The sequence below is a fragment of the Bufo gargarizans genome, chromosome 2 (assembly GCF_014858855.1).
Source record: "Bufo gargarizans isolate SCDJY-AF-19 chromosome 2, ASM1485885v1, whole genome shotgun sequence".
Taxonomy (NCBI): Eukaryota; Metazoa; Chordata; class Amphibia; order Anura; family Bufonidae; genus Bufo; species Bufo gargarizans.
Window position 1 is genome coordinate 695,060,089 of NC_058081.1, and position 72,089 is coordinate 695,132,177.

General features: G+C 45.6%; 1 protein-coding gene across 1 annotated transcript; it reads right to left on the reverse strand.

The window, feature by feature from the left end:
- Positions 1-1,517: 1,517 nt before the first annotated feature.
- Positions 1,518-42,776, reverse strand: LOC122927015 (visinin-like). Its single transcript, XM_044278553.1, has 3 exons — positions 42,340-42,776; positions 7,923-8,034; positions 1,518-2,038 (listed from the first exon to the last, which is right to left on the reverse strand). The coding sequence occupies exons 1-3, from the start codon at positions 42,718-42,720 to the stop codon at positions 1,947-1,949; spliced, it is 585 nt and encodes a 194-aa protein (XP_044134488.1). The 5' UTR covers positions 42,721-42,776; the 3' UTR covers positions 1,518-1,946.
- Positions 42,777-72,089: the final 29,313 nt, after the last annotated feature.

The window sequence follows — 72,089 nt, forward strand, 5'->3', positions numbered from 1 at the left end:
CAAGTACCTAGGCCCCTCGGCGTGCCCAGAAAACCACACCTCTTTCACCCCTCTGGCCCGCCCTTGTTTCCTATTATTACCTCCTCCTCTCCCTCCTAGATCTCGCATCTGCGTCGCTCCACACTTGTCCCGCACCGGTGCCTGTGCCCATCATGGGCAGAGGAACAGATAATTGAACTGCACATGCGGCGGCGGCGCAGGCTCGAGATCTGGGAGTGAGAGGAGGAGGTAATAATAGGAAACAAGGGCGGGCCAGAGGGGTGAAAGAGGGGTGGTTTTCTGAACACTGGACATCCCAGGAGGAGCGACTGAAAGGTATAAACCTTTGTGCACAAAGACAAAGAACTCGTGGGTAGTGTGGTGACGGGAGCTCCCCCATTGTGTAGGTCAGGTGATTATTATTTATTCTGTTTGTGGTTTGTCTGTTTTGCCTTATATTTAATCACACAGGCTGATTTCACACTTCAGTTATTTGGTCAGTTATGTCCATCAGTGATTGTGAGCCAAAACCAGGAATGATGATTACTCAGAGGTCAGGTGTATTGGAAAGATCTGCACCTGTTTTGTTTTTAGACCCACACCTGGTGTTGGCTCCCAATCACTGATGGAAATAACTGACCAAATAACTGAACTCAGGCTTAGTAAATATTTTTTATCACTTAGCCTGTATAAGACTATTTATTCTCGAATCTTTGAATTTATGTTAAAACAAAGTGTATACATGTGTCACAATGTGTGTATCTGCGTGTACGTTTGTGTGTGTTTTCTGAGTACATATGCATTTACTATGTCTGTCTGATCCCATACTTTACACCTACACCTTTGGATTTTTGCAGACCCCAAGAAGATGACTGGGACAGTCGCAGAACTTGTAACAATTTTGCCATGTGAACAAAATCTTACAAAGCATGGTCTGTGTTTTAAGGCATAACTCAGCTGTATAACATACTGTGGCTTTGAAGAGTTAGTGGGTCACTAAGAACTCATGCCCACAACCACAGTATGGATCCATGCTGTACAGACCCATAATATGGCTTCCATAGAAATCTATGGGCCCACCCTGTTGCTTGATTTCATATGGAAGTTTCTAGATATTTTTTTTTCTTATGGACTCCATATGCATCATGACCTTCTGTAGCACATATCATGGAGGTATCCTTCCCTAAAAGCATTGCTTCTGCAGAGTTCCTATGGCTCCTATAGAGGCTCTACGTGATGCTGAACAGGGCTTTGTAGCCATTTTTTTGCTATGGAAGCAAGAGACAGACAAATCACATTTCACTTTGTGATTAATGCAGATAAAGGCCACATCCGCAGAGAAAACCTGAACACTGTAATCATTTTCATATCTGCATTACTACACATCTGGGAAATATTGTTTTGTGACAGAAAGACATCTTTATTATTACGGAATTAGTACAACAGAAATATAAGTAAAACTTTATTCATGATATATTTAAAGGGGTTCTCTGGGCTACAGATATTGATGACCTGTCCTCAGCATAGGTCATCAATATCAGATCGGTGGGGGTCCGACCCCCAGCATCCCCACTGATTACCAGTTTTGGGCTGCCGTGGCCTTTAGAAACTATGTAAGGAGCGAAAGCAGAAGGCTCCTTTGCCATTGTACTGAAAATCAGCTCCCACTAACTTGAATGGGAGCTTAGCTGCAGTACTCAGCACAGCCACTACATGGTGTATAGAGCTGTCTGTCTTCACTACCATATACTGCATAGTTTCCAGTGCCTCGGAAGCTGATCAGTGGGGGTGTCAAGTGACCCCCCCCATCGATCTGATATTGATGATCTTTCCTGAGGATAGGTTATCAATATCTGAAGCCCAGAGAAGCCCTTTAATAACTGTAAAATTAACCTGATGACAAACACCTCTACACCTCATGTAATCACTTTTGACATTCGTCTATGGTTATTTTTTTTAATTTTTTTTCAAGACTTGGGTTTTGGGTCATACTGGATAAGCCGCATGATGTTGTCATTCGCCATAACACCTTGAATGAATTCTCCTTCTGCAATTTTATCTAGAAAATAAGAGAAAAAAAGAGCATAAGAGTTGAAGAAAAACTTCACTCCACTCACAGACAAAGCTAAACTTAATGTTTCCAAATATTCTACAGTTTTCAAACCAGCACCTGGATCTGAATACTTTTGTAATTGCATGTAATTAAAAATGTATTATAGCTACTGAGTTATTCAATAAAATATAATTGTATAAAATGTATCTGTATAGCGCCACCTGCTGTTTATTTTTTCTTAGTTCATTGCCCGATTCACTGAGATGGCCGCACATGCTCAGTATCTTCCTTCAACTGCCTCCTGAGCTGTGATAGGAAAAGAGCTGCAGCAGAAAGGACATTACCCCTGAGCTGTAATAGGGAGAGAGCTGCAGCAGAGAAGACACTCCCCTTGAGCTGCCAACTTGATATAAATCTAGCAGAGCGATAAATGGGGAGATCTCTGGATCCATGTGAGGTACAGGGCTGGTTCTAGCTTTGTTAGAGAGAGATTGTCATGTTCTATATGATGTCGGATTCTCATTTTTTTCATTAATCATGAGAGAACCCCTTTAACTTTGGATACAAATGGAACTAAACATCACCAGTACAAAAGTATGTAAATCAAAGCAGGGGCGTAGGTCAGGGGTGCAGTCGGGGCAGTGCTAGGGTAACAAATTAAACCTCAGCCCCTGGGTAAAAGTAAGCCTGGCCACAGCTCTCATCAAGGCCTAGGTGGCCATATACTGTATTACATGAATTTTGGCAGAACCTGCTCATATAACCGACTTCAGTGTCATCAGAAAACGACCTATTGTTTAACTCAAGTTTAAATCAAGTTTTTGTACTGGCCACTAAGCCTAATAATAGGCGCCATTTCTTGGTACAGATCACTTTTTAGCAGTCATCTCATTATCATCACAGGCAGGATTAAAATGACAGTAGTGTTGATCGAGCATACTCGGCCGAACACCAGTTCGGCTCGAGCTTCTCAATGCTCGGCACATGGCGGTATTCGGCCGAATACCGCATGTGCTCGAGCGCAATTCTCGAGTCTCCTCACCGCACGTTTGTTGGCTGCTACGCAGCCAATAAGCGTGCAGGTAAGTGCTGCCCTTCACTGTAATGCTGTAGCCATGTTGGTTACTGTCATTACAGTAATTGGCTGGCCGGAACGCGTCATCGGGAGCTATATAGTACCCGATGACACGTGTTCAGCTCAGTGTTAGTCAGGGAGAGCTGTGCTGAAGAAGAAAAAGATAGTGTAGGGAGTGAAATATTTTTTTTAAATCGAAAAACTTAGGCTGCTGCAGACAGCGACATTCCTATGTAACGTGTGCGCATCCCAAAAATATCTGTGACATCCAGTGTACTTTTTCCGTAGACGGTGTCTGCTGAGGACAGTGACATTACCTGGGGTATTTTTCCTGTGTAACGTTTCTACATCCCAAATACCTGTGACATTCCCTGTAATTTTTTATTAGCCGCTGGTGACAGCATTGACATTATCTGCGGTACATCTCCTGTGTGATGTTTCCACATCCCAAATACCTGTGACAATCCCTGTAATTTTTTATTAGCTGCTGGTGACAGCATTGACATTATCTGCGGTATATCTCCTGTGTGACGTTTTCACATCCCAAATACCTTTTTTTATTCTTTTGTGCATACACTACACGCAGAGGCGTGGTTAAACTGTGCCTGCTGCCAGAGCACAAGAAAAACAATTATCCACGATATCTAGCTTCATATCCAAGTTTGCAGGGCGGCGCAGGACAACGCTCTCGAAGTCAGACCAGTGCGACCAGGTGGTCGGTTGGATTGCAGCAGATAATGCTTCCAGTCAGTTAAGCACCACCCTGTCTTCCACCAAGTCCAGTCTCAGTAGCCAAGAGTCTGGTCAACACAATCCTCAACCTGATCCTACTTCCTCCCACCATGGAGAGTCTTGCCAAAAAATGTGATCCCACATTTGGATATTCTTAGGTGCTGTTTTTATCGCCATTCCTTCATTTGGTCCTCTCGACAAGTCCGCTTGAAGAGGGACATGAGATCTTGTGCCCTGATTCCCAAACTCTTTAGCATCCACTGTCACAAGAAGATGATGGTGGGGAACGGCAATTAGTGTTTCACGAGGGGGATGATGATAATGAGACACAGTTGCCAATAAGTCAACGGCAATTAGTGTCTCAAGAGGTTGATGATGAGGATGAGACACAGTTGTCAATAAGTGAGGTTGTTGTTAGGTCAAAAGGTCAGGAGGATGAGCAGAGTGAGGAAGTGGAAGAGGAGGTGGTGGACGATAAAGTCAACGTGGGAAGGTGGCAAGCTGAGCGAGGACAGCAGTACAGAGGGGGAGGGATCCGCAGCACCGCAACAGGCTGGAAGAGGCAGTGGGGTGGCAAAAGGGAGAAGGCAGACCACACCAAAGAGGCCCGCAACTGTTCCCTGGAGCACCCCCTTGCAGAAATATCCCTTGCCAAGAGGTAGGTGTTCCGCAGTCTGGCGCTTTGAGGAAAGTGCGGACTATTAAAGAATTGTAATTTGCAACCTGTGCCATATAAAAGATGGTGAGTGGCAATAACGCTATTATCAGCTTCACCATCCCACTTCTGTGTCTACTCAAACACTCGCTGCTCACAATTAAGGCCGACGCTTTGCATGTGGAAGAGATGAAAATGGGGGAAGAAATTACATAGGGTGATAGCCAGACCACCCTCAGTTCGTCTTAGCGCAAATTGGATGATGATGATGAGGAGGAGGAGCAGGTGACGGTTGCCTCCGCTACAGAGGGTAGCACCCATGGAAGTTTAATTCCATCTGTTCAGCGTGGATGGGAAGAAGAGGTGGAAGAGGATGAGGAGGTTGAGAGTCATCCTCCTGATGAGGACAGCGAGGTCTTGTCTGTTGGGACTCTGGCACACATAACTAACTTTATGTTAGGCTGCCTTTCCCGTGACCCACTCATTTTACGCATTTTGGACAACACCGATTACTGGTTGTTCACCCTTCTCGACCCCAGCTACAAAAATAACTTCTCATCTCTCATTCCTGTGGTGGCGAGGACGAGCAAAATGATGTAATACCAAAAGGTCCTTGTGGAAAAATTGCTCCAAAAATTTCCAGCTGACAACGCTGGCGGCAGAGTACATAGTTCCTTGGGCAGCTGAGGAGGGGAGACGAGGGGAACACACAGCAGTTCCAACAGAAGCAGGGCAACAGTCTCCAAATACCGGGACAGTTTCATGACACCCCGCCAGCACCCTCATCCTGATGTGGGCCTAGTATCACAAGGAGGGAAAAATTTGGGAAGATGGTGAAGGAGTACGTAGCAGACCGTGTCAGCTTCCTCAATGATCCCTCTGCGCCTTACAACTACTGGGTGTCCACGTGACACAAACTGGCGCTCTACGCCTTGGAGGTGCTGGCCTGCTCTGCTGCCAGCACTTTGTCAGAGCGGGTATTTAGTGCTGCTGTGGGCATTATAACTGATAAGCGCATCCGCCTGTCAACTGAAAATGCTGACCGGTTAACTCTTATAAAAATGAACAAGGCCTGGATTGCCCCTGACTTCTCTACTCCACCAGAGGAAAGCAGCTGAACAAAAAGGCACTCTAAATGTGGCTTTTATGGTGTACTGAATACACTGTATTCCCATGCACCCCTTCCACCACAAAAAAGGGTATATGGTTCAATCCTTCTTTTCTCGTCTTCCTCCTCCTCCTCTTCCATCATATCAACATGCTTATTAGTCTGTCCTCGCTCCTAATGTTGTAGAGGGTCAGCTCACCTGCAGGCCCTCACCTATAATATTTTAGAGGGCCAGCTCACTTGCAGGCCCTCAGATGTAATGTTTTAGAGGGTCAGCTCAGCAGCAGGCATTCAACACTAATGTTTTACAGGGTCAGCTCACCAGCACGCCCTTACCTACAATATTTTAGAGGGTCAGCTCACCAGCAGGCCCTCGCATATAATGTTTTTGAGGGTCAGTTCACTAGCAGGCCCTCAATCATAATGTTTTAACAGGGTCAGCTCACTAGCAGGCCCTCAACCATAATGTTTTAACAGGGTCAGCTCACCAGCAGGCCCTCGCCCATAATTATTTCAATGGTTAGCTAAGCAGCAGGCACTCGCCCATAATTATTTCGATGCTCAGCTCAGCAGCAGGCCCTCGCCCATAATGTTTTACAGGGTCACCAGCAGGCCCTTGCTCCTAACGTTTTTGAGGGTCACCAGCAGGCCATCAATCATAATTTTTCAATGGTGTATGATGCCTTCCTTTATGTGTAATAAAGGGCGTATTGGAGTGCCGGTTCCTTGTAATTTTTGGCAGCCCTTTCACTTAGTGCATAGGCTTTATGAGTGTAGGAGTCCCACTACCTGAACAATTGTACCACAATGTGAATGAGGCCCCCCTTTATGTGATATACAGGTTGTATCGGAGGCCTCTTCCTTGTAATTTTTGGCAGCATTTGCACTTTATATAGAAGTAAATATACAGGAAGGAATGTTTCCTAACAATTTTTCCTCTGAAATCGGTTTTATCTATTCGGTTTTGTGCATATTATTGTCAGTCTGTAAAAGTGGCGTACTACTCGGACAAAATCATTCCCAGCAGCGACCTGGGAGTCCAAGATGCCTCCAGACCTCCTCCCCATGCTGTTCCCGAGCTATTTCAGTGGCGTTTCCATCAATTTCTGACCTGTTCCTATGAACTAGACACCCTCCGCTTTTCATAGCAGGGGGTGCCTGGTTTAATGCTCGGGTTCTCCCATTGACTTCCATTGTGCTCGGTAGAGCACCCGAGCATCCTGAGGTGTTCGACCTGAACACCCGAGCACTTTGGTGCTCGATCAACACTAAATGATAGATATCACCCATACATAGATCCGCCATTCACAATAGGTGACATCACAGCTTATCTTCTCCCTCCTGACCTCTGCACAGGTCACAGAGCATGCCTAGAACACTCCCGTAGAAGTCAATGATATCCCCTCCAGATTATATTGTCTGTGGCCTATGGTGGCTGCTGTAGAGCAACTCTCTAAATGCTGTTAAGAACAGCTCAGGAAAGATGGCCGCCCCCATAATCATGTTAAGGAAATAAAATAAAAAAATAATCTGTAATCAGAAACTGTTGTAAAAAGTTGAACTATGACTCAACTATTGCCTATAGGAATATCATGACAACAAACCTTAGTCATGAAGACAAAATAAACCATACAAACCAGTAATCATTTAGTAAATATCATGCCAGATTCTATTACAATATGTAGATTTTGAAGGTTTCTCCAATAGGTTTTCTACAAGTGATCCTCTTTATAGACCCTAGGGCTACATTGACACAATCATGGAAAAAAATGGCTGTTAAAAACGGCCAAATGGTAAATTTTTAATGCCCATTTTTTCACTTAATGCCTTTCTTAAAAACTGCCCCCTCCAACTGTATGGGGGCCATCAGGCCATGAAAATGTTCGAAATAGGACGTGCCCTATTTTTTTATGGCTGTTATTCACGGGCTGTTAAAAAAAAAACTGCGTGAATAGAACCATAGACTGCAATGGTTCTAAAAAATTGCCATCACACAGCCGCTTTTTTCATGGTGTGAATGTAGCCTAAGATAGGGACGTTATCAATGTTTCGTGCAAAACTTTTCCTAGAAGTAGAATGTATTGTCCCTCAATGCCAAGGACGTAAGCAACGTTCTCACGTCAAAAGAAACTACCTTTATCTAGAAGTCTATGGGATGAGAAACGGACACAGAACATAGTTGGGTGTCCCATTAAAGGGTACCTGTTGAAAATCTTATGACATGTCATAGTAACATGTGAGAAATTTTGACTGGAGGGGGTCCAGGTGCTGGAACAAAGGGACAGAAGCCGTTAGTAAAACAATACCAGTGATTACTTACCATGTTCCTTCTTTTTAAAGTATGCCCATAATTTATCCGCTCTTTTTTGTGGTGAATTTTCATCTTCGGGTAGATTCTTCTGTTCTTCTGGGGGAATCATCTTGAATATTGCCTGTCAGCAATGAAAAAACAGAAGTTTAGTGTAAAATGGTTTAAATACTTCAATTACAGGATGAGTTACGGTATATGAAGGCATAAAGATCCAGCTGTTCAGACACCGTTTTCTACAAAGCATATCTTTTTTTGGCTTCACAATGCAGGACGTGATGGTGAATATTGATAAATGCAGATTTCAAGAATGTGACATCAAAAAATTACGTACTGTTTAGGCCTCATGCACACGACCGTTGTGTGTTTTGCGGTCCGCAAATTGCGGATCCGCAAAACACGGATGGTGTCCATGTGCATTCTGCAATTTGCGGAACGGCACAGACAGCCATTAATATAACTGCCTATTCTTGTCCGCAAAATGCGGACAAGAATAGGACAGGTTATATTTTTTTTGCAGACCACGGTACGGAGCAACGGATGCGGACAGCACACGGAGCGCTGTCCGCATCTTTTGCGGTCCAATTGAAGTAAATGGGTCCGCATCAAAGCCGCAAAAACTGCGGCTCGGATGCGGACCAAAACAACTGTTGTGTGCATGAGGCCTTAAATTGACAATTTTTGCTAAAAATTGTTTTTGAGAATTGTTGCTCACCTCCCTCTACCTATGTCACTATCTGTATAAGGCCTCATGCACAAGACCTTATGTATTTTGCGGTCCGCAAAAAATGGATCCGCAGAAAAATACGGATGACGTCCGTGTACATTCAGTATTTTGCGGAATAGAACAGCTGGCCCCTAATAGAACAGTACTATGCTTATCCGTAAAGAGGACAATAATAGGACGTTATATTTTTTTCTGGATCGGAAATATGGACATACGGAAACAGAATGCACACGGAGTAACTTTCGGTTTTTTTGCGGACCCATTGAAATGAATGGTTCCGTATACGGTCTGCCCAAAAAACTCAGCAGACACGGAAAGAAAATACATTCGTGTGCATGTAAGAGGCAGCCCTGATCATCCAGCAACATTTCCAACACATATATATATAGCAGACTGTCATGTTTCCCTCCAGCCACCAGAGGCCACTGTGGCTGAGTAGGACAGTGAGAGGAGTTGTTTCCAGAGGACAAGGAGTTAAGTTTTTTTCCCGGGCTGAGCAGAGAGCCTGGGCTGAAGGTGTCTGAGTACACAGGAAGAAGGACGCTGTGCACTGAGAGGGAGATCCACAGGGAAGATTAGAGCGATTTCTCCCTGCCTGCTGTGACACAGTATCTGTGTGCTGTCTGCTGTAGTGTGAGGCACTTACCAGAGGAACTGTGAGTGAATTCCAGGCCCTGCCTGATTACACGTCCAGAGCTGCTGATTATCTCTAACCAGAGTTACAGAGGCCCAGATTCAAGAAGCACTTGCGCGGGAACAAGTGTGATTTGCGCCGCGCAAGTACTGATTTGCTCCTATGCAAATTTGCGGCTGATTCTGTAAACCAGTTAAGCCTGAAAAGCGGCCATTTTCCCGCGCACGCAGCCTAGCTGTTCCTGCGCAATTTTCGTGCAATTTTGCACGGGGTGTAAGTTGCGCCTTCATGGAATTCCCTCAGCGAATATGCAAATTAGGTACTGCCGATGATTCAGAAACATGCGCGTGTGATGCGCATCTTGCGCTGGAAGCGTGCAAGCTTTTTTCCCTGGGCAAACTTGCTCCTGTTAAAAGCAGGGGCAAGTTAGCAAAAGATGGCCAAATGTCTCATATCATTTAATTTCTTCTGGATGTCATCCCAGGTACGCACTTCATTACCCAGGGCATTGATGTCCAGGGCAATGGCTTCATATATAGCCCTCCTTTGGGCAATGGTGGTGTTTGCCCGCTGGGCACCATATAGGACTTCCTTATGCTGCTGGAGTGCAGCAATCAGGATGTCCATCTCTGCAGCCACAAAGTTGGCCTTCCTTATTTTGGTCCCTTTGGGAGGTGCCATGTCTTGCAAAAGGGCTGAATTTCCTTGCTCAGGGGGGGGGGGGGTAGGAAAAAGCAGGATGAAATTCAGCAAAGAACCTGCGCAAGTCTGCTCCTATTTATTTGCTCAGTGCAAGCAGCTGAGCAGGATTTGCCCTGAAATTATGCTAGCAAACCTCTGCTGAGCCGAAAATTCCTCATTTACATAGGGGCACACCCACTTTGACTTGCACGGCCTTGCGCCCTCAGCTTTGCCTTAAACAGGAGCAAATTAAATGAACAAACGATTCCTGAATCAGGTGGCAATTTGGCAAAATTGCTCCAGCGCAGAGAAATTCAGCTGAGCGGCTCAGGTGTAAGTAATGGGCAAATCTACCTGAATCTGGGCCAGAGACTACAAAGAGAGGCCAGAGCTGAGCCACGCTGAAGCAAGCAAGCAAGCAAGCAAGCAACCAGATCGGGACCCAGACTGTATCTGCCTGCATGTGCCGGACACCGAACTGTGAGTGCACTGATGCTAACCTGAGCTAGGACATAGTGGAATAGGATTTAGTTTAGTGCACCGTAGAGGTGCACCCCGGGTAGCGGGGACAGATAGGACTACCTAGAAGAGAGTAGCCTGCTATTGTCTGTACTTGTGTTTGTGATTCATTTGTGTTCTTTATGCAAATTTCCATTATCTGTATTGTGAATTCTCAAGCTGTTCATATTGTAAATCTGCTTCTCCGGCAGTTAGAGTTCTCTTTTAATAAAGCCGGTTTCTACTTCAGCCTCCTTGTCTGCTGCACTGTACTTGAGTCCTGCTCTACGGTCTCTTCCTCTGCTGACCGTTCCAAGTGGCGCTGCGAGCAGGGTACAGTCACAGAGATGGAGGCGGCTGAAGGCAATGTGCATGATGTTAATGTGAGTACCTCAGGCAATGGTGGAACCCTTGCAAGGGCCCTTCCTATTGGCACGTTGTTCAACTTGCTACCCAAATTTGATGGCCAGAACATGACACTGTCAGACTGGGTGACAAGGTTACAGAGTGCTGTTAGGATTTACAATGTCAGCGGAGAACTACAAGTAGAAATTGCTTTGGCCGCTCTCGAGGGTGAGGCCCGAAGAAATGTTCTCCTACAACCAGAAGCCACGCGCAATACATTGCAAGAGATGGTGAGATTGGAAGAAATATATGGGGAAACAGCCAGTGCAGGGCACCTCCGGGCGAAGTTTTTTTACCGGATTCAACGGGAAGACGAAGGTGTCTCTCAGTACGCTATAGCCCTACAGGAAGTGTTGGCCGAGGTACAAAAAAAAGAGGCAGATGGGGTTACTGGCATGGGACCCATAGACCGGATACTGCGGGAACAATTTATTCTGGGGCTCTACAGCAATGCCCTGAAACAGGCTCTGCGGGAACGAGTCAGAGTAGACCCTACCCTAACCTTTCGACAAATTTTGGCAGAGGCCGTGACGCGAAACAAAGAAGACGGCTATGCTTCTGGAGTAATACGGACCCAGACCGTTACACCCCCCGGGGTTACAAGAAATGAGGAAGCCCTGGTCAGAGTGGTACAAGACTTGCAGAGCTCCCTGAGTGCCATGCACGAAAAGTTGACACACCTGGAGAAACGGATAGAGTCGCGCCATACTACTGAGGCTGCCTATCCAGCCCGACAACAAACCTATCAGGCGACTCCGTGGGTTCCTACACCCGAATGCCCTTATGCTAGTTTACCATACCATCAAGCCCCTCATTACCCTTCAGTGGGGCCATCCAGCCCAGGCTCTGAGGGCACCTCCCACTCGCAGGCTAAAAGTGGGCCGTCAAGGGGCACAGTGTTGGCGGTGTGGAGATCTAGGACATTTCGCCAGAGAGTGTCGGAATAATCCAGCTGGACGCCAAGAGCCGCCATTAAACTACCGACCCCTGCAGTAGTGGGGCGTACTGCAGGGGAGGTGGAGAGCCAAGTTACCCAGCAAAGCTCCGAACACCTGGTCGCAGGGTGCCCCACTATACAAGCTGAGTTCGAAGGTGTTCCTGTCGACTGCTTAGTGGATACTGGGTCTCAGGTGACAACTATGCCCGAGTCATTCTTCTACCGTTACTTTCAAGCGCTGGCCAAGCCAGAACGAGAGACACTGGTCCGGGTTACAGCGGCTAACCAACAACAGATTCCTGTCACAGGGGTCGTGTGGATGAATGTACGGCTGTGTGGACAGGAAGTGGGGCGGAAAGGTATCTTGTTGGTCCCCGAAACGTTCAAAGAAGATGTGCCGGTGATAATGGGCATGAATATCCTGCGAGAATTGGATCAGATCATGTTCACCAAACGGGGGCTGGGTTACTGGAAACAAGCCACCCCGCACAAACCTACCCAGAAAGCATTTCAACGGCTAATCCGTTTTTGTGGAACACAGAAAAGTGTACCAGCACACCAGGCGGTGGGAACGATCCGAGCGCCAGGAAAGGCTACCTTCACCCTTCCCCCTGGTCGGGAGACCGTGCTGACGTTACCCGTGGGAACTTTCCGTAATCTTGAAGGCATGGAGGTGTTCGTTGAACCAACAGGCCTAGGAGAGCTGGGTCAGGACGTCCTGGTGGCCCGGACACTGGGAGTGGTCCAGAATGGACGAGTACCCATAAGAGCTGTGAATGTGGGATATCTAGAAGTTCCCTTGACGCCAGGGGTGGAACTGGCTCGTGTGTACCTACATCAGGGAGAAATCCTGAGTCAGAGAGAAGTGACTCTAGCTCCGGTAGGGGATGCTGGTTGGACCCTGGCAGTTACTGCCAGTGCAGAAGAGGCGCCGACCCCAGAATGGAATGGGGGAACCATCTTGGATCAAATGGAGATAGATGTTAAGGCTCTCAGTTTAGACCAACAGCGAGCAGTTGAAACCATGCTGTGGGAGAATCAGGCTGCGTTTGCCCGCCACGCCGATGACTTTGGCTGCACGAATGCTATCACACATGAGATACCGACGGGGGACACTCCACCAATTCGGGAGAGATATCGACAGATTCCGCCCAAGTTGTACCAGGAAGTGAAGACGCTATTGAAACAGATGATAGATTCCGGAGTGGTGCGGGGAAGCCAGAGCCCTTGGGCAGCCCCAGTGGTGCTTGTCAAGAAGAAGGACGGCACTATTCGATTTTGTGTGGATTACCGGCGGTTGAATGCTTGCACTGCGCGAGACTCATATCCTCTGCCACGCATCGAGGAGTCTCTGACGGCTCTAGGACGAGCCAAATACTTCTCCACCCTGGATCTAGCAAGTGGGTACTGGCAAGTACCAGTGGCTGAGCAGGACAAGGCAAAGACAGCATTCATACTCCCCATGGGGTTATTTGAATTCAACAGGATGCCATTCGGACTGACTAATGCCCCTGGAACCTTCCAGCGGCTGATGGAGAGATGCCTGGGAGACCTGAATTTTGAAGCCACTCTGATATACCTAGACGATATCATCGTATACTCTGCTACTTTTCAAGAACACTTGAATCGGCTAGGGCAGGTACTCGAGCGACTGCGATCCCATGGCCTGAAGGTAAAGCCAAAGAAGTGTCATCTCTTCAAGAGGGAGATCGAGTACCTGGGCCATAGGGTGTCCCAAGACGGAGTGCTACCGTCCCAAGACAAAGTGGCTGCAATACGACAATGGCTAGTGCCGAGAACACTGCGTGAGTTGAAGGCCTTCCTGGGACTGACTGGGTACTACCGGCGGTTCATCAAAGACTACGCAAAAATAGCGGGCCCTCTGAATGAGTTGTTGAGAGGAACGGCTGGGCAACCCAAGGGCCAAAGTATCCCCTGGGGACAGAAACAGGAAGAGGCCTTCCAGGCCCTGAAAGAAGCCCTGACATCGGCCCCCATCTTGGCTTATGCCGATTTTGATAAACCATTCATCTTAGCTACTGATGGCAGCCTCTACGGACTTGGGGCAGTCCTGTCGCAGGTACAGGATGGACATGAGAGAGTGATCGCTTATGCCAGTAGATCCTTGCGAGATACGGAGCGAAACCCCCATAACTACAGTTCCTTCCGGCTGGAACTCCTTGCCCTGGTGTGGGCTATGACGGAGAAATTTGCAGGATATCTGACAGGAGCTAAGATCTTCGTACGGACGGATAACAATCCCCTGGCCCATCTGGGTACGGCCAAGTTGGGAGCCCTGGAGCAACGCTGGGCGGCTCGCCTCGCAAAGTATGACTTCTCAATTCGCTACCGCTCCGCTACAGAGAACACTAATGCTGATGGTCTCTCGAGGGTTACTTTTGAAACTCCAGTAGGGGATATGGATGAACAAAAGGAAGAAGATGAAACTCCTGACTTCCGCAAGTTCGCTCCCCCAACAGTCGCGGCCCAGACAAGTGGGGAGGCCCGTAAGCTACCCAAAGCATTGGGGAGAACTAATGAAGAATGGGGCAGATTGCAAGATGAAGACATTGGACTGCAGGAAATGAAAAGCTGGGTAACCCAGTGCAGGAAACCCAACAAAGAAGAAAGGACTGATCTGGATGCCGAGATGAAGTCCGTTCTACATCAATGGGACAGACTGGAAGTGCATGGAGCTGTTTTGTTCCGCAAGTGGCAACAGCCTGCCGACCTAGAGGCGAGGTGGCAGGTAGTGATACCCAGAAGAATGGCACGGGAGATAGTCAAAGAGGCTCATGAGTTTGGAGCTCACTTCGGGCCAGTCAAGACATACCAGTGGCTGCAGCGTTATGTGTATTGTCTGCGACTGGAGGCCACAGTTGAAGAAGTTTGCCGACAGTGTCGAGTGTGTGAACTCACGAAGAGTACAGAACAGAGAGCACCCCTACAGTCCATCCAGACCACAGAACCGCTGGAAGTGTTGATGATAGACTATCTTCTTGTGGGACAATCGTCAAGAGGTCCACAGTATTGCCTGGTCATGATCGACCACTTCTCCAAGTTTGCAGTAGTCACCCCAACTCGGGACCAGACGGCCGAGTCCGCTGCACGAGCCATTTGTCAAGACTTCATTCGGGTCTATGGGTGTCCAAAGCGGATCCATTCAGATCAAGGGGCGTGCTTTCAAGGAAAAGTGATGGAAGAGCTACATCGACTGTACGGCATTGAAAAATCCAGGACAACTCCTTATCATCCCCAAGGAAATGGAGCCTGTGAGCGCTTTAACCGCACATTGCTGCAAATGCTGAGGACGCTAGAGGAAGACAAGAGGGCACACTGGCCTGACTACCTGCCAGAATTAGTCTGGGCTTACAATAATCGTGTCCACACCACCACCGGTTACACCCCATACATGTTACTGTTCGGTAGGGCTGGTCGAGAGATCGTGGAATTAAACCTAGAACAGCCAGAAGACCTAATAGAGCGATCAACCACCTCATGGGTGAAAGAACACCGTCGGCGTCTCCAGACCATTCGCCAGGTTGGCAGGTCAGCGGTTACAGGAGAGAGCTCATACAGACCGTCCTCCAGTTCAGGAGGTTCCATTGCAGCCTGGGGATCGGGTACTGGTACGAGAGAAACGTCCCAGAGGCAAGTTGAGTGAGCGTTGGGAAGTACAGCCGTATAAAGTGATCAAGAGAGTGTACCCTAATGGTCCGGTCTACGAAGTGCAGGTTGAGAATGAGGAGTTTGCTTCACGGACTCTACATAGGAATATGTTACGGCCATGCCGGTCCAAAGATCCCGCACCTGTTCAGAGGACACCTCCTCCTGCCCCATACTCAGAACTTGTTATCTCTGATGGAGATTATGGTGAAGACTGGTGGACTGCTCCCAACACTGAAGAAGCCTCCCAGGTTACAGGTGATGAAGGCACTGTCACAGAACCATTGCCAGCCCGTAATGGAGAGGGGCCCTCGGACACACCCGAACCTCCTATTGTGGTGGATGAATCCAGACTGGCAGTTCCTAGTGGAGAGAGTCAGGTCGTAACAGATAGCCAGGACCTCCGGAGATCCAGTAGGCTTACTGCAGGGGTTCCACCAAACAGGTACGCTGCTGATGAGTTCATTTGGTCCACCTGTATGTATTGTGGACAATGTTGTACTGCTGTATAAAAAGTTACATTAACCATTATTTCTATGGACTATATAGCAAGGCCGAGGACGGCCACCTTTAAGTGGGGAGGCATGTAAGAGGCAGCCCTGATCATCCAGCAACATTTCCAACACATATATATATAGCAGACTGTCATGTTTCCCTCCAGCCACCAGAGGCCACTGTGGCTGAGTAGGACAGTGAGAGGAGTTGTTTCCAGAGGACAAGGAGTTAAGTTTTTTTCCCGGGCTGAGCAGAGAGCCTGGGCTGAAGGTGTCTGAGTACACAGGAAGAAGGACGCTGTGCACTGAGAGGGAGATCCACAGGGAAGATTAGAGCGATTTCTCCCTGCCTGCTGTGACACAGTATCTGTGTGCTGTCTGCTGTAGTGTGAGGCACTTACCAGAGGAACTGTGAGTGAATTCCAGGCCCTGCCTGATTACACGTCCAGAGCTGCTGATTATCTCTAACCAGAGTTACAGAGACTACAAAGAGAGGCCAGAGCTGAGCCACGCTGAAGCAAGCAAGCAAGCAAGCAAGCAACCAGATCGGGACCCAGACTATATCTGCCTGCATGTGCCGGACACCGAACTGTGAGTGCACTGATGCTAACCTGAGCTAGGACATAGTGGAATAGGATTTAGTTTAGTGCACCGTAGAGGTGCACCCCGGGTAGCGGGGACAGATAGGACTACCTAGAAGAGAGTAGCCTGCTATTGTCTGTACTTGTGTTTGTGATTCATTTGTGTTCTTTATGCAAATTTCTATTATCTGTATTGTGAATTCTCAAGCTGTTCATATTGTAAATCTGCTTCTCCGGCAGTTAGAGTTCTCTTTTAATAAAGCCGGTTTCTACTTCAGCCTCCTTGTCTGCTGCACTGTACTTGAGTCCTGCTCTACGGTCTCTTCCTCTGCTGACCGTTACAAGCATGAGCCCTAAAAATGCTGTATTCTTGCAGTTTTCACACTGAGCCTCATAATAGGCTGACACTTCCTGTTCTGTAGAGATCACTTTTTAGCAGTCATCTCATTATCATCAGGATCATCAGGCAGGATAACATTGACAGAACAGCTATATGCAGGGGTGTAGCTAAAGGCTCATGGCCCCTGGTGCACAGGTTCAGCTTGGGCCCCCTTTCCCTCAATGCTTTGTGGCAAAAGGCAGGGTAGCACATAGCCTTCATGCTGCCTGAGGCAAAAATTGAAAGGGCACCCCCCATGCCAAATTTTTTACCTAACCCCTTCCCTCCAGCCAGAGGTGTAACTTGACAAGTATGCACTGGTGTCTTCTTATGTGGCACAAGGGTCTTTGGGCCCCCTAAGGATCCTGGGCCCGATAGCGACTGCTACCTCAGCACCCGCTATAGCTACGCCCCTGCCTACTGTATATGTAGATGCTACAGGATCCATCATTTACAGTAGATGATGGTCATAAGACACCTCTCAACTCTTCTCCTCCCTGCACAATGACCTCTGCACAGGTCACAGAGCATGCTCACAACACTCTCACACAGACATCAACAAGTCTTCTCCAGTCTACAGGATTCTATAATTTATGAGGCACTGTAAAGCATATCCCTGTAGGCTGTTAGCAGCAATTCAGGCAAGATGCCCCCTTCCCGATAATCATTTACAGAAAATATAAAGAATCTGCAATCAAAACATAAAAACAAATTAGAAAATAGTAATACTAAATTCTAGCTAACACTCAAATATCTCAATCAAGCAAGAATGGGCATACGTGGAATAATAGAATTGAGTAAAGGTACAACCAGTGACGTAAGTATACCAGCTGCTGAGCTGATCATCTAAAACATTAGGGGTGAGGGTCTGCTGCTGAGCTGACTATCTAAAACATTAGAGGTGAAGGCCTGCTGCCGAGCTGACCATCTAAAAAATGTTGTGGGCGAGGGCCTGCTGCCGAGCTGAACATCAAAAAAAATTTGTAGGTGAGGGCCTGCTGCCAAGCTGACCATCTGAAAAATGTTGTGGGCAAGGGCGGACAAGGGCCTGCTGCCGAGCTGGCCATCTAAAAAATTTTGTGGGCGAGGGCCTGCTGCCAAGCTGACCATCTAAAAATTTTGTGGGCGAGGGCCTGCTGCCAAGCTGACGATCTGAAAAATTTTGTGGGCAAGGGCAGACAAGGGCCTGCTGCCGAGCTGGCCATCTAAAACATTTTGTGGGCGAGGGCCTGCTGCCAAGCTGACCATCTAAAAATTTTGTGGGCGAGGGCCTGCTGCAAAGCTGACCATCTAAAAAATTTTGTGGGCGAGGGCCTGCTGCCAAGCTGACCATTTAAAAAAATTTGTGGGCAAGGGCCTGCTGCCGAGCTGACCATCTAAAACATTTTGTGGGCAAAGGCCTGCTGCCGAGCTGACCATCTAAAAATATAGGGGTGAGGGTCTGCTGCTGAGCTGACCCTCTAAAACATTATTGTTGAGGGCCTGCTGGTGACCCTCTAAAACATTATGGGTGAGGGCCTGCTGCTGAGCTGACCCTCTAAAACATTAGGAGCGAGGGCAGCCTAATAAGCATGTTAATATGATGGAGGAGGACGAGAAAAGGGAGATTGAACCATATACCATTTTTAGTGGTGGAAGGGGTGCATGGGAATACAGTGTATTCAATACACCATAAAAGCCACATTTAGAGTGCCTTTATGTTCAGCCGATTTCCTCTGGTGGAGTAGAGAAGTCAGGGGCAATCCAGGCCTTGTTCATTTTTATAAGAGTCAACCGATCAGCATTTTCAGTTGACAGGCGGATGCGCTTATCAGTTATTATGCCCACAGCAGCACTAAATGCACGCTCTGACAAAACGCTGGCAGCGGGCAGACCAGCACCTTCAACGCGTAGAGCGCCAGTTCGTGCCACGTGTCCAGATTGAGCACCCAAGAGTTGTAAAGCACACAGGGATCACTGAGGACGCTGACGTACTCCTTCACCATCTTCCAAAATTTTTCCCTCCTTGTGACACTAGGCCACACTTTAGGTTGAGGGTGCTGGCGGGGTGTCATAAAACTGTCCCAGGCCTTGGAGAGTGTTGGCCTGCCTCTGGAACTGCTGTGTGTTCCCCTCGTCTCCCCTCCTTGGTTGGCCAAGGAACTACGTACTCTGCAGCCAGCGTTGTCAGCTGGAAATTTTTGGAGCAAATTTTCCACAAGGACCTTCTGGTATTGCATCATTTTGCTCGTCCTCTCCACCACAGGAATGAGAGATGAGAAGTTCTGTTTGTAGCGGGGGTCGAGAAGGGTGAACAACCAGTAATCGTGTTGGCAAAAATGCGTACAACGCGAGGATCATGGGAAAGGCAGCCTAACATAAAGTCAGCCATGTGTGTCAGAGTCCCAACCAACAAAAAATACTTTGCTGTCCTCATCAGGATGATGACTCTCAATCTCTTTATACTCTTCCTCCTCTTCTACCCATCCACGCTGAACAGATGGAATAACACTTCTATGGGTACTACCCTCTGTAGCGGAGGCAACCGTCTCCTGCTCCTCCTCCTCCTCCTCATTATCGCGCTGAGAAGACGAACTGAGGGTGGTCTGGCTATCACCCTGTGTACTTTTTCCCCCCATTTCCACCTTTTTCACATGCAAAGCGTCGGCCTTAATTGTGGGCAGCGAGCGTTTGAGTAGACACAGAAGTGGGATGGTTACGCTGATAATAGCGTTTTCGCCGCTCATCATCTGTGTTTATTCCTCAAAGTTGCATAAAACCTCACAGAGATCAGACATCAATGCCCACTCGTCACTTGTGAAGAGCGGAAGTGGACTGGAAAGGCGACGACCATGTTGCAGTTGGTATTCCACTACTGCCCTCTGTTGCTCACAGAGCCTGGCCAACATATGGAATGTTGAGTTCCAGTGCGTGCTCACGTCGCACAACAGTCGGTTAGCTGGCAATTGTAAGCACTGCTGCAGCGTTGCCAGAACGGCGGAAGCTGTCAATGACTTGCGGAAATGGGCACACACGCGGCGTACCTTCACCAGTAGCTCGGGCAAATTGGGGTAGGTTTTGAGAAACCGCTGAACCACTAGGTTAAACACGTGGGCTAAGCATGGTATGTGTGTGAGCTTGCCAAGCTCCAAAGCCGCCACCAAGTTACGGACATTATCAGACACAACCATGCCTGGTTCTAGGTTGAGTGGCGAGAGCCACAGCTCAGTCTGGTCCCTTATACCCTGCCAAGGCTCTGCAGCGGTGTGCTGTTTGTCACCTAAGCAGATCAGTTTAAGCACGGCCTGTTGCCGCTTCCCCACTGCAGTGCTACACTGCTTCCAGCTACTGACTGATGGCTGACTGGTGCTGCAAGATGATAATTTAGAGGTGGAAATGGAGGCGGAGGAGGAGAAGGGGGGGTTGCAGCCACTAACGTAGGTGGTGGCAGAAGCCCTGATGGGAGTAGGGCCCACAACCCTTGGCGTCGGTAGCACCTGTGCCATCCCAGGGTACGACTCGCTCCCAGCCTCCACAACGTTCACCCAGTGGGCCGTCAGGGAAATGTAGCGTCCCTGACCAATAGCACCTGTCCATGTGTCAGTCGTTAAGTGAACCTTCCCAATACCTCCGTTGGTCAGGGCACCGGTGATGTTACGGGACACATGCTGGTGTAAGGCTGGGGCTGCACACCGTGAAAAATATTGGCGGCTGGGGACAGAGTACCGCGGGACAGCCGCCGCCATCAGGCGGCGGAAAGCCTCAGTGTCCACAAGCCTAAATGTCAACATTTCTAGGGCCAGCAATTTGGAAAGGTGATCATTTAGTGCTATGGTCTGTGGGTGGCTGGGTATTCGTTCAAAGGCCTGGGGTATAGACATCTGTACGCTATGGTGGGACACAGAAGTGGATGTGCTAGATGATGGTGCTTGCAAAGGTCCAGGTGCATGGCGGGAGGCATCCGGCCTACGTCTTGGACAGGGGATTGGCCAGCACGTAACACAGTGGAAGAGGAGGCAGTGGTGTGACACTAGTTGTGAACCCAGGCGTTCGGCCCACCTATTAGGGTGCTATGATGCCATGTGGCGGATCATGCTGGTGGTTGTGAGGTTGCTAGTGTTCACACCCCTGCTCTTTTTTGTATGGTACAGGTTGCAAATGACAATTTTTTTATCGTCCGCACTTTCCTCAAAAAAGCGCCAGACTGCCAAACACCTACCCCTGGGCAAGGGAGATTGCAGCAAGGGGGTCCTCCGGGAAACAGTTGCGGGCCTGTTTGGTGTGGCCCGCCTTCTCTCTTTTGCCACCCCACTGCCTCTTTCAACCTGTTGGGGTTCTGCGGATCCCTCCCCCTCTGTACTGCTGTCCTCGCTCAGCTTGCCACCTTCCCAGGTTGGGTCAGTGACTTCATCATCCAGCACCTCCTCTTCCACTTCCTCACTCTGGTTATACTCCTGACTTGTTGAGCTAACAACAACCTCAGTTATTGACAACTGTGTCTCATCCTCATCATCAACCTCTTGAGACACTAATTGCCGTTGACTTATTGGCAACTGTGTCTCATCATCATCATCCACATCGTGAAACACTAATTGCTGTTCCCCACCGTCATCTTCTTCTGACTATGGATGCTCCAGAGTTTGGGAATCAGGGCACAAGATCTCCTCATGTCCCTCTTCAAGCGGGCTTTGCGAGAGGCCCAAATTAAGAAATGGCGATTAAAACAGCTCCTCGGAATATCCGAGTGTGGGATCACTTGTTTGCCAAGACTCTCCATGGTGGGAGGAAGGAAGATCAGGGTGAGGATTCTGTTGACCAGACTCTTGGCTACTAAGACTGGACTTTGTGGAAGACAGAGTGGTGCTTAACTGACTGGAAGCATTATCTGCTGCAATCCAACCGACCACCTGGTCGCACTGGTCTGGCTTTGAGAGTGGTATCCTGCGCCTCCCTGCAAACCGGGACATGAAGCTAAGTATCGTGGATGATTGTGTATCTTGTGCTCTGGCAGCAGGCACAGTTTCACCACGCCCAGGGCCACGGCCTCTGCGTGCACCATCAGCATCACGGCCCGTTCCTTACTGCTCGCCTTGTGTATATTAAATGGTATATATGCTTGCAAGTATGTCACACGTACAGTAGCGCAGGTTTTGTAAGTATATGCACAAATAAAGTACACAGAATGTCACAGATATTTTTAGGATGCGCACACGTTAAACAGGAGGTATAGCACAAGTAATGTCGCTGTCACCACCGCCTAATAAAAAATTACAGTGAATGAATGTCACTGATATTTAGGATGCACAAACTTTATACAGGAAGAATAACGCAAGTAATGTCGCTGTCACTAGCGGCTAATAAAAAATTACACTGAATTTATGTCACTGATATTTAGGATGGGCAAACGTTATACAGGAGATGTAGTGCAGGTAATGTAACTGTCTGAAACGGACACCATCTACGGAAAAAGTACACTGGATGTCACAGATATTTTTAGGCTGCACACATGTTACACAAGAGATGTAGCACAGATAATGTCGCTGTCACCAGCGGCGAAAAAAATTACACTGAATGTCACTGATATTTTGGATGCGCTAACGTTATACTGGAGATGTAGCGCAGGTAATGTCGCTGTCTGCAGCGGCCAAACAATTGCAAGCTATTTAGTCCAGGTTGCACCAAAAATATATATTGCTGCCAGATACAACTATAGTCCTTAAAAGGACTTTTGGATCTCTAACAAGTTTTAGCAATTTAGCGCAGGTTGCGCTAAAAATATATATTGCTGCCAGATACAACAATAGTCATTAAAAGGACTTTTGGGCCTATAACAAGTATAAAAGCTAAAATATTCCTATTTCACTTCGTACACTATCTCTCCCTTCTGCTCTCCAGCTCTCCCTGACTGACGCTGGGTTCACACCTAGGCGTTTCTCAAACGCGCGTTTCTATGCGCGTTTTTGTCGCGCGTTTTATGCGCGTTTTTTTAATAGTGAACGCGCGTTTGACGCGCGTTTGGGTGATTGACAGCAGTGTTGTCCAAAGAGTCTATGGCCCAAACGCGCGTCAAACGCGCCAAAAAAAGCTCCTGTACTTGTTTGAGCGTCGGGCGTTTTACAGCGCGATCGTACGCGCTGTAAAACGCCCAGGTGTGAACCCTTCCCATAGGAAATCATTGGTTCTTGCCAGTTGTGCGTTTTACAGCGCGTAGGAACGTGCTGTAAAACGCTCAGGTGTGAACCCAGCGTGAGACTGAGCCAAACACGTGTCATTGGGTGCTATATAGCACCCAATAACGCCTTACGGCCAGCCAATCACTGTAATGCCAGTAACCAACATGGCTACGGCATTACAGTGAATGGATGCACCTACCTGCACGTAGCAGCTAACAAACGTGCAGGGAGCATCGCGCTCGGGCACACGTGGTATTCAGCCGAACACTGCGATGTGCCGAGCATCGCGATGCTCGAGTAAAATTTGAGTTCGGCCGAGCATGCTCGCCCAACACTAGTCATCAGTATCAAAATCTCGGAAAACTCCTTTAAAATATTCACCTGTTAAATCCCCTATTTAAGAAAAAAGTCTGCAGAATTGTAATTTCATGGTGTATACACTAAAATGGACAAGTCAGGCGAGGTGACAGGTCCTCTTAGTGTATTTTTAAAATTAAATTTATTGACCTTTGAAATGGAAATCTGCTATCGCGTTATCTTATCTGCTTTATTCGATTAAAAAAAAAAAAAAAAATGCTGCAGTTATCGAGTACGGCTTTACTAAATGTCCTTCATGGAGGTAAAAATCAGCGTCATTTTGTTAATGTCATAGATTTGGTAATTCTTCTCCTGGACGTTTTGTTCCCGCTTGGATTATGTGACATCTGCTGGTGTCAGTATTAACATTCTCATTTTTCCTTATTGGAAAAATTTGCAGCAGCTCCTCGTATCTCCCCCAATGTGTGATGGTCTTAAGATTTAAAGGAGACCTCCCAAAACCAGCAGTAGAGTCTAAACACAGAATAATGAAGGAATGAATGAAGCTTCAGATTGTTCTCCTCTTTCTCTTGGATCCTGTCCCAGTGTGGACTAATAAAAATGAATGTAAAACTGCACCATGTGAACAAGGCCATACGTGTAGGTCTAAAATCTGAAGAGAAACTTGTGAGATGTGTCGGTGTTCTCTAAGCCATCTGTAGAGAAAACAAGTTAGTTTAGGAGGGTTGAAAATATTTAAAGGGACTGACCCATCTCATACATTGGTGGCATATCAGTAGGATACCCCACCAATGTCTGATAGGTGCGGGTCAAACCTCTGGAACCTGCACCTACCTCCAGAACAGAGCACTTCTCATTCATTTCTATGGGAGCGGTGCGCTTGGCTATTTTCGGCAGTCCCATAGAAATGATTGAGAAGTGCACTGCGCAAGCGCTACCACCACTCCATTCACTTCTATTGGGCTGTTGGAAATAGCCAAGCCAGGGCAATCAGATATTTTCGTCAGTCTCATAGAAATAAATGGAGGATGGCCAGCCGCTCATGTGCAGTCTGCTCACCTTCACTTTGCGGGCTCTGTTGTCGAGTTGGATGCGGGTCCCACCTCCTAGCGATATGCCACCAATTTATGAGGTAGACCAACCCCTTCAGGTGACCCTACAGCAGGGGTGGGAAACCTTTTTGCTACCGAAGGCTATTTGAAAATTTGTAACATCGTTCGTCGGGTAAGTTACAGAAATTGCGCTTCAATTAAAAAAATCTAGAGGGCTGTATTTTTGCAGCACAAAATGGCGCATGCACTATTTATTACAAATAGTACAGGCGTCATTTTAACCACACATAGCTGTCTAATATTTAAGTTGAGAATGTTATATATTTAGTTCTTTATTTGGCATTAACGGCAGCCAAGCTCATCTCAGAGGGGTCCATAGAGGGGTTCACCAAGCTTTCACTCTCCCTGCCACTGTCCCTGCCTCTTTCTTTGCAACTGTCCCTACCCTTGTCCCTTTCTCAGCCTCAGATCTGCCCCCTACCTCCATCAGCCTCCTATCAAACCTCCCAACTTACATCAGCCTCAGATCAGACCCTCATCAGATCCTCCCCAGCCTTAGATCAGACCCCCAGTCTCAGATCAGACCCCCATCAGACCTTCTCTATCCTCAGATCACACCCCCATCAGACCTTCTCTAGCCTCAGATCAGCCCCCGTCTGACCCCCCAGTCTGAGATCAGACCCTCATCAGACCCCACCAGCCTCAGATCAGCCCCCCCCAGCCTCAGATTAAACCCACAATAGGCCTTACAGCCTCAGATCAGACCCCTATCAGACCGCAGCTTCAGATCAGATCCCCCAGCCTCAGATCAGACCCCCAATAGGCCCCACAGCCTCAGATCAGACCCTATCAGACCCCCAGCTTCAGATCAGACCCCCCAGCCTCAGATCAGACCCCCAGCCTCAGATCAGACCCCCCAGCCTCAGATCAGACCCAATAGGCCCCTATCCTCAGATCAGACCTCCAGACTCAGATCAAACCCCCCCAGCCTCAGATCAGACACCCAGCCTCAGATCAGACCCCATCAGACCCTCCAGCCTCAAAGCAGCCCCCCCTAGCCTCACATCAGACACCATCAGACCCTCCCCACCCTCAGATCAGCCCCAATCAGACCTCAGATCAGACATTTAAAGTAAATAAAAAAATAAACTTACCTCTCTAGCACCAGATGGCGCTGCCACTTGGAAGATTCACTTACCCTCCTTGGTCTTCTTCCTGCCACGCTGTACTGTGATCTGACAGCGCACAGCATCAGGTCATAGTGCGCGTCTAGGTGCACTACGTCCTGACGCTGTACTTGTCAGGACACATCGTGGGTACAGCCAGTGCAGCACTGTTCTCCCCTTCATTTGCCTCCCGCATGCTAATGACCGGTTCAATAATGAACCATAACATTTCTTAATTTGTGGGTTATTAAACAGGTCGTCCAGGTGGTATTTTTTTTAAAGGTTTGGAATGGCATACGAAAGAAAAAAAAAAACACAAGTCATACTCCCCTCACTGCTCCCCTTCCTATACTTACCAACATCTTAGTTGGTAAAATTGGGGCATATAAGCCCCACCACTGGGAACATCCCAGCCCAGGAACACCCACTTATGGACAAGGTTTACATTGGCTCTGCCCATTTTCAGCCATTTGCCGGGACTGTCTCTGAAAATCAGGGAAAGTCCTGCTAAATTCGGGACAGTTGGCAACTATGAAAATCCTTCTCGGGTCCCTGTTGGTCCCTACTTCCTGGTCCCTCTCGACAAACAGGAAATAGCTGTTTAGCCAATCACTAACCCTGTAGCCAGTGATGAGCTGAGCAGACATTTCCTGTGTGTTGATAGGGACTAGCAAGTAGGGAGTCGGGATGGGGTAGGGCTGATCAGGTGAGTAGCACCTCTTTAGTTATTTTTATGGCATAATGACTCCTTAAAAAATAAAATTACCCACTAGACAACCCCTTTAATCAAAGCTCCTAATACATGGTATATAAAAACTAGCTTCATCAAGATTCACAAATTCTAATCAAAATTTAAGGGGATATATCATCAATATTAGATCTGTGCTGATCAGCTGTTGGCAGGAGCTGGCGCTAACTTTTACTTTCTAAAATATAATTTTATTATGAACCCTACTATACACTATGCCACCCCAGGGTTCATTTAGGGCAGGTACGTGGACAGAGCGTATCCACCATCTGGGCACGCCTCTGGGCTGAGGGAAGGTCGGGGATTGTTTAGAGAAAGATTCCCACTCCCTGACTGCATACCCTCTCCACTAACCTACCCTCTTTTTATCATTTACATTCTGAATTGAGGTCTAAGACATTCTCATCATATTTATCATTATTTTTTATTTTTGTAATTATTAAAAGTTATGTTTTAAGAGTCTCATGCCTTCTGTGATACGTTTTTTGGTTTGCATGACTCATGACGTACGGTATATCATACGTACATCATATCACCTTTTATCATTTTCACTAATATTTTCTGTTTGTGAGCCTGGCTGGGTGGCTCATACATAAAGCATACCTCCCAACTTTTTGGACGATCAAAGAGGGACACTTATGGTTCATTGTATAAAAGTAAATTTTTTCTGCATATTTATACACTTTAATAGTTTTCTTAGCGCACAAGAGCACAAAAATGATATGAATATAGAAATTTCTAAAATCCAAATTGCATCAAATAATGAAATAACATACAAGGTGGGGTCAAATATAAAGATAGGAACCAGACAAAATAACTTTCTTGATCAATATTGTAAAGGAGGGACATTTAAGGAGAAAAGAGGGACTTGGGTCAAAAATAGGGACTGTCCCTCCAAAAGAGGGACACTTGGGAGGTCTGATAAGGCTACTTTCGCACTAGTGTTTTTGCTGGATCCGGCAGGGTTCAGCAAAAACACTTCCGTTACTGATAATACAACCATCTGCCTCACACAATCCATGGGGCCCCGGTGCAAAACTGATCCATGGGGCCCCGTCGCCGCCCACCCAACCTCCCTCGGCCGGCCGCCCGCCTTGCTCTGCCTGCTACAGGACATTTAGTAAGTACGGTAGTACAGATGGGGCTAGGAATAGGAACGTTAATTAAAATTATTAGAAAAGGTTTAAGCAATAAAGCAGTGAGTGAGCGGCGGGGCCGGAGTACAGTGACCACACCGGCCCCGCTGCATTTGCATGACACCGGCCCCTCCACCCTCTCCCTCCCACAGGTTTAGCTATGGTATATTAGGGCATCTGTGGATGACTTACATTGAAAGTAACGGCTGAGCCAAACTGATGCATTCTGAACGGATCCTTATCTGATGCTCTGAACGGATCTCACAAACTGAATTCAAAACGCCAGTGTGAAAGTAGCCTTATACTACATTCACACTGGCGTTTCTGGGTCCGCTTGTGAGATCCGTTTCAGGGCTCTCACAAACGGTTCAAAATGATTCAGTTCAGCCCCAATGCATTCTGAATGGATAAGAATCCGTTCAGAATGCATCAGTTAGCCTCCATTCCGCTCTGGAGGCGGATACCAAAACGCTGCTTGCTCCTGGCGATGCGGAGCCAAACGGATCCGTCCTGACTTACAATGTAAGTCAATGGGGACGGATCCGTTTTCACTGACACAATATGGTGCAATTGAAAACAGATCCGTCCCCCATTGACTTTCAATGTAAGTCAAAACAGATCCGTTTTTTAAGATTTTTTAAAGAATAATGCAAACGGATCCGTTCTGAACGGATACAAGCGTTTGCATTATAGGTGCGGATCCATCTGTGCAGATACGGATCCGCACCTAACGCAGGTGTGAAAGTAGCCTGACTCTGCTATATTTCTGTAGCCTGCAACCTCTGACTGCCCAGTTGGACTGAAACTACTACACCCAACATGTTCTGGCAGTAATAGTAAATGGATATTGGTGCAATTCTGAGCTACTAGTCTATATAGTACATAATGTAGGCTGCCTACATTATGTACTATATAGACTCGTAGCTCAGAATTGCACCAATATCCATTTACTATTACTGCCAGAACATGTTAGGTGTAGTAGTTTCAGTCCAACTGGGCAGTCAGAGGTTGCAGGCTACAGAAATATAGCAGTGTTAAAAGCCATTGATAGGCCAATAAAGTATTTACTATACCATATTATGAAGGCAATACATATAGACACAGTAACATTGCCCAACTCTCAGGCCCCATCAGACCCCACTCTGAGTCTGAACTCACCAAACCATAAATGTGGTGACTGGTGAGCAATTATGAAGACTTTTTTTTATTTTTTTTACAAATCTTATCTTCAGTCAATCCGGACGGTCGGCACTTGGCACCGGCTTCTTCGCGCGCTCCCTTCTATCTGCTGCATCTCAGCGTCAGTTTTTGGGGCGCAGCCTAGGGGAACGTGTGTTATGTCCGGTGCGGCCGCCCAACAGGAAATGAGGAGCACGCCGCACCGAGAGGAGAGTCAGGGGGAGGAGGAGACTCAAGGGAGGGTAGCAGGCACTGCCGCACAGAAGCACAACACTGGGCGGGGGGCCCGCCCACGGCCCGCCCACCCTGGTTATTATACAGGCAAGACTGGCGCAGCAGTGCAGCAAACACAGTACTATTGCAGGGCGGGGCCAGGGGTCCAACTGCGACCCCTGCGACCCCTGCGACCCCTGTATGTACGCCCCTGATCTGCCTCCGTTATTAACGGATCCGGTTGTATAATCTTTAACATACCTAAGACAGATCCGTCATGAACTCCATTGAAAGTCAATGGGGGACGGATCCGTTTTCTATTGTGTCAGATTTGCCCCGCATCCCAGGACGGAAAGCAAACGGCAGCATGCTGCTCTCCGGTATGAGAATGGAACGGAATGCATTCTGGTGCATTCCGTTCTGTTCAGTTACATTTTGTCCCCATTGACAATGAATGGGGACAAAACGGAAGCGTTTTCTTCCGGTAATGAGACCCTATAAAGGATCTCAATACCGGAAAATATTAACGCTATTGTGAAAGTAGCCTAAAGTGTAACTTTCCTTGGCGAGTGAGATCTCATACTTCTCCAATATCCCATGTGCGTCTCTCATTTAGCAGAACGCTCGGTAAAGACCAGTTCATTTTTATTTATTTTTTACATTTATTTTGCTAATAGCCAATGATATTGGGACTGTATACGTCAGCAGGTGCATTGAACAGTCAGATAAGCTTTTCTATCAGATAGTGAGGGACTTATCAACTGGCCTGAAGGCCACCAATAATCCTTAGTTACTAAGGTGGACTTGTCACAAAAATAGTTGCTGTATGTACCTGGTTATAACCCTATAGAGCTAGAACGGAATCAATGTAAGGCAATTAAGGGGCATAACTACGATTAAGACATAATAGATCCTGTAAAATCCTCTAATAACATGACAGTATCTCTTAAAGGGGTTGTCCCACAAAAATTTGACATAGACCCTAAGTTGTCACCAGGATCTTGGACTATTATCTGCAGTCATACATGAGTAGTAATACTGATAAGGAGTCTTCTTATCGGTATTACACACAGACCTTTTGTAGCACATTTGATTGATATTATATTGAGTACAGCTGCAGTACGCAAGGTTGAATACAAGTCACTGTACTGCTTTGGACTACTGGTGTCACCCGATAGTTAAAATCAATCAAAAGTGCTACAAAAACTCAGGGGGGGGGCACATTTATCAAGCTTGCCTGTTTTTGGCCATAAATCTATCGGTAGATGTCATTCACTTAATTTCTGAAAAATAAACTCCCATAGCAGTGAATAGAGAGTGCACCACATATGCGCACAATGCTCTCCTTCACTTCAGGGGGAGGACGGAACATGAATTCAAAAGATTTGAGAATGGATAGGCTTACTCAGGCTAAGTGAGTACATATATTTACTAAGTGTGATTAAATATAAGATAACACAGACGAATTACATACAGAATAGTAAAAAGTAAATAAACATCACTAGCCTAAATATGGGGTAGGGATCCGGTTAATCATGCTATAACACATGGCTGTCTACCACGTTATAACACATTCCTGAGTGATCTCAGAGACATTCGTGATGCACACTTTAGGAGGGGCGGATGGGAATAACTGATATATTTACTAAGTGTGATTAGGCTTATTCATTCTCAAGTCTTTTTAATTCACGTTACGTTACAGGGAGGGGGGCCCGTTGTGGAGATAGAGGTGGGATCCGCACCTATCTAGCGATATGCCATCAATGTCTGTGATGGGAATACCCCTTTAAGACTGCATGACCCTGAATAAGTGCACCGCAGGTTCCAGCATGGCTCCTGCAGGTCCAGAAATAAAAAAGACCTTCATGTATTTTATGTGATATGTTTATAATAGCATCAGATGTCACCGCGGATCTTAGTGGGATTTTGTTGCACTTTCCTTTGAATCCATTAAAATTGAAGTTAAAGAGGAGCTGTCACCCCCCCCCCCCCTTTTTTAGTAACTACTTGCATAAAATTAAATTGGGAGCATCTTTTTATATAATTTTATGTTGTGCCATTCCTCTATTATTCCTACTGGAAGTTTATGAGTAACACTAGCCAATCCGTGCTGCCAGTTTCAGACTGGGACACATCCCTTTAACAAGTGGAATGATAACACCGAGTTGTCATTTTATTCATAAAGTTATAGTAAGAATAGGAACGATAAGAAGAGGAAGAGGAGAAGAACAGATGCTCCAGAATTTTTATTACTTGGGGAATGTCGCAGAGCAGAGGATGGGAGTGTTAGCGGCTCTGGCAATATTTATAACAATGCTCCCTTGAGCCAGGGCAGTGGTAAGAGGGTACACCCCTTCATATCACCCCCTCCAGTTTTAAAAACTGGGTGAGAAAGTGGGCATGGTTTGCCAGGTTAAATAATAAGGTGTCAATCCAGATTTATCACAGCAACTTTAAAAAAAATAATAATAATTGGCACCACGGACGTATGCCTCATTGTAGTAACATAGTAACATAGTACATAAGGCCGAAAAAAGACATCTGTCCATCCAGTTCGGCCTGTTATCCTGCAAGTTGATCCAGAGGAAGGCAAAAAAAAAAACCCTGTGAGGTAGAAGCCAATTTTCCCCACTTTAGGGGAATAAAAAATTCCTTCCCGACTCCAATCAGGCAATCAGACTAACTCCCCGGATCAACGATCTCTCTCTAGAAGCTATATCCTGTAATATTATTACGCTCCAGAAATACATCCAGGCCCCTCTTGAATTCCTTTATTGTACTCACCATCACCACCTCCTCAGGCAGAGAGCTCCATAGTCTCACTGCTCTTACCGCAAAGAATCCTCTTCTATGTTTGTGTAGAAACCTTCTTTCCTCCAGACGCAGAGTCTATGGCATTGTGTTGTGTCCGTGGTTTTCACAGACCATTTGTAAGAAATGTTCTGGAAACTAATTTTCAGCCCAGCAGTGTCCTTGGAATATAGATGAGGGCAAAAAAACAGACACACGAACTAAACATGGGTCCTTCACGGACATCTTCACGAATAAACCACTGACCATCTTCTCACAGATGTCATCACGGACGTATGAACGAGGCTTTAGAGGGAAAGGGTGTGTGGGCTTTCTGGAAGGGCATGAATTAAAATGTGACTATATGCACCAAGATTTTAGTAATAGGTGATGGACCACCCGATGTATCGTCCAGTCTGAGCCACTGTGATGATTTTGATGAATTCTAAATATTAGACCGGATTAGTAAGGCTACTTTTACATCTGTGTTTTTGCTGGATCCGTCATGGATCAGCTAAAACGCTTCCGTCATGATAATACAACCAACTACATTTGTTATGAACCGATCCGGTTTAATTATCTCTAAAATAGCCACGACGGATCCGTCTTGCTCTGCATCCCAGGACGCACTCAAAAACTCTGCTTTCGGAACGCAATGAAATGGAGTGACATTACACTTGTGGAAGAGCTTTAACCCTGTTTTGGGCCTTACTGACCAAGCGTTTTTCTTCCTTTTTTTATTGTCGCGTTTTTAAAGAGCTATATATTTTTTTTTTTCCCCGTCTATATAGCTTTATGAGGGCTTGTTTTTTGCAGGACAAGTTGTAGTTTTTAATGGCGCAATTTTGGGGTACACATAACTTTCTGACTAACTTTTAATAACAAAATTTTATGGTGTTCATTTTCCGGTATAAATAACATAATATCTTATCTATTCTCTGTGTCAGTAAGATTGAACTGATATGAAATACATATAGTATTTTTTTACATTTTATAACTTTTTTTGCAATAAAACCCCTTTTTTTAAAAAAAGAAAAAAATGTTTTTGCATTGCCGCTTCCCAAGACCCATAACTTTCTTTCTAAGAAGTTGTGTGAGGGCTTGGTTTTTGCGGGATGACTTGTTTTTTTAATTGGTATCATTTTGGAGTAAATAGCGCTTTTTGATCGCTTGCTATTATGTTTTTTCGGTGGCAACTAAGATAAAATTAGCAATTTTTTTTTTTTTTTACGGCGTTCACCGTTGGGGATAATTTACATGATATTTATGTAAACCGGGTCGTTGCGGGCGCGGCAATACCAAACATATGGGGAAGATATTTTTTTGCAATTTTTTTCATTGAAAAGCGTATTTTCAATGAAAAAAAAAGCGTAATTTTTATTTTATGGGATTTTTTTATTGAATAAATTATAATTTTTTTTAACTTTATTTACCACTTAATAGTCCCACAAGGGGACTAAACCAAACAGCTTTTTGGTTGCTTTTAAAATGCAATGCATTATCCCTATAGTGCATTGCATTTTAATGGCAATGCTATTCTGACATTGACCAGCAGGCTGCGTCAGAGAGGCGCAGCCTGCTGTAAATTACTGAAGGCTGGTCTGGGGCCTACATTAGACCCCAGCCAGCCTTCACACACATCAGTACCCAACGAGTCCATCTGCGGGGTGTCGATGGGAGACAGAAGGAGTCAGCTTTCTCTGTCAGCACTTTACATGTGGCGGACGCCCGCGGCATGTAAAGTGTTAAACAGCCCGGATCGCCACTCCTGCCGGTCCAGGCTATTAGAGCAGGGCTGCGGCTCTCATGTGAGTGCTGGGTCCCTGCTGCATCGGGGACCCGTGCAGTGCTTAGAATCAGCCTAAGGCCCCTTAGTGACCGCTGTAAAAACATGAATGGCCCATGTGGACTATTGTGCACATTTCTGTGATCAGGCATCTCTGAATCGTATTACTGCGCTTAAAATGGGCGTTTTACGCACCAAAATACACTGCCATGTTAAGATGGCCTCAGGGATGGATACCAAAGAAAGTAAACTTTTCCTTTCTTCAGGAACCACTCCTAGCTTTGACTAAAATCCCGTTCACTTGAATAGGATGAAGTTGAAATATCCTGTAAAGGCGCTGCTAAGTACAGGACGTGCACCCATATGAGCGCTATGACCCCTACAAACAGCTGACTGCCAGCTGGACCCCCGCTGATCTGATATTGATGACCTATCCTAAGGATTGGTCGTCAATATCCTGAACCCAGAAAACCTGTAATGTAGGATTTAAAGTTCTTACATTCCATATTATAGATTTACATATTACAGGTTTTTCTGATTTATACATTTGGCTTAATAGTGCAGTGACCCAGTGGTTCACTGTTAAAATGTCCCAAACTACTGAGATTGCTAATGTATGCCAACTGTGCACATTTAGTAGTGCAAATGGTTAATGTGGGTTTTTATACATTTCTCAATAGGCTGTGTATGGTAAGGGATTAGGTAACTGGCAGACTTTAGAGACAGTTAACCGGTGGCATGAGAGCTGATGTCAATTAAGCAAGAGAGAAGCTGTGTATGGTTCTTGCTGTTGTTTTTAGGCCTGCGTAGCAGACACCAGCGTGTGAGCAACATCCTGTGCATGTGTAGCTGCAAAAGAAGTGAAGAAGAATCCTTATCCAGGGAAACACCATCCCTGTGAGTGAAAAGCTGCAACTGTGCTTAGAGCCAACCTCTGAGGAAAAGAAGCATCAAACCTCTACAGAACGTTGAGGACCATTAAAAGGGGCAGTGCATGGGCAAGAAAGCCAGTGAAGGTAACGCATGTTTATGGCTGTAGACTTCACTGCACATGGTTTGGGTTATTTTGCTTCAGGTAAGGAGTGGACCAGCCATCTTTTCTAGGACTGCATCCACAGTTGGGCATTGTAGTACATGTAACTGAGAGAAAATTGCATGCCTTTGTTCATTTAGGGAGATTATATTGTTTGCTAGAGAAAGATACTCAGAGGGGGCTGTTATCATTTCCACTCCCTTATACACAGCCTTTGGGGAATGTTCTACTCTGTGATATATCTGAAGACTTTGCCCATTATCGGTCCTTGTACTGTGCCACCTATTCATGTAATGCAGTTTTAGTCCACCAGATGGAGATACTGGTTTATCTAACTACCACATGTGATATCTGATACCACGGTTCTACCAGACACAAACTATCAAAGATAATCTCTCTTCAGACTTTCTTTAAATTAGGGCATATTCTAGAATTAACATAGGGGGCGCTGCTACGTTCCTTTCACCAGATTGGCTCATGTGTAAGAGTCTATGACACCTTTACAAGAAAAGAGTCATGCAACCAGCTACATTATCTCTCTTGACCAATCACCTACCCAACCAAACAGCCCCAGGGAATAGGGGATCTATTAACACCATGGAATCATAGCCATTAGACAATGTAAACATCAAAAAGAGTCCTCATTTAAAGGGACACTTCTGTAAATTTTTTAAAATCACATATTAACAACCTATTCTATGTAATTATTTGGGGGGATATACGGTACTTTTTTGAAGTCACTCCATGTATTCTACTTACTGTCCTAGCTCTTTAAAGGGGTTATCCCATCTTAGACAATGGGGGCATATCGCTAGGATATGCCCCCATTGTCTGATAGGTGCAGGTTCCACCTCTGAAAACAAAGTCCTTTTAAAGGCTTCCATTTTGCATTCCGTCTATGGGCAGAAGAACGGATCCATCCTCCCGTCTTATGGATTCCGTTATTTTCCGGAAAGCCATAACGGAATCGCTAACGCTAGTGTGAACCCACCCTTACTGATACAGGGAAGGCACTGAGAAGGACCGGCCACTGGAAAGAGCATGGATGTCAATGGCTAAAATATAGGTTAGAACTCCTTCACACAAAGTTTTGATTCTCGCATTTTTTGGGCCAAAAAAAAACCCTGCCTGAATTGATCTGATTTTTTTTAACACGTTTTTAGTGTGTTTTAGCACCTGGCATGTTTAATGTCATTTTCTGCATACCTAGCGATTTTTGTTTTAAAGGAAACCATGTGTCTCCTTGAATTGTCACTTCCTGAGCAATAGGGCAAAAAAGTATTGGTTAAAAAGAAAAGAAAATAACCATTAAAAACTGCACGTGTTTTTTTGAAACTGCAAATAAACCAATGGAGGTCTATAAAGAAAATCACCAGGTAATGTGGGGAAAACGTCTGATCCATTTCATGCTGTGATTTGAAAAAAAGGAATTGACCCAAAAATGTACCTCAGGGCCAGGGGTGTAGCTAGAAATGACTGGGCCCTACAGCAAATTTTTGAATAGGGCCCCCCTCCCCCAGTAATTTACCCCTTCCCTTCATGCCGCCCCCATTCCTGTGGCTAGTAAAGATCGCTCTCTCAGGCCCGGCAGCTGTTCCATCCATTTCCTACACTGTCTATACTGTCACTGTATATCAGTTCATTGTGTAATACTGTTGAGGGGGCCCTGACCAAATCTTTTACTCCTCCTCCTCCTCCTGGATGGGCCCCTTCTGGGTCAGGAGCCCCAAAGCAGTCGCTTCCCCTGCTTCCCCTATAGCTACGCCCCTGCTCAAGGCTGGAGCCGATCCCATCAGGCCCCATAGCAAAACTTAGTATGGGCCTGCTGCACCTAGTTTCCCAGTGTACATACGTAAATCACTCTCAGGCAGGGGAGTAACGATTGCGGTCGCAGAGGATGCGACCGGGCCAGGTAGGGGGAGGGGGCCCGCTGAACTCACATGTAATGGGGCTCGGCGCTGTCACTGTACTTCATGCTGGGCCCTGTCAGAGCGCTCATCACATCAGCGTTCCATCCACTCGGTCTGGCATCTATGAGGTCCCAGCACTGCCCTACTAGTAGTATTGACAAACTAAGTGTGTGGGCGGAGCCTGACCAATGTTACTCAGGCTCCACCCACTCGCATTATACGTGAATACTAGTAGTAGAGCAGCGCTGGGGCCTGATAGATGCCTGACCAAGTGGATGGAACGTTGCTGTGATGAGCGCTCTGACGGGGTCTGGCATGAAGTACCAGTGAGTGAAGACTGGGGGAAGATTACTGTGGTCACTATAGGGAGATTACTGGGGCAGTGGGGCGATGAACATTACGGGGGGCACTGTAGAGATAATACTGGAGGCAGTGGAAGGACATTACTGGGGGCAGCGGAGGGACATTACTGGGTGCAGTGGGGGACATTACTAGGGACAGAATAGGAACACAAGGAGACACAATAGGGGACATTAATATTACTAGAGGCACAATAGGAGATATGATTACTGGGTGCACTGTGGGAGCATTATTATTACTGGGGCACCGCAGGGGCTATTTTTATTACTGGGGTCACTAAGGGTGCATTTTTAATACTGAGTCACTGTGGGGACATTAATATTACCGGGGGCACTATAAGGGCATATTTATTATTGGGGAATATAGCAGGCACTATAGGAGCCTTTTTACTGGGTAAATTATGTGGGCATTACTATTACTGAAGACACTGCCAGGGGCATGAGGGGGGCTTTGATAGCTGGTGTACATGCTGGGGGGGGGGGGGGTACTGATGGATTGCTGGTGCAGGGAGGGGGGCGGATAGTGCTGGACACAGAGGGTGATGGTGATGGACGGTTTGGGAGTGAGTTATATGGTACGTCCAGGGTGGGCCCTTTATTTTCCCATCCTGCATAGATTACCTGCTGCCTTCAGCATCCAATGGCTGTTGGGGCTTTAGAAGAGCAGGGGAGGAGCACTGTGGAGAGGGAGGAGATCCGCCATTATTGTGCCATGCTCGTCAGAAGTAACGGTCATTAAAACAGGTCATTTATATTTTATAAATTGGGGGCATAATTTAATTTGTAGGGGTCGACGTGTAGACGCTGTGGGTTTATGTAGTGATCAGCGGCAGCGTACTACAAAATATTATTCATTCAAACATATTATGGTGGCGGCTGACCCAAAGTTTGACCTGGGGCCCGTAGAACTCTAATTACGCCATTGCTCCCAGGCAATGCAGAACATGTGCAATGCCCCAGATTTCTGATGACTACATTTTTTAATCAAGAAATGTAAAATAAATACAAATTTGGCCTCACCCACTTTATCCGACTTTGACACTGGAAAAAGTAAAACAGATGCTTTAAATATATAGCTCTGATTCTGAACACCATATCTCTCAATGTATTTACACCAGAAAACTGCAAAAATACATTGATAAATCTCCTTTCTCTCTTTTATTACAAAACTGACTGCCTGCAGCCACCACTAGGGGGAGCTCAGTGAATAGGAAATAATTCAACTGCAGTGGAAGCTGGAAGCTGTAATAATCTCTTTGCATTGAGCTCCCCCTAGTGGTGCCTGCGTGAAAATACTGTGTTTTCAAGTGGGGGAAGAGAAGAACACATTCTATGCTGGACCCCTACTCCTGGTCTGCCTCTATTGCAGGTCTGCCACTGCCTCAGGGGTGAAAAACACTGCTACAAAAAAAATCTGTTTGTCCTGAGTTGAATATTTCCCACAAACTCCCATGTACCTTCTGGAGCTAACATTTTTGCGTACAAAAATCAGCAAAAAAACCTAAACGCAAACGCCCTCATAAATGCCAGGAACAAAACGAAGTGACACCAGCCTGATACTGAATGTTTCCTCGCAAAACTATATATATATCACTCTGCTCAGCTCCTTCTGCGCTATACCATGCTGCCTGCAGATTACACTGCATGTACAATGTGACGGGTTCCCTTTAAAAAAGAAAAGTTTATAGTATGATTTACGAAGCATTGTGCCTTCCATCAGATTGTGTCTTATCACCGCCACTCGTCTGTGAATGTGCATGTTTAAGGAAATAGGCTCCTGGCATTCAAATTAGTTTACATGTACAGGAAAAGGTCTACTCCCTATCTACAGTTGCCTATTCATATCGATACGCTCACAAGTGGTGCCTGAAACGTAATGTTAGTGCCTGAGAAAGGTTTCAGGAAGGAATCTAGATCTGGATACAGATGACTACACAGTTAGCGAAAACCGAATAGTAATGACCTAGTGATTAGAGCCTGAAGTCAACAGAACTTCACTACCCTTCAGGAAACACAGATCAGTAATGTTGGACAGTAGTAAATGCTACAGGAACATACAGAATGATGCATCTGATAGTTCTCCTTCCTGCTGGATCCACTTTTGGCTTTAACTAAAAAAACTGCATCAAAACCTGCATTGGTGTTTTCCTCTTTTTCAAAAAGAAAAATTCTGTGGGTAGTGAGAATGTAAGGTTTCAATATATTGAAGAGCTTATGGAATCTGCCAGCAGATCTGATCATGCTAAACTGATGACAGCAGTAGTAAGGGGCTGGGGAGAACAAGAATCTGCCAGCAGCTCATATCATGATAAACTGATGACAGCAGTAGTAGTGGCTGGGAAGAACAAGAATCTGCCAGCAGTTCTGATCATGCTAAACTGATGACTACACTAGTAATGGACTGAGGAGAACAAGAATCTACTAGCAGTTCTTATCATGATAAACTGATTACAGCAGTAGTAAGGGGCTGGGGAGAACAGGGATCTGACAGCAGTTTCTGATCATGCTAAACTGATGACAGCACTAGTAAGGGGCTGGGAAGAACAGGACAGCTTTGTGGAGCTTTTTTTTTTATTCTGCCAGGTTCTGCTCCTGCAAGTGCCCTGAAGGAGGAGCTTCACTGTGAAGTGCTCTCTGCATTAAGCTACCTCACAGCCCCTCCCCTCTGCTCTCACTGAGGGCTGTAGTGCTCTACTGGTTGGAGGCTGCAGCTGTGACTTGGAGCAGAGGGGAGGGGCTTTGAAGTAACTCAATGCAGAGAGCACTTCACAGTGAAGCTCCTCCTCCTGAGCACTTGCAGGAGCAGAGCCTGGCAGAATAAAACTTCATATTTACACTACTCCTGATAATAAATGTCCCACAAATGGTACATTTGTACTGCACTCCCCAGCCCCTATGTAGTGATGGTATTGCATGGTCTAAACTGCTGACAGATTTTTTTTTTTTTTATGTTCTACATTTCAACGAAAAACATCCTTATAAAAAGTTAGACATCCACAGACTTTCCTATTCTGCACCTTAGAAACTGGCTTGTAAAATGTTAATCATTATTCAGATATATAGCAGAAGTACAGCATTATAAATACAGCAAAGCTACTGCCATACCCTTCATGCCTCATTCACAAGGACCCAGGGTTCGTGGAAATACACTGATGTGTGAATGCACACATAAAAGTCAATGGATACGTGAGCGGTCCGTGGAGACCACGTCCGTAATTCACTAACATGTCAAAGAGGCCTTAGATATCTGTCGGTCTGACTGAACGCTCGATAGGTCGAAAACTCTCCCTCCCAACCCAACATACTGTACATATGCATTCTCGGTTCAGATGAGTGTCCATGTGTTCTCAGTAGGAATAGGGGAGTAAGTCGATGACAGACTCCTCTTATCTCCAGCCAGTGATGGCTAACCTCCGGCTGTGTTGGAACTAAGACTCCCAGCATGCTCCATTCATTTCTATGGAGTTCCGAGAACAGCCAAGCAAGTGTACATCTTGGAAGTCGTAGTTTTACCACAGCTGGAGCGCCGGAGGTTAGCCATCACAAATCTAGTGTGTATGCTCACCTATAGATTCAATTGTCAAGGCAGTACTAGAGTGAAATGTTCAGCAATTCTATATTTTATCATAAATCACCACAATAACGTGTTCTACATCTTCATGGAATTTGTATGTACCCCCTGTGTTTGCACGGGTTTTCTCCTGCTCTTTCCTCCAAAAAAAACATACTTCCCCATTCTATATGAAATTGGTGTGTATCCAAGGTGGAAGAATTAGACTGAGATCAAGGACTGAATTACGACAATCTCTTTGTAGCACTAAAGTAATGAATAAGCAACGGAAAAGAAATACAAATGACATGGGGGCAGTTTAACTCATGTGGGGGAGATTTATTAAAATTGGTGTAAAGGAAAACTGGCTTAGTTGCCCATAACAACCAATCAGATTCCACCTTTCATTTTCCAAAGGAGCTCTGAAAATGAAAGGTGGAATCTGATTGGTTTCTATGGGGAACTAAGCCAGTTGATTTTTACACCAATTTTAATAAATCTCCCCCATACTGTTTAAAAGTAAGACAATGTAAACTCAGACCTTCTTGAACAGTGCAGATTTATCACAGTGGCTGAGGCTGAATGGTACATCTGGCGCATCTTTAGACTGTCTATTCTAAGGCTTCACCCCCTATTTGTTGGGTTAATTTACCTAAAAAATTTACCAAATTTTTGGTGTACTTTGGGACACAATGTCTCATCTAAACCATGCCCTTTTCCCCAAAAACACGACCCATTTCATGAAGCCATGCCCCTTTGTCGGACAAGATGCAAAAAGTGTATAAATCAGTTAATCAGTTTTTTGGCCCAAATTTAATTACAATACTAATGCATATTGAGTATTAAATCTCCTTCGTAGTGTATAAAAAAAATTCAAGTAGAGAACATATTTATCTTCATATTATATTGTTAGGCAAATGAAGCCAATATTCTGCTGTACTATGCAGAAGAATGCTGGAGTTTATCTGCCTTGCTTTCCTACAGTCAGTAGATGTGGACATTTTTAGTCATTAGACCTTTGTAGTCATTAGTCATGGTGGACACATATATGAACTAGAACCTTACAGTTCTTTTTTTTCATCAGAACTTTTCGTTGGTGGGGATTCCAGGTGAAGAGACCAAGACAAGAGCTGAAATGAAGGGGCAGAAGCACTGAGCTGAGTATTGTGCCCATTCCACTATGATTAGCTCTCTTCGGCTATCCTTTGCACCTGAAGATTGGCTCATAGACTTCGATGAGCCCTTCTTCAGTTGTCCAGGATGGTGAATCTGTTTTCAGGTGCTGAGGAGGGTGAACATCTCTTCAGCTGCTGAGGAGGGAAAACCTGTGATCAGCTGCTGAGGAGGGTCAACTTGTCTTCAGCTGCTGAGGAGGGTGAACATGTCTTAAGCTACTGAGGAGGGTGAACATGTCTTCAGCTGCTGAGGACTGTGAACATGTCTTCAGCTGCTGAGGAGGGTGAACATGTCTTAAGCTACTGAGAAGGGTGAACATGTCTTCAGCTACTGAGGAGGGTGATCATGTCTTCGGCTGCTGAGGATACATGAAGACAGCCGATCACAGTGGAAAGATACAGGGCTTGTTTAAGTGTATCTGCCCTTCGTTTCAGTGATCGGAAGAGGTTAGCACCTTCACCTCAATTATATTTTATATATTAATGGCATTTTCAATTTTAAATCTATGTCAATGTAACAGATCTCCACCCACACATTGACCATGGTGGAGCTCCTTTTGGTTCTGCTCACAATGCCGGTAGTTTTTTTTTCGGAGGTTCTGGTATTTTTGATAAGGAGGACAGTAGAACCTCAACAGAAACTAGACAGAGCTCAATATAAGCCAATAGGGTTCATCAGGATTCATTGGGATCCATCGAACGACAGATCCGATGTAGCAAGGCTCTGAATAGAATTCATAGCATTAATGTGAACAAAGCCTTAGAAAACCCTTAGAGAATTTTATATCAAACAGAATTTTTGTGTTTCTCATGATAACTCCTTTTATGCTCGTTTGAAGAATGCAAAATGATCTACTTACTGCAATAATTTCAAGTACTTCAACTTTGCTAATTTCACCATTCCTGTCAACATCGAACAAAGAAAATGCCCATTCCAGCTTCAGGCTGGTTTTTCCAGAAGAGGTGAGGTGAAGAGCAATGATGTATTCCCGGAAGTCCAGCGTGCCATCCTCATTTGTGTCGAAACTGCGGAAAACATGACTTGCGTAGGTTTTGGGATCAGAGTTTGGAAAAAAATTGGCGTAGATTTTCTCAAAGTCTGGGCGAGTAATCTTGCCATCTGGACACTGCTTCTTAAAAGTTTCATACCACTTACAAAGTTCCTCCTCTGAATACCTTGTATTTGACTTTAAATCATCGAGAACTTCTTTAGATAGGGCTCCGCTTTTACTGTTCCCCATGCTGTGGGCTTCAGGGAACCAATTTTTTCGTGGTCACAGGCAATTGTTTGGTTAAATGCCGACTTCAAACCAGTGTTACGTCCGCGGACCTAATTTCAAGTAAAGATGTTCTGAATGCGGGCTCCATCTTTTATAGACTCTTAAGTTAATTACTTAATCAGACAACAGAAGGCCAGCCCACTCCTCCCTACCTTACTTGAGTGTATGAGTTAAAGGGCTTAGTGATGCATGTCTCTCTTTAACGTAGGGGGATTTCAGTCCTGAGCAGATTTAGCCATGTCTTTTATTTCCACCAGATGCTCCTTGTCCATCTTGACATTAATGTATGAAGAGAACCAACTGGGAAATAAGAACATTGATGTCGTCAAATACATCAGGCAATTTAATTATGACAGAAAATTCTGTCTTTAAGCTAGACCTCTGTATTTCTGAAGTCAAATGTAAGAACGTGCCTATATCCCATCGCATCGCACCTTTTGACTCAAATTTTATTGGTAACAATACACTCCAGATAGCTCTTGGCCGATCGCATGTTTGGCCAACAGCTTAGTCTCCCGATTCCCCCCCTTTCCTCGCGTGCAGGCCCAGGTTGGCTGTGCATATGTTCTCAATAGGGAAGCAGTGGCTTAACTCCAGTAAAAACAAAAGGATCAAGCATGTTACAATCCAAGAATCAGGACAATCCCATACGCATTAACCCCTAGATGACAAGCGCTATGTAACATACCAAGGCCTCATGCACACGACCGTATGTATTTTGCTGTCCCAAAAAACGGATCCGCAAAAAATTCGGATGACGTCCGTGTGCATTCCGTATTTTGCGGAACGGAACAGCTGGCCCCTAATAGAACAGTCCTATCCACATCCGTAATGCGGAAGATAAGGGCTCATGCACACGAACGTATTTTCTTTCCGTGTCCGTTCCTTTTTTTGCGGACCGTATACGGAACCATTCATTTCAATGAGTCCGCAAATAAAAGGAAGGTACTCCATGCGCATTCTTTTTCCGTATATCCGTATTTCCGTTCCGCAAAAAAATTGAACATTGAAATGAATGGTTACGCATACGGTCCTAAAAAAAAAAACAGAACGGACACGGAAAGCAAATACGTTCGTGTGCATGAGCCCTTACATAGTTCATAAGGCTGAAAAAAGACATCTGTCCATCCAGTTCAGTCTTTTATCCTGCAAGTTGATCCAGAGGAAGGCAAAAAAAACCTGTGAGGTAGAAGCCAATTTTCCTCATTTTAGGGGGAAAAAATTCCCGACTCCAGGCAATCAGAATAACTCCCTGGATTATCGCCCCCTCTCTAGTAGCTATAGCCTGTAATATTATTACATCCATAAATACATCCAGGCCCCTCTTAAACTCGTGGACACTTGAAAACTGCTCTTACCGTAAAGAATCCTCTTCTATGTTTGTGTACAAACCTTCTTTCCTCCAGACGCAGAGGATGTCCCCTCGTCACAGTCACCGTCCTGGGGATAAATAGATGATGGGAGAGATCTTTGTACTGACCCCTGATATTTTTATACAGTACATAGTTATTCAGTTCTAAACTGAATAACCCTAATTTTGATAATCTTTCTGGGTCCTGTAGTCCACCCATTACAGTTATTACTTTAGTTGCCCTCCTCTGGACCCTCTCCAGCTCTGCTATGCCTGCCTTGTTCACAGGAGCCCAGAACTGTACACAGTACTCCATGTGCGGTCTGACCAGTGATTTGTACCGTGGTAGGACTATGTTCTCATCACAGGAATCTATGTCCCTTTTGATGCTGTGCTCATCGTCTGTTTAAAGATGGCGCATGTCGCAGTGCAACACCATTGACTATCATTACAAAAAGGATACGACTTCTCTTTTTTTTATTCACTCCTGGTTTTGGCTTTCAAAACTGCATCAGGAAACCTGACTGTGCGACTGCACCCTTAGGGTCCATTCACATGTCTGTGGTGTATTGCGGATCCGCAATACACCCGGCCGGCACCCCCATAGAACTGCCTATTCTTTGCGGACAAGAATAGGACATGTTCTATTTTTTTCCGGTGCCGTGGACCAGAAGATCGGGGGCGCGCTCCGGAAATGCGGATGCGGACAGCACACTGTGTGCTGTCCGCACCCATTCCTGCCCCATAGAGAATGAATGGGTCTGCACCCGTTCCGCAATTTGCAGAACGGATGCGGACCCATTCTGCTGACGTGTGAATGGACCCTTAGAATGATGGCTATTATTGCCTCCTTTGTTGCGCTACATATGGCACAGCCTTTCTTCCATAAACCCCTCATCGGTGCACAACTTGCATCAACAATAGGCTCGATACCCTATTTCTTTTCTAGCGTAATTTGGCTTTTGATTTCTGCTTCTCACTCCCTGGGTTTGGACTCTTTGCTTCTGACCTTCATCACTAGTGTTGAGCGAAGCGCGCCTTGGATCATAGATCAAAAGTCGTTTCGTTCAAAACTCGTTTGAGTGCTGTCGTACAGCATACAAATGTTTGGGCTATGCCGAGGTGAAATTCGTTAAGTCCGAAGCCTTAGCGTGAAGGACTTCGACATTCAATTCTATAGCTTGAAAAACATTTTAAAGCTGTAACCCGAAGTCAGCTTAGGTACCAGTCGGTACTGAAGCTGACCGGATTGCAGTTTTAAAATGGTTTTCAAGTTAGAGTTAGGGTTAACCCAAATGCTGGTGGTAAGGTTACCGCTATGGCTGTATCTATGATTCTTGCTCTTGGCTTCCTTGATTGTGTTTGCATCTGTCCACTTCTGACACCAGTCATCCAGGGTCAGACTGGCCCACCAGAGCACAAGAAGACCTTCTGGTGGGCCCAGGCTCTCATACCATAATGGGCTCCAATGATCCCAGAGGGAAAGAAAAAACATTTGGCTTCCTTAACAGCCAATCATCTGCCACTGGGGTCAATTTCTTTGATTCAAAGCCTGTGAAACTTTATTGATGGTATAGGTCAGTGATGGCTAACCTTGGCACTCCATCTGTGGTGAAACTACGACTCCCAGCATGCTCCATTTATTTCTATAGAGTTCTGGGAGCAGCCAAGCAAGGAGGGCATCTTGGGAGTTGTAGTTTTACCACAGCTGGAGTGCTAAGGTTAGCCATCACTGGTATAGGTGTTGGGCCTCAAGAATAATTTCCCCTGGGGGGCCCCAGGAACCATAAATCGACACTTAGAGGGACTACTACCTCACATAGTTATTTTAGGATACTAATGTCCTCCACTTCCAATCAACAAGAGTCAAAAAAAGTCTACATCACTTTTTAGGTTTTTTATACTGTCTATTTTTTTGCATAAACTTCAAAATCACCACAAAAAAACTAAAAGAAAGATAAAAAAAAAACAGATAGTGACTCCCAAAGATCATGTAATGTGAAGAAGCTGAAAGAAGGATTACGTGACGCAGTGGCATTATTAGCCGTGTTCTGGAACTAAACAGGAAATCCACCCACGCTTCAGCTTATAAGGTTTTGACCCTAGTAGTAATGCTGCAAATTTCAGTGAATACTTTGTCGCAGTCTTTTCTGTAAAATGACACTTTGGCTGTTTCCACAGATGGAGTTTTTTTCTAGTGTTTTTCAGCACTTTTAATTTTTTTGTGGCATTTTTTGCAGTGAAAACTCCAGCTCAACCCGTTACTTTAGGGTCTATGGGAAATATGAAACGCGGACACATCAGCATTTTTTTTTTTGCTACTGAGATTTTTGTTCTTTAGGTGGCGTTTTTTGTCTCTCTGGCTTCTTTTCAAAAACATAGCATGGTGAAGCTCTTGGCGGTTTTTCACACGATATGACATCTACTCTACAGGAGAAAAAAAGCCATTAAAAATACGCTAACGGGCAAACATTTAGGCAGGGCCGGCTCCAGGTTCATGTGGGCCCTTGGGTGATAAATCCCAGTGGGTGCTCTTGAGGCATTTTTTTACATTTACATGTCCCCCTGTGGCTTCCACATGGTATAATGACCCCCACTGGCCCCTATACAGTATAATGACCACTAGTGGCCCTTCACACAGTATAATGACCCCCCCAATGCCCCCACACACAGTATAATGACCCCCAGTGGCCCCACACACAGTATAATGACCCCCAGTGGCCCTCTTCAGAATAATAAGACATCTGTCCATCCAGTTCGGCCTGTCATCCTGCAAGTTGATCCAGAGGAAGGCAAAAAAACCCTGTGAGGTACAAGCCATTTTTCCTCACTTAAGGGGGGAAAAATTCCTTCCCGACTCCAATCAGGCAATCAGAATAACTCCCGGATCAATGACCCCTCTCTAGTAGCTATAGCCGGTAATATTATTACACTCCAGAAATACATCCAGGCCAGTCTTGAATTCCTTTATTGTACTCACCATCACCACCTCCTCAGGCAGAGAGTTCCATAGTCTCACTGCTCTTACCGTAAAGAATCCTCTTCTATGTTTGTGTACAAACCTTCTTTCCTCCAGACGCAGAGGATGTCCCCTCGTCAGTCACCGTCCTGGGGATAAACAGATGATGGGAGTGATCTCTGTACTGACCCCTGATGTATTTATACATATTAATTAGATCTCCCCTCAGTCGTCTTTTTTCTAAAGTGAATAACCTTAATTTTGATAATCTTTCAGGGTACTGTAGTTGCCCCATTCCAGTTATTACTTTAGATGCCCTCCTCTGGACCTTCTCCAGCTCTGCTATGTCTGCTTTGTTTACAGGAGCCCAGAACTGTACACAGTACTCCATGTGCGGTCTGACTAATGATTTGTAAAGTGGTAGGACTATGTTCTCATCACGGGCATCTATGCCCCTTCTGATTCAACCCATTATCTTATTGGCCTTGGCAGCAGCTGCCTGACACTGGTTTCTACAGCTTAGTTTGCTGTTTATTAAAAGCGTAAGCGAAATGACAGCAGTGTCATTGATGGAAGTGCTCATAGCAGCTCAGTGGCCCCCCCTGGAGCATTGGGCCTCGGCACTTGCCTGGCTATGCTCCCTGTATCCTGACTCCGGCCCTGCATACAGGGAGACATTTATCAACTGTGTTACGCCAGTTTTTTTGGCCTCTGCCTACCTGTGCCACTTTCAGAAGTGGAGTGAGAATTTTGTCATGCTTTTCCTGTGGATCTCATTTATCATTTGCAAAAGGCCTCATGCACGCGACCGTTGTTGTGTTCCGTTCCGCAAAATGGGGTCCCGTTGTTCCATGATCTGTTTCCGTTTTTGTTTCCATGTGTCTTCTTTTATTTTTGGAGGATCTCCAGACATGAAGGAAAGTAAAAAAAAAGTCAAGTTTGCCATGCAAATGATAGGAAAAAAACGGACGCGGACGCGGATGGCAATCTTGTGTGCCTCCGTGTTTTTTCACAGTCCCATTGACTTGAATGGGTCCGCGAACCGTTTTCCGTGGAAAAAATAGGACAGGTTATATTTTTTTGTCGGACTGGGACCACGGACGCAGATGGCAAACGGTGCATTAGCCGAGTTTTCAACGGACCCATTGAAAGTCAATAGGTCCGCAGAAAATCACGAAAAACGGAACAACGGACACGGAGCACAACAACGGTCGTGTGCATGAGGCCAAAAGCTGCAGAAAAGTTGCATCTCCACACCCGGCACCCCCCCCCCCCCAGGTGTACTTTTACTGAAAAAGGTGCAACTACATTGCACTTGCACCAAGTTTATTATAGCATAGCAACTCCAATCTGAAAAGTAACCTGAAATGCAATGATCAATTCCCCACAAACACCTGAAAAAACGTTTTGCGGACAAGAATAGGCAATTTCTATAATGGTCCGCCCGTTCCGTTCCGCAAATTGCAAAAAAAACAGCACGGTCGTGTGAATGTAGCCAGAGGCTGTTTTCATGCACAAAATTTTGCAGTGTTTGTCAGTTGCTTTTCTGTTGGCATTTTTAGTGTTTTTTTAGGTTAAAAAATGCTTTCGCCTGATTTTACTCAATAAGTCAATAACAAATTATACAAAAATTCTACATACATGTTTTTTATGTTTTTGTGGCATGTTGGCCTTTTTTTCAAAACACAGCAGGCCATAATAACAAATCCTATAGATGGCGAAAGTTTGGACAGACCTGCAACAGATTTAGGCCTCATGCACACGACTGTTGTTTTGGTCCGCATCCTAGACGCAGTTTTTGCGGCTTGGATGCGGACCCATTCACTTCAATGGGGCCGCAAAAGATGCAGACAGCACTCCGTGTGCTGTCCGCATCCATTTTGCGGACAAGAATAGGCAGTTATATCAATGGCTGTCCGTGCCACGGACCGCAAAACACACAGCGGTCGTGTGCATATAGCCTTATCACGGGGCCCAGGCTGGATGATAAAAGCGGTGCAGAGATAGACACTCGTCTCTGATTGTATAGCAACTTGTAGACCACGCCCCTTCTTATGAAACCATGCCTCATTGTAACAAACCACTCCCCTTTTTAAGCATGTCAGGAAAAAAAAGTTGACATTTTAGTTGTGCCAAATTGTGCCACTTTTTGGACAGATTCTAGGCACTGACACATTAGTGAATCTGGGCCAGCGTGCCCTGACTGTGGTGTTTTTTTTTTTTAAAGGAGTTGAACAACCCCACAAAGGTATGCTCCAAATGTAAAAAAAGAAAAATGCTGAAAAATAAGTGTATGTGAAGGAGCCCTTTTTTATGACTAGTTTTTTTGTTTTTTGGAGGGACAAAAAATGCTTTAAAAACTACTGAATGGTTCAGCGTTTTGTATTTGTAGCGTTCTTTGAAGCTATTTTGCCCCTAAAATGTGTTACACCACCTGTGTAATGGTGTTTTTACATGCCTAGCTAGGATTAAAAATGCCAACATACACATGCTTTTTTTAAGCAAAAAAGTATGTCTTTTGGGGAAATATGGCAGACTCAATGGTTGCTGTTTTCTTCCCATTTCCATAGAGCACATGTAATACTCATTTGGCGGACATACTCCAGGCAGTTGGCAGTCTGGCATCCTTGCAAATGCAATTACAAAAGTCCTGCTTTAGCCTTAATTTGCGCGACCACATGCTTAATCTTCTTGTCCTTATTGATCTGTCACTAAAGAGGAATTAATGTCACTCCTCATCCATCGGGCGCAGTAAGGTGAGGAGTTCACTTCTCCTGCACTAACCTTTATGCATTAAGCTTGTTACTGAACTAAGCTTCACCACAGCACCACACAAGATGGAAGCGTGGACCTCGTGATGTGTCCCTCCTTAGCTGATCTTCTTAGTACCTGTGGTCGTAAGGAGAGGAGACGCCGTGATTAGGCTTGAGCGAACCCGAACTGCAAAGTTCAGGTTCGTACCAAACTTTGCGAGTTTGGGTACCCGGACCCGAACCCAGACTTTTTCACTGAAGTTCGGGTTCGGGTGATTTTATTATATGGTTATAACGGAAAATAATAGCATTCTTAAGACAGAATGCTAAATAAAATGGCCATTGAGGGGTTAAAAATAATTTTAAAAAAACTCACCCCATCCGCTTGATCGCGCAGCCGGTATCCTCTTCTTTCTGCAGGACCTGCAAAAGAGCCTGCGATGACGTCACCGCGCTCACCACGTGGGAGCAAGGACCTTGTGATGCTTCCCTCCTCAGCGGACCTTCCTAGTACCTGTAGATTCCAGTACATTGTAGATCTGAATACATAACATATGGGAAAAATACTACTGACATTTTTAGCCCTAGAAAATCTTCCATTCACTAGCATTGAGCTCTGTGGCTCAGTGGTTAGAGTCTTTGCTTTTGATGCAAAAGTTGTGTTCTTGGTTTGAGACCTGGCAGAGACAGTTAAATACATAAGGGTGTTGCAAAATGGAAAAAATTAAGTTTTATAAAAAAAAAAAACTAACTATGATCTAACTACTGGTGCCCAGTATCAGTGTAAACTTGGTCGGTAACTTTTGTTTAGATAGGTGACTACCCTACATAGGCTGCATCTGATTTCTGACAAGGCACACAACTCCTATCATATACCATATCTGAAACATCCTCCAGCAGTCCTTGTGCCGAAACAGAAATCTACAGCAGCTCTTCGTTTGTGCCAGAAAACTGGCCACACTTCCTCGCCAACCTCATCACACCCCCTTATCGAAAAGTGGCCACAATGGAGTAAAAATGGCCACTTGTAACAATATGTATGTCGCAGTTTGTGACTTTTTTACACCACAAATCAGGCACAGGGAGATGATAAATCTCCTCCATAGTATCTATCTGGGATAAGTTGTAGGGGGATGTCCATCTTTCAGAACACTCACTGTTCCTGAGAACAGGATTATTTTAGTCCAGTTCTCCATAAAAGTGCAGGCCATATCCGTGCAGTCTTGGGAGTTATGATGAAAACTACCATGTGGAAGCACTTAACAGGACCTCGGTTTCGCAGCAGCTCCATTGTTCCTGTTTATTTCTGAGGATAGTACATTTCTGTTTCCAGCCTTTAGATGTCTGTTATATTCTGTGTATGGCCTCCAGGGGTCCTACTACTTGCAGGAATGCCTCAAACTGGGCAAAAACGACCAGGGCTTCCCATTTTTGGCCCAGGGCAGCCTGAATTTGCAGGAACTGTCTCTGAAAATTAGGGACAGGCCCTTCATATTCAGGATCGTTGGCAACTATTATATTGGTACCATTGTAATACTGGAACTTGTTGGTTGTGATTCACTAGGCAGCCACACGCATCTTTGCCAACTGTCCAAAATTTGCTGGGACCGTCCCTGATTTTCAGAGACAGCCCCGACAAATTTGCAATGTCCCGGGCCGAAAATAGGTGGGGTTAGCGCAAACGCCACCCATAAGTGGGTGTTCCTAGGTGGGGTTGGGGCATTCCCTGTGGTAGGGCTTATAGGCCCTGATTTTACTAACAGAAACGTTTAAGTATGAACACGTGTAATGGCCGTTCCTATCTCCACACCATAAAGAGTCTGGTACCAACCACTGTGTGTAGAAGCATTTGGAAAGAGAACCAACTAATGGAACACAGCCCAAAACTTTCACACAGACTCACACAGAATATAGACAATTGCCTTCAAGTTGGCTCAAGAAATGAAAGAAAATTATCTTTTTTTATTTATAATTTTTTTGCATTTTAATATAGACATGATTGAAGATAACACGGGGGTTCCAAGAATCAGAAATTAAATTCCCTGTCCACTATTCATGTTCTCAAATGATATTTAAAGGAGAAATAAAAAAAAAAGGCAGAGTAGTAGCCAGATCTCCGTCGGATGCCATTATAGTCAATGGGGGCCAACAGGCATGTGGTAGCATCTGGCTATTCGGGATGCAGAGACCTCTGGCAGGCTGTTCTCTGTTCCTCTAGCGCAGATGTCAAAGGGGCCTTAGGAAATGATGCTGACTTGTATTAGAAAACTGCTTTTAAAATCCTCTAGTATTGCTAAAGAAATTCTGTTTTCAGCGTTCTACTGAATGCTGAAGACTGCCATCTGTAACATACAGAGGCAGGCTTCTCAGCCTACCTCTGCTTTCTCTGACCCAGCCTCCACACTGTGCGCTTAACTGAGTTATTGCCTATCTGCTTTGCTGCCAGTGCGGATTTCTGGTGGCCTGTTCTCCTCTATCTGCAGCAATCAGTGCTGACTGTAAGTGTTCAGTGTTGCTATGTATCAGTGCTGATCCTTGCAGCACTGTTCTCCTTTGATTTACACAGGGACATAGTACACTTACCATTCACGTTGATCGCTGGAACCCTGCGCCTTTCCCTATTTTCCAAGCATTAACCAATGCACTTGGAAGACAGATATGAACAGAGTTGACAATAAGGGCTCATGCACACGGCCAGTATGCGGGCACCGGCCATTTCTGCACCTCATCACGGATGCAGACCCATTCACTTGAATAGGTTCACAATCCGGAAGGTGCAGTGAGGAACGGAGGCACTGAACCCCACGGAAGCAGTACGGAGTGCTTCTGTGAGGTTTCTGTCCATGCCTCTGCACCCCCAAAATAGTAGTGCATGCACTACTTTTTTGCGGTGGGACCATCAGATGTGGATCGCAGACACCATTTAAGTAAATTGGTCCTACGTCTGCATACGGCGGACCTACAGTCGATGCATGTGCATTGTTGACCGCAATTTGTGTTCCGCAGCCCGGGCCCGGCTGGCACACGTTCGTGTGCATGTGCCCCAAGTCTACTATATTCCTGTGTATCAGCACTGACCACAGCAGATAGAGGAAATCGGGTTGCCAGCGATCAGTGCGGGCAGCAAGTCAGATAAGCAAGGACTGTTAATTAGAGGGGTTCTGCACTTTGTTTAAACTGATGATCTATCCTCTGGATAGATCATCAGCATCTGATCGGCGGGGGTCCGACACCAAGGACCGCTGCCAATCAGCTGTTTGAGAAGGCAGTGGCCCTCCAGCAGCGCTGCGGCCTTCTCACTGTTTACCGCCGGCCCAATGACATCACGACTAGTATCAACTTGCCTTGGCCGGGCTAAGCTCTGTTCACTTGAATGGAGCTTAGCCGCGCCCAGGCCAGTTAATACTAGTCATGACGTCACTGTGCCGACGGGAAACAGTGAGAAGGCCGCAGCGCTGCTGGAGGGCCGCTGCCTTCTCAAACAGCTGATCGGCGGGGGTCCTGGGTGTCGGACCTCCGCCGATCAGATGCTGATGATCTATCCAGAGGATAGATCATTAGTTTAAACAAAGTGCAGAACCCCTTTAAATGAAGTTTTTTAGAAAAATATATTTTATACATTTGTGGAGGCATAGGCTGGGGTAGGAATAGAAGAGGCAGGCTGAGAAGCCTGCCTCCACGTCTTACAGGTAATCATCTTCAGCATTCAGTACACTGAAGACGGAATTTCTTTAGCAATGTTCAGTAAGAGGGTTGCTATGGATTAGAAAATGAAATTACAGTTATATTTTCAGATTACCAAATAATTTTTAAACATGATATTTTTTTTGGGCTTTAAACCAAGACAGTAGCCTGTTACGTAGTGGATAATCAGCAAGAAATCGTACTATGACTTTGACTGCATCTTATCTTGTTGCCTAATGAATCTGACTTGTGTTGTATATCCTTTTGTGGGTTTATCATGTTAGTGCTCTTTGCTAGTCCATCCGGAGATATGCAAAGAAGCTTTACTTGGATTTATAGTAGAGGGCAGTTCCATTAGCGTAGGCTGTAAATGAAGTAAGAGATGCTTAGCAATGACAGAGGTCTTCCAAGGGCTTATAACTAGAGAAATCAGGTCAGCCTGCAGTGGCTGATAGGATAGCGAGGGCAGCACAGACTTGACAAGTATCCTGGAGATGACTTGTAATTTCGAAAGTGACAATTAATTGTCTGCATAATTACATGTTATGTATTTAACCCCTTCCTTCATCATCATCATAACACACATACATCATGAGGAGCGCCATGATACCGCATGTGTGTGATTTTGGGCTCTTAAGAACATGACCTGTCCACCTAAGCCAATCACTACTGTGACTTGGATCAGCGATAAAGCTGATAGCAGCTATTTAACCCCTCCAACACCTCAGCTAAGATAAATTCACATTCAGTATATATACAGTATAAAAAAACGAAAAACGAAAGAATCAGTTTTAAAAAATGTCCGGTTCTCGTCCATCTACCTGTACTGTTGACTTTGTTCCTACACCTCGACCCTTTCTTTTTGATTGCCAGCAGCAATGGAAGTCTCAGAGTTGTCTAGCCATGTTTTGTGGTCCGTTTTTCATGGATCCGTTGTTCCGTTTTTTTGTTTCAGTTTCTGTTCGGTTTTTCCATATGGCATATACGGTATACAGTAATTATATAGAAAAAATTGGGCTGGGCATAATATTTTTCAATAGATGGTTGCACAAAAAGGAACAGATACAGAAGACATATGGATGCATTTCCGTATGTGTTCCTTTTTTTTGCGGACCCATGGACTTGAATGGAGCCACGGAACGTGATTTGCGGGCAATAATAGGACATGTTCTATCTTTCAACGGAAAGGGAAATACGGAAACGGAATGCATACGGAGTACATTCCTTTTTTTTTGTGGTACCATTGAAATGAATAGTTCCGTATACGAACCGTATACGGAATGCAAAAAACTGCCCGTAAACGGGAAAAAAAAAACTGTTGTGTGAAAGAGGCCTAAAGGGGTAGTTCTTTAGGGGTAGTAGCAGTGTGCTGCTACTTGTAGTCCTTGTTTGCTTTTGCATTGCAGCCATGGTAGCGTGCACTTGTACTTCCTTTATATATTGTCTGGAGGTGCTGGTCTAACTTTCTTTTGCAAGATTAAAGGGGTATTCATGGCTGAGTTCGGAATATTCATAATACTCAGCTGTCAGGGTGGTCGGAGTTACAAAAAACAGTGGTCTGCTCAGCTGTTTCGGCAACCGCATACGATGCATATATTCTGGGAATACCCCATAAATCAGCAAAGTGCATTACTAAGGGATACAAAAAATGGAGTTGAAAACTAGCCTTGTTGAGGAGACAAGATCTTGTGACTGCAACCAGTTTTGCACTGGTTACACTGAGGGTGCTTTAAACTTTTGCTAAATGTCATAATAATGTATTTCTGTGTATAGCTGTAATTCCTATTAACAGGCTTTTAGAGTGTAATTTCATCTATTAGCCCCTAGGTGGTGCTGGCACCACTTATATATGTATGTAGCGCCAATAGGGACTGGAGGGCCCTCACGAAACTTACACCGTAACATGTTGAGGCTTTGTAATTTGGATGAGCCTGTGTGCGTGGAGGAGGTGACTCCTGCTCAGAGTACGGAGGAATTTCCCTTAGAGGAGGAGGAAGAGGAATGGTGGGTTGTCCCTGCCCCGGTACTGACAGAGGCTCCAGCCATGGCAAGTTTGCCACCCAGAGAAAATGCTGAGCAGTCAGCAGCTCCTTCCCCGTCAGATGTGCCTGATGTCCCCAGTGCTCCTGAGACTCTCACTCTGTGAAGGTCAACCAGGCCCAATGCTGGTGTGCCCCAACAGCACTATGCCCAGGATGACTTTGTATGGGAAGAGTTGCCGAGGACGACAACCTCTAGTGGGGTGGCATGTGAGATTGAGAAACAGCTCTCATTGTTTGAACACTGTTTGTGTGTGGATTAAGTTAAATGATTAGAACTGATATTCTGCTGTTTGGCCACAAGATGCCGCTGTTTCTTAAACACAGATAACAGACTGCAGATATTTGAATATTCAAATGAGGTGGGGTTTGAGAACCTGCTAGAAAAGAGGCAGCAGCCATCTTAGAACCTAGCTGAGACTGAGGAACTGTGTGTGAGCAGAAAGTCTGATGGATCCAGGAGTGAGAGGACCCCTCAGTGATCACAGCTGCAGCTGAGGGAAGTTGATCGTTGTCCAAAACCCAGATCCTGTCCAGGGAAAGGAGAATTGTTTCCAGGAAGGCTCATAAGAGCTAAAGAACAAAGCTACATACTATGTGGGACCTCATGTTTGCTGGAGAGACTGGTTGTTCGGTTCAGAGTCATCAGCGGAAGAAGAGCAGACCCGGGTCGGTAAGATCATGCACGTACCTCATTGCAGTGTTGGCGCCTAGAGACTGAGACCAGGCCTGTAGTTAGCTAGTTAGGGTCTCTGTTTTCAGGCCTAAATTGTTGCTACTGTTACTACAAGGACTCCATTACTTAAAGGGACATTGCACATTTGAAAGCTGATAAACACACCCACGAACGCAATCCAGTTCAGCGAGGCAGTTTTAGTTGTGCCCGCCAGTAGGTAAATTACCGCACAATTTCCTCCGGCATCCATCAGAGGGTTCTGTGCTGTGAAGCACAGGGGCCTCAGCCTTCGGGCTGGGTGTATGTAAATTTATTTTATGTTCTCAGCATTTGTGGTTGTGTTTATTATCATGTGTTAGTAAAATTCAGTCTTGGCAAAAGCTGTTGTCAGAGTTGCTTTCCTCGTTCATGACTTCGCTGTATCCTTGGGAGCCCACCCCGGTACACGGTTTACACCTCTATGGATATTGGGACCGTAATTCTTCAGTGAGCATCCTTTCCAAAGAATGAAGCAGAAGACTGATGCCTGCATCAGGGGCGTAGCTAAAGGCTCATGGGCCCTGGTGCAAGAGTTCAGATTGGGCCCCCTCCCCCTTCACTCAGCGCTGGTGCACCTAGCTTTTCTGCTGCTCGAGGCAAACATTTAAACACACCCCCCATGCCAAATTCTCAACCTAACCCCTTCCCTCCAGTCCTACTGTTAAAGGGGTTGTCCTCTTTTTACTACTGATGACCTATCCTCAGGATAGGTTATCAATATCAGATCGGCAGGGTCCCCCAGCACCCCCGCCGATCAGCTGTTTGAAGAGAGGGCTGCTTTCTCTGCTCTGTTCACCTGCTCGCTGTAGCATTTGCAGTGATGAGCAGGTACACAGGGCAGAGAAGGCAGCGCTCGTATGGGGAAAAAAAGCAGACAACCCCTTTAAAGACATACTTGGAAAACATTACATACAGCGCTACAGAACATACAGGGTCATACAGCCCCACATACTGTATGTACCTCTTCTCTGATGTAGATATTCTCTTTTCTCTTTTTCTCCTCTCAGACCAGACCGCCATAGTGACTTCTTTCAGCCGCACCTCGTCTCTGCAGAGTTTAACAAACAGACATCTTACTTTACTACTTTTCCATCATCCTCCTCACCTTCTCAACACCCCATCCTGCCACCTCCAATACTGTGTCCGCTGTGCCCCTAATGTTATCCTGCAGAAAGTCCCCCTGAAAATACTAGTACCACACAGAGCGTCGGTGCAAAAACACTCCTTTATATTGTGCGCCAGTACAAAAAATACCCCTTTCAGATCAGACCCCCATATAACACCCTAAATGAGACCCCACATCTCGGACCAAACCCCCTTTAGACCTCTATGTCAGACCCCAGTTTTAGACCTCAGATAAGACCCCCATTAGACCTCTAGACCCCCAATCAGACCCCCATTAGACCTCCAGACCCCCAATCAGACGTCTATACCCCCATTAGACCTCTCTAGACCCCCAGTCAGACCCCCCATTCAGATGTATATACCCCCATTAGACCTCTCCAGATCCCCAGTCAGACCTCCAGACCCCTCCATTAGACCTCTCCAGACCCCAGTCAGGCCTCCAGACCCCCCCTCCTTGGCCCCCCTGGCTTAGGGGCTTAGTTGCAACTGCGACCGCTGCGAACCCTATAGCTACGCCACTGCCTGCCATTAGGGAGCCGCCCTGTGTATTCCTACTGACCAGTAAGAGTTATTATATTCAGTACCTCAGTGCTAAAGAATGGACTTAGCGCAGACTTATATAAGAAAGAGCCTTTTTCTTGCCTGTTAAAGTAAAAGTCTTAGGAAAACTCCTCAAGTTACAATTGCTAAGCCTGTTACAAGGATTACAGCTAAACCAATATCTGAGTTATATCTTTATGCCATATAAATGAACTGTACTGACCACCTGGAGACAAGTGATTCAAGTAAAAGTTCAACTGTTTTACTACAATTGACTCCTCATCTTTTCCACCACCAACTTTTGCACCTAACGGTGCTGGCGTCACGAACAACCGGGGTCCCAGCCTCAAAAGCACCCTAAACACTTATACCATCAAGGGCACCTCAACCACCATCTGGCTGGTGATCCCTGTACTAGAGAGTGCCCCGGAGGATTTAGTGCTGTCTTCCCCATCACTGCACGCCGGCCCAGGGAGCTACAAAAATTGTGAGTATGACTACTACCCCCATCAACCCATCGTGTGCTCACAGATTGCCCCTGCGGTCCAGTTCGCTGCATTGGGTGTAAGGGATCCATAGTTTTCTCCCTTAAAGGGGTATTCTGGATGTTATAAATTATCCTTTATCCACAGGATAGGGGATAACCACCAGATAGGTGAGGGTCCTACCTCTGAGACCCCCACCAATCACAAGAATGGAGGCCCTGTACCCCCCTGCAGCTTCCTTGAAATGAACGGAGTTGCCGGTTGCACATGCGCGTGGACACTCCATTCATTTCTATAAGAGTTCTGGAGATAGCATAGCTTCGTGCTCGGCTATCTCCAGAACTCCCATAGAAATGAATAGAGTGTCTGCACACATGTGCGACCGGCTGCTCCGTTCATTTCAGGGAGGGCTGCAAGGGGTACAGGGCCCCCATTCTTGTGATTGGTGGGGGTCCCAGCTGTAGGACCCCCACCGATCTAATAGTTATCCCCTATCCACAGGATAACTTAAAACAACAGGAATACCCCTCTAACTCCTGTAAGAGGCTTTGGACTTCAGGCTCCCGACCCAGGACAGTCACCAGTTGGCAGCTGGATGCTCTAACAGTGGTGAGATAAAAGTCAAGATTGTACGAATTGATTGTCACTAGGGGTACGACTACAGGTACTAGGCAGAGAAACCAAGGATGTGGCAGGAGCACGGTCAGGACAAAGCCATGGCCAAGATAAGGGATAAGAGCAACTAAATAATTTTTTAAAATTGTGTACACTTTGTGTTAAGGTCATTGCGATATAGGGGATAAATAGTTTATTGTCTCAGTGGGTAAGGTAAGAAGCTGCAATGTGGGCTATTGTTGGTGTTTTTTAGTGTGTGTGTGTATATATATATATACACAGTACATTGAAAAAGTATTCATACCCCTTAGACCAACACAAAGTAGCAAGTATGTGTGAAGTAAAAAGAAAATGATATATGGTTTTCAAAATTTTTAATAAAAAATAATCTAAAAAGCGTGGTGTGCATTTGTATTTAGCCTCCTGTACACTGATACCCCTAAATAAACTCCACTGTGACCATTTGCCTTCAAAAGGCACCTATTTAGTAAATAGAGTCCACCTGTGTGTAATTTATTCTCAGTATAACTACAGCTGTTCTATGAAGGCCTCACAGGTTTGTTAGAGAACATTAGTGATCAAATAGCATCACACAAAACCAAGGAACACACTATACAGGTCAGGGATAAATCTGTGGAGAAGTGTCAAGCTGGATGAGGTTATAAAAATCTGAACATCTCACGGAGTACTGTTCAATCCATCATCTAAAAATGGAAGGAATATGGCACAACTGCAAACCTTCCAAGACATGGCCGTCCATCTAAACTGACAGCTCTTAGAGAAGCAGCCAAGAGGCCTATGGTCACTCTAATGGAGCTGCAGAGATCCACAGCTCAAGTGGGAGAATCTATCCACAAGACAACTTTTAGTTGTGTACTCCACAATTCTGGCCTTTATGGAAGAGTAGCAAGAAGAAAGCCATTTTTGAAAGCAAGCCATAAGAAGTCCCATTTGCAGTTTGACACAAGCCATGTAGGGGACACAGCAAACACGTAGAAGAAGATGCTCTGGTCAGATGAGACCAAAGCTGAGCTTTTTGGCCTAAATGTAAAATGCTATGTGTGGCAGAAAACGAACAACTGTACATCACCCTGAACACACCATCCCCAACGTGAAACATGGTGGTGGCAGCATCATGCTGTGGGGATGCTTTTCTTCAGCAAGGACAGGGAAGCTAGTCAGAGTTGATGGGAAGATGGAGCTTTACACAGGACAATCCTGGAGGAAAACCTGGTAGAGGCTGCAAAAGACTTGATAATGGGGCTGAGGTTCACCTTCCAGCAGGACAACAACCCTAAACATCCAGCCAGAGCTACAATGGAATGGTTTAGATCAAAGCATATTCATGTGTTAGAATGGCCCAGTCAAAGCCCAGACCTAAATCCCGTTGAGAATCTGTGACAAGACTTGAACATTGCTGTTCACAGACGCTCTCCATCCAATCTGACTGAGCTTGAACCATCTTGCAAAGAAGAATGGACAAAAATGTCAGCCTCTAGATGTGCAAAGCTTATAGAGACCTACCCCAAAAGACTTGCAGCTGTAATTGCAGCGAAAGGTGGTCCTACAAAGTACTGACTCAGGGGGGCTGAATACAAATGTACGCCACACTTTCCAGATTTTTGTAAAAAAAAAATAGAAAACCATGTTTAATTTTCTTTTCACTTTACACATACCTGCTACTTTGTGTTGGTCTATCAGATAAAATCCATGAAAAAATTGGGAAAAGTTTAAGTACCTTTTCAAGGCACAATAGGGTATGAGGGTGGTAAAGTGTGACGCAGCCCTGGCACACACAATGCTGGTAGTTAATGGCAGGGTCACTCGCCCACTTCTCGTTCGCACACTATTTATTTTTTGTCTCCTTCCCGATGACTGCTTCTTTTGTCAGCTTCTGTTGGTAAGGAAAACTGGAGCAGCTCTAATAGCTGCAAGAGGAACTGCCTAAACTGTTCGTTATCATTTCAATCTTAAAGCCTGAACTCTAATTGAAATGGGAGGGAACTGGAGGTGAGTGATACCCATATAACAAAAAAAAACAAAAAAAAAAACTTGGTGGAACTTTTAAAGCTGAGAGAAAATGCACAGGGGACAGAGATTCTGCAGCAGAGGATCAGTGAACGTAGTGCAGGCTGCCAAACTAGAAAGTCAAGTAGTTCATCAATATGAAGTCGAGGACAAGTGAACCTGTTGTAGAAATCTGAACACGGCTTCTGGAGCATCCGCCTCGCGTCAACCTATTTTTTTGTAGAATTTGAGAATTTTTGGTTGATTACTCAGAAGGAGGATTCAGTTCTAAGAAAATAAGAAATAGAAAGGTAAGGAAACTAAAATTTTTCCTATTGAAATGTGATTTACAGTATCTTATATGATTCCATAGACTACACGCCGAGAGCTGAAATTAGATTATTGTATCCACCTGCAAAATGAGACTTGTACTGGTGAAGATAATGGGGGGCATTTACTAAGGGTGCTTTCACACTAGCGTTAGAAGATTCCGGGAGGCAGTTCCGTTGTCGGAACTGCCTGCCGGATCCGGAAACCCGTATGCAAACGGATATCATTTGTTTCCGGATACGAATGTGGATCCGTCTGACAAATGCATTGCAATACCGGATCCGTCTCTCCGGTGTCATCCGGAAAAACGGATCAGGTATTTATCTTTTTCACAGATTTAAAGGTCTGACCGGGAAACCGTATCCGGTTTTCCGGAACACTTGGTACTGGATCTGGCATTAATACATTTTAATGGATCCGGCAATCCGGAAAGTGTTCCGGAATTTTGGCCGGAGAAAATACCGCAGCATGCTGCAAGATTTTCTCCGCCCAAATACCGTAAAAGGGACTCAACTGAAGACATCCTGATGCATACTTTCCATTCAGAATGCATTGGGACAAAACTGAAGCGTTTTTTTACAGTATAGTAAAACTTTAACGCTAGTGTGAAAGTACCCTTAGCATGTTGCACCAGAATTTTGGCGTAAAATGCACCAAAAAGAATGGCGTTTTGATTTGTGGCAAATGTGTTCCTCTAGAATTTTCACCATTAAAGAATGCATCACGCCAAAAATGAGCTATAAATGTCAAAGTGGGCGGGGCTATCAAATTGGCGCATATTACGCATTATTTATCATCCTCTTATTGGCAGAAATGGCTCAAATTGTTGCGGACAATAAAGCCAGCTTATGTGGTGGCGTTTTGTGTAAACCCAAAAAATCTAAAAAATAAATAAAAAAAAAGAAATAAAATATCGCATTTATGGCACTAAGATGCGACTTTTGGTCAAAAAGGCACATTTATGAAAAGAAAACCAACTCGTCATAGGAACAAGTGATAGGTAAGTATTAATATCTAATATAAATGAGCCAAACAGCAGGGTTTTGTCCGTAAATTGACACTCAACAAAAACGTCCCGAGTCTGAGACAAAAGTCGCAATTTACCGGTGGAAATGTAACAAATGTGCTTCAAAAGTCGCAAATATGTTTTAAAAGTCACAAGTGTGGTCAGCCAGGGTTGGCTGAAATGGCGCATTTCTGTTTTAAAAATGTCGCAAATCAAGAGAAATAGGCAAATAATTAAGTTTATATTTAAAAAAAGTCACATTTTAAAAGTGGCGTGAGCCTTTTAATATATGAGGTGAAACAAATCATCACTTTTGATTTGTAATGTTAGTATTTTTTTGGTGCAAATTACGCCATTATTGGTAATCGTCCCCCAATGACTATTTTTACGGGCAGGTCTACCTAAAATTGTAGACTACAAACTAAAAGTGGTCATACGTACACCGGCAATCACTGTCGGGTGAATGATCATTTGGCCGATAGGTGTCTCTCCCGACTCCCTCGTACACGCACTTGTTCGGTTCAGCTGAGCGTGTACGTGTTGTCAATGGGGGGATAGAAGAGAAATGCTGCCGACACTTCTGCCGGTGACTTATCTCCTGGGAGAACAAAAGGATCAGGCAAAAAAAATAATCAGGTCACCCGGTCCTTCTCTCCCCCGACATCATGTGTCGGGGGTAGCTCCCCATACAAACTAGATTGTCAGCTGAACTCGCTGCACACTAATGTGTATGGGGTCTTTAGGGCTCAAGCGTGAAAATACAGATCAAGCACAGAGAGTTTTTTTACACTGTGTTTACTTTTTTTGTTCCATATCGTATCCATTTTGAGTTGTCATTTTTTAACCATATTTGTTACTTTTTTAACTTTTTTTTTCAGTTTTTTTGAATTTTGCAGCAATATGGATAATACATTTTTTTTAGGAAATACGTACATGTGAACCGCCTAATAACAGACCATGCTTTTTTAACGTCACTGAAAAAAACATGTATTAATTTTGGCAAATAAAAAATAATGGAAATAAAACAAGTGATGAGTGAGTGTGAATAAGCCTTAAAGGGGTTATCCAACCCCAATAACGATTATATAGGTTATACTTACCCCGTTCCCCGGCACTCGCGTCGCTCTGGCTCCCCGTATGGCGACGGGGGTTCAGCCAATAGCAGGCAGCGATGGGGACGAGCTTCCCTAGCATCGCGGGTGACGCTAGGGAGATACAGTGGCAGCGGTGCAGGGAGCAGGAACGACGCAGGTTCTGGGGAGCGGGGTAAGTATAACCTATGAGGTGCCCAGCATTAGAGGGGGCATTATAAGGGTTGGAAAAACCCTTTAGGGTAATACACTGTCCATCTATACTTCCCCCCCTGGAGGGGGAGGGGGGTTAACAAAAAAGTGGATAACCCCTTTAAGGAATAAAACAGTAGTTTTAAAAAGTGCAAAATGAATGACACATGCGCGGTACTTTTGTATTGGTGTTGGCATTTTGATTAGTAATGGAAAACAGTATGGGGGACATTTACTTCGCACGTTGCACCAGAAAATTTGCTGTAAAATGCACCAAAAAGAATGGCGTTTTGATTTGCGCCACAAATATATCAACTGTTTTCTCCAGAATTTTCAACATAAAGAATGCAACACTCCAGAAATGAGCTTTAAATGTCAAAGTGGGCGGGGCTATCAAATTGGCGCATATTACGCATGATTTATCACCCTCTTATTGTCAGAAATGGCTCAAATTGTTGCGGACAATTAAGCCAGCTTATGCGGTGGTGTTTTGTGTAAAAATAAATAAATAAATAAATAAAAATCGCATTTATGGCATTAAGATGCGATTTTTGGTCAAAAAGGCACATTTATGAAAAGAAAACCAACTCGTCATAGGAACAAGTGATAGGTAAGTATTAAAACCGGACGCGTTTAGCTTTATCTAATATAAAGGAGCCAAACAGCAGGGTTTTGTAAGTAGAAAAACAAAACCAGAACTAAAACGTCCCTGAGTCTGAGACAAAAGTCGCAATTTACCAGCGGAGATGTAACAAATATGCTTCAAAAGTCGCAAGTGTGGTCTGGCAGGGTTGGCTAAAATAGCGTATTTCTATTTTTAAAAAGTCGCATTTTAGTGCTATTGGCGTTAAAATGTCGCAAATAAAGAGAAATAGGCAAATAATCAAGTTTATATTTTTAAAAAGTCTCATTTTACAACTGGTGTGCGCCTTTTGATATATGAGGTGAAATAAATCACCACTTTTGATTTGTAATGTTAGCATTTTTTTGCGCAAATAACGCCATTATTGATAAATGTTCCCCTATTTGTTCCTAGTTAAAAATATATCTTAAAGGGTGTATTCACACGGCCTTGTCCGTTTTGCAGACCGCAGACCTGCAGAACATGGACACCAGCTGTATGCACCCCGCATCACAGTGCGGACCCAGAAGTACATGGACGCAAACTGCACCCTCAGGGCTCATGCACACGGCCGTATGTATCTTTTGGTCCGCAAAAAACAGATCCACAAAAAATACGGATGTCGTCCATGTGCATTCCATATTTTGTGGAACAGAACAGCTAGGCCCTAATAGAACAGTTCTATCCTTGTCTACTTTTTGCGGAACGAAAACGGTATGCACGCGGAGTAAATGTATTTATATTTTTTTTGCTGACCCATTGAAATTAATGGTTCTGCATACAGTCCGCCAAAAAAATGGGACGGACGCAGAAAGAAAATATGTTCGTGTGCATGAGCCCTTGGGCTACGTTCACATGAGAACTAAGGCTAAGGCCTCATGCACACGACAGTATTTTTTCACGGTCCGCAAAAAGGGGTTCCGTTTTTCCGTGATCCGTTTCTGTTTTTGTTTCCGTGTGTCTTCCTTTATTTTTGGAGGATCTCCAGACATGAAGGAAAGTAAAAAAAAAATCTAAGTCAAGTTTGCCATGCAAATGATAGGAAAAAAAACGGACGCGGATGACAATGTTGTGTGCCTCCGTGTTTTTTCACGGACCCGTTGACTTAAATGGGTCCACGAACCATTGTCCGTGAAAAAAAATAGGACAGGTCATATTTTTTTCATGGACTGGAAACACAGATCACGGACGCGGATGATAAACGGTGCATTAGCCGAGTTTTCCACGGACCCATTGAAAGTCAATGGGTCCGCAGAAAATCACGGAAACGGAACAACGGACACGGGACACAACAACGGTCGTGTGTATGAGGCCTAATAGGCATGCCAAAGAGTTTGCCTTGGCGTACGTTGGCCAGTATATGTCTGGATACTGTTGCCACTGTTTTAAATGATGCTGTTGACTAAGCGTGTCACCGTCAATGGCCGCATCACTGACCGTTCTAGGGCTAGGTGCGGGTCCCAGATACAAATACGCCATAAATGTCTAATATGGGAATAGCCATTTTATTTTATGGTTGCTATGGAAAAATGTCTTACTACAAGATGGATTAAGTTCTCTTTCACACAACGTTTTGGTCCTGGCATTTTTTGGGGACAAAAAAGATGCAAGACTTGATCAGCGTTTTTGTACAAATTTTAGAAGCCTTTTTTGCCTTAGTGTTTTAGAACTTAGTGTTTTTAATAACTTTTTTGCATTCCTGGTGTTTTTCAAAGAAAAGTATATACACCCAGGGCCAGCGCCACCAGTAAGGCGACTTAGGCAGTTGCCTAGGGCGCCATTTAGCAGGGTGCGCCCGTTGCGATGTGGTGTAAAAAAAAAAAGTTGGTTATATAAGTTCGGCCGGCCGGCGGCGCCCCTCATGCTGCGCCTCCTGAGCGGCTGAGCGCTTGCCGCTATAAAGAATCTCCGGCCGCCTAATACACCCTCTGTAATGTCACATCTCTAGAGGTGTTTGGGGGGAAAAAAGCCATTAAAAATACCAACATGCATTGTATATACTTTTTTTGAAGCTGCAAAAAAATAAAAAAATAAAATAAAACAATAGAGATATATGCGAGTAAATCCCCAGACAATAAGGCCTCTTGCACATGACCGTATGCCCTCCGAGATATACAGTCCGTGAGCGGGCCATATATCCTGGAGCGGCATTGATCGTGCACACGGGAGCGCACAGCATCATAGATTACAATGATGCTGTGCACGTCGGGCCGCCCGCGGGGCTATTGTCCCGCACTCATATGATCTTATAAGTGCAGGACAATAGCGCGGGGGCGGCCTGACGTGCACAGCATCATTGTAATGCCATTGACCCGAAATATACACTTCAAGGGTGAAAACACGCTATTACAACAAAAAAAAAATGAATGCTGTATTTAATATTTCTCATAGATTTGTTGTCTAAAAATGTAGCAAAAAATATATAAAAAATGCACCAAAAACTGAAAAAGCCCTCAAAAATGCCCCAAAATTATATGTGTAACACCAGCCTCATGGTGTGTCCACATATAGTATATATGCTGCAGATTTTCTGTAGCAGAATTTTGTGTGGAAAATCTGCAGCATTTTACAGTACCCGCAAAGTGCATGAGATCTTACTTAAAGGGAACCTGTCATGTGGATATTTGATTATAATCTAACTAATTATATACAATCATTAACTACTAAAAAGTACCTTAGATGTATTCACTTACTGGTGTGACAGATGGTTACCTCATAATATGCACACAAAGATGCCGCATGCTAATGAGCTGATTTGAGTCCAGCGTGATGTCACTGAGTCCAGCGTTTATTTAATTCAGAGTTATAGCCACTCCCCTGCCCACCTGCTGCTGATTCATATGGAAAATAACTGTCAATCAGCAGCAGGTGGGCGGGGTAAGTCAGGAGCTCATGAATATTCATGACTCATCATTATCAGCTGGAGCTTTTCAATACAAGATGTTGGCAGATTGACAGGATCAATTAAAGGGGTTCTGCACTTTCAATTAACTGATGATCTATCCTCTGGATAGATCATCAGCTTCTGATCGGCCGGGGTCCGACACCCGGGACCCCCGCCGATCAGCTGTTTGAGAAGGCAGCGGCGCTCCAGCAGCGCCGCTGCCTTCTCACTGTTTACCGCCGGGCCGCCCGCCCACTGACGTCACGACTTGTATCAACTAGAGTGGGCGCAGCTAAGCTCTGTTCACTTGAATGGAGCTTAGCCGCGCCCACTCTAGTTGATACAAGTCGTGACGTCAGTGGGCGGGCGGCCCGGCGGTAAACAGTGAGAAGGCCGCGGCGCTGCTGGAGCGCCGCTGCCTTCTCAAACAGCTGATCGGCGGGGGTCCCGGGTGTCGGACCCCGGCCGATCAGAAGCTGATGATCTATCCAGAGGATAGATCATCAGTTAATTGAAAGTGCAGAACCCCTTTAAAGAAAGTGACCCAGCATTTTGCTAAGAGAATCAGTCACTTATTTATGTTGCCCTTAGTTAGGACACCATAAAACTGGTGACAGGTTCCCTTTAATCTTATTCACATGCTGCAGAAAAAAATCAGCAGCAGAAACTGACCTGCAGTGAATATTTTAATCTGCAGCCTGACAATTTATGCAGTGTATTTTCACTGTGGATTTCACATTTGCAATGCAAAGAGTGATATCGACAACAACAACATAAAATGACCATTTGGTGCGTTTTTTTTCCTGCTGTAGATTTCTAGCAAAATTTTGATTCAGAAAATCTGCAGCATTTTAGTCACATGTGAACATACCCTAATGCTACCTGCACACGTTGTGGATTACGAGTGTTTTTACATTGCAGATTCTAGTGCAGCAAAAACTACAGAGTAACCCTAAATTCACACCTGAGCGTTTTACAGGGCGTTCCTACGCGCTGTAAAACGCACAACAAGGAGAAACCAATGCTTCCCTATGGGAATGGTTCTCACCTGGGCGTTTTACAGCGCGTACGATCGTGCTGTAAAACGCCCGACTCTCAAAAAAGTTCTTGAGCTTCTTTGGGGCGTTTTGTCGCGCGTTCCCGTACATAGACTTTTGGGAACGAGCGACAATGTGTGTTCGCCTGTCTCTGTATGCGCGATTGTAAACGCCGGTACAATCGCGCATACAGAGCGCTCCTTTCAGAACGCTCAGGTGTGAACCCAGGGTAAGGGCTCATGCACACAACCGTGTGCCCCCCGTGGTCGTATCACTTGAATGGGTCCGCAATCCAGGAGATCCAGAATGGAGGCACGGATCAGAAGCCCATGGAAGCACTACGGTCTGTGACCGTGCATTGCGGATCGCAATTTGTGGTCGGCAGCACGGGCACGGAGGCCTTACGTTCGTGGGCATGAGACCTAATACAATACCAGCAAAGTGTATGAGATTAGGCAAATCTCATGTACACTTTGCCTTTTTCTTCAGTGTGGAAACTGACCTGCCGCATGTGCAGTACGTCAGAATACGGTCACTGCAAAGGGTAGATTGTTGTAATATTATGTTGCTAAGAGACGTGTTCTGATTTACTGATTTTGTATACCTAATAGCACCTTGGCTCATCCCCTTAGGTTGCCAGGAGATGGACAAGGGTCCACCCCTGGTTTGTTAGGGAGTTTTCAGTCTAGCCGAGTAAAAGTGAGGATCTACATGTGCAAGCTACTCAGAGCTACACTCAAGCTCAGAGAACCTTCATCCCTGAGACGTCTAAAGCCGAGAAAACTACTTTATGACCAAAAGTGCTGCAGAGAGAAGGAAAGAAGGTCCAGAATCTATAAGGCTGTGCATTGTAGTCAGTCAGCAAGGTATTGTGCACATTTATGGCAGAGAGACATTGCTGTTGTGAGGGGAAACATTGCTAATGCACCCTTCCACATTTTGAGACGGTCAAATCTTGGATCTGCACCCCTCAATCTAGGCATTTTCAGTAACGCTTACGATAAACCTCATTGCATACCTAAGGTTCTGCAGAGAGACTCCAGAGAGATAGAAAGGAGTGCTACAATCCCCATTATTGCTGCTATACATACGTTGCTATTGGGGGAGATTTGCATTGTGATCTAATTGGAACTAACTAAACCTTGTTACTGTTGGATGTACTACAACTCCTATTCTGCACTAGTAAAGGGAAATGTATTTATTGACACCAACTGGCCTGGTTACTGACTCCTCCATCATCCGCCGGCCACTTCATCCACAGTCCTGCCTTATATCTTGGCAAAAAACTTAACATCAAGGGCACCCCAATCACCACCAGGAAGGTGCCCCAAGACCAGGGTGTGCCCCATAGGAAGAAAGGGTGGTCCCTCCAGTCACTACATGGCACTAAGAAGAGCTGGGAGGGGGGAGGGGTGTAATAACCACTGTAAGTACTACCACCCTCAGGACAAAAACTACCACTCCCATCCAGGGCCGGACTGGGACAAAAAATAGGCCCAGGCATTTTTGACTGAGCAGCCCAATTACATGACCCCCAACAGGCCCCACCCCCTTGCAGTCTATGGGCGGAGCCAAAACCGGAAGCACAATTGAGGGGCAGGGCCAGCCACCAGTAAGATAGGAAGGCTTCAGCCAACACACAAGCTTTGCAACAACCAACATACAGCCCCAATAAGATCCCCAATGTTAATAAGACCCAAATAAGACCTCAGATCAGACCCCAATATGAATTACCCCCAATCAGACCTCAGATAATAGCCCCATGCCTCATAGCAGCCCCCAGTAGCCTCATAGCAGCCCCCAGTGCCTCTCCATCAGCCGCCTGTGCCTCTCATCAGCCCCCCAGTGCCTCTCATCAGCCCCCCTGCGCCTCTCATCAGCCCCCCTGCGCCTCTCATCAGCCCCCCTGCGCCTCTCATCAGCCCCCCTGCGCCTCTCATCAGCCCCCCTGTGCCTCTCATCAGCCCCCCTGTGCCTCTCATCAGCCCCCCTGTGCCTCTCATCAGCCCCCCTGTGCCTCTCATCAGCCCCCTGTGCCTCTCATCAGCCCCCCTGCGCCTCTCATCAGCCCCCCAGCACCTCTCATCAGCGCTAGCGCCTCTCATCAGCCCCCCAGCGCCACCCTTTCCTTCTCTCTGCAGCACTTTTGGTCATAAAGTAGTTTTCTCGGCTTTAGACGTCTCAGAGATGAAGGTTCTCTGAGCTTGAGTGCAGCTCTGAGTAGCTTGCACATGTAGATCTTCACTTTTACTCGGCTAGACTGAAAACTCCCTAATAAACCAGGGGTGGGCCCCTGTCCATCTCCTGGCAACCTAAGGGGATGAGCCAAGGTGTTATCAGCCCCCCAGTGCCTCTCATCAGCCCCCCTGAGCCTCTCATCAGCCCCCCGCGCCTCTCATCAGCCCCCCGTGCCTCTCATCAGCCCCCCACGCCTCTCATCAGCCCCCCTGCGCCTCTCATCAGCCCCCCTGCGCCTCTCATCAGCCCCCCAGTGCCTCTCATCAGTGCTAGAGCCTCCCATCAGCCCCCCAGCGCCTCTCATCAGCCCCCCTGTGCCTCTCATCAGCCCCCCAGTGCCTCTCATCAGCCCCCCAGCGCCTCTCATCAGCCCCCCTGGGCCTCTCATCAGCCCCCCTGCGCCTCTCATCAGCCCCCCTGCGCCTCTCATCAGCCCCCCTGCGCCTCTCATCAGCCCCCCTGGGCCTCTCATCAGCCCCCCTGCGCCTCTCATCAGCCCCCCTGCGCCTCTCATCAGCCCACTGCCCATAATATATGGAAAAAAAAAACACTTACCTCTCCTGCTCCTGGACACAGACGCTCCTCTTCTCCTGCTGTCGGCTGTGCTGTGAAGGCTGCGCACAGCGTGACATCACAGAGTGACTCACTCCTGTGCGCACTGCGCAGCCTGCAGAGCCGACAGCCGAGGACCAGGAAGCGGTGAGTACAAAGCATTCACCGCTTCCTTCCTGGTCCTTTTGCCCTGACACTTTGGGAACGGCGTTCCTGCAATGAAAAAAGTGCAGAAACGCCGTTCCGACCCGTTCCTCCTCGACTCGAGCCCTGAGGCGGCCCGGCCCACAGGGCAAATGCCCGGTCTGCCCCATGGCCAGTCCGGCCCTGCTCCCGTCCTCTGTTCTCCTCTTACAGGCTGGCTGCACATGTCAACTGTTTGTGAAAAGTCTTTTGAAAAGTTAGTGACCCTTTAACATACTATTGTAGGTCAGAACCTTGTATTTTCTCTTTTAATTAAATCTATTCATGTCTCACAGGTGGCACAATGGTGTCAACCGCCTTACCGCAAGAGATCTCCGTGGAGCTAGATGAAAATCAAGTGGAATTTCACACCTACGCGGATGAACGACCTGAAAAGAGCACTAATGATCCCCATTTGATCAGCACGACAACTGGAGGGGTGGAAAACTCCTGCCACAGCTGCTTGCTGGGATTTGGAATGGTCACCCTGATAATCGGCATGTCGGTTACAATCCTTTACTATGCAAACAAAACGCAGGATACCGTCCTCTCCGTTTTGAGCCACTCCATTCTGTCCCTGGGAATGGCAGCCATCTTATTTAGTTGTATCTGGCGCTACTATAGGAAAAAAAGAAAGACAAAGATGAAAGAGGATTTGGCCGAATTATTTTACGAGAATCAGCAGAAGAAATATCGCATATAAAAAAGGTTTATACGTTTTTAAATATGATTATGGCTACTAGTGTATGCGTTTTACGTTAGTGGAGGCACACAGCTTTATATACATTTGTTCGTTCTTGTAAAATGAATTTTTTCTAAATCAGACTGTTAAAGGGTTCATAAAAATCTAATCTGTGAGGTCCGGCCCCGGGACCCCCACCCACCGATCAGCTGTTTGAAGAGGCTGCGGTGCTCCAATGAG

Excerpts from the sequence above, each read along its gene's own strand:
- LOC122927015 (XM_044278553.1), bottom strand. The coding sequence starts at position 42,720 with ATGGGGAACAGTAAAAGCGGAGCCCTATCTAAAGAAGTTCTCGATGAT. Across the intron at positions 8,035-42,339 it reads AAGTACTTGAAATTATTGCA|GCAATATTCAAGATGATTCC; the intron begins GTAAGTAGATCA and ends CATTGCTGACAG. Across the intron at positions 2,039-7,922 it reads CTTTAAAAAGAAGGAACATG|ATAAAATTGCAGAAGGAGAA; the intron begins GTAAGTAATCAC and ends CTTATTTTCTAG.